This window comes from Narcine bancroftii, chromosome 7 (genome assembly GCF_036971445.1).
Source record: "Narcine bancroftii isolate sNarBan1 chromosome 7, sNarBan1.hap1, whole genome shotgun sequence".
In the NCBI taxonomy this organism is placed as follows: domain Eukaryota; kingdom Metazoa; phylum Chordata; class Chondrichthyes; order Torpediniformes; family Narcinidae; genus Narcine; species Narcine bancroftii.
This window is the reverse complement of record NC_091475.1, coordinates 88,925,858-88,997,946: the sequence shown is the minus strand read 5'-3', so window position 1 is coordinate 88,997,946 and position 72,089 is coordinate 88,925,858. Positions and strand designations below refer to the sequence as shown.

The 72,089-nt window shown below is 41.5% G+C and overlaps 1 long non-coding RNA gene across 1 annotated transcript; it reads left to right on the top strand.

The window, feature by feature from the left end:
- The first annotated feature begins 32,102 nt into the window (after nt 1–32,102).
- Nucleotides 32,103–47,629, top strand: LOC138739902 (uncharacterized). The gene is made up of 2 exons (XR_011342535.1): nt 32,103–32,204; nt 45,955–47,629. It is a non-coding gene; the product is annotated as an uncharacterized lncRNA (long non-coding RNA).
- The last annotated feature ends 24,460 nt before the right edge of the window (nt 47,630–72,089 follow it).

Sequence of the window (72,089 nt, the reverse complement as noted above, 5' to 3'; positions counted from 1 at the left end):
GGTGAGATGTAAAAGGGTTTGAGGGTATCTGTAGAAACACTTTTTAAGACAGAGATTTTTGAAGCCTAGAACAGGGTACCTGAGAAGGTGCTGGAGGCAGGTGCTCGCACATATAGGTACCCTTGAATCACAAGGCACAGAAAGCTATGGCACAAGTGTTGGTAAATGGGGTTGGTAAAGTATGGTACTTGATGGTCAGCATTCACAAGGATTGTTTCACAGTTACATGGATAAAGAAAAGACAGAGGGATAAATGCTAAATGCAGGAAAATAGGATTAGCAAAGAAGATCAAGACAAGATTGAATAATGGCCATGTTACCATGCTATGTAACTCAATGACCTGATAGCTCAACAAACATTTATTATGAGCTCAGAGGACTCCAAAACACAGTAGCAATAGAAATTCTCCAAGACAAATGATTACTTAAACAAAAGTTGCTTTTAATTATCTTTAAACATGAAAACAGGATCAAATTCTAACTTTTTTTTTTCTTTGGCTTGGCTTCGCGGACGAAGATTTATGGAGGGGGTAAAAGTCCACGTCAGCTGCAGGCTCGTTTGTGGCTGACAAGTCCGATGCGGGACAGGCAGACACGGTTGCAGCGGCTGCAGGGGAAAATTGGTTGGTTGGGGTTGGGTGTTGGGTTTTTCCTCCTTTGCCTTTTGTCAGTGAGGTGGGCTCCTTCTTCAAAGGAGGTTGCTGCCCGCCAAACTGTGAGGTGCCAAGATGCACGGTTTGAAGCGATATCAGCCCACTGGCGGTGGTCAATGTGGCAGGCACCAAGAGATTTCTTTAAGCAGTCCTTGTACCTTTTCTTTGGTGCACCTCTGTCACGGTGGCCAGTGGAGAGCTCGCCATATAACACAATCTTGGGAAGGCGATGGTCCTTCATTCTGGAGACGTGACCCATCCAGCGCAGCTGGATCTTCAGCAGCGTGGACTCGATGCTGTCGACCTCTGCCATCTCGAGTACTTCGACGTTAGGGGTGTAAGCGCTCCAATGGATGTTGAGGATGGAGCGGAGACAACGCTGGTGGAAGCGTTCTAGGAGCCGTAGGTGATGCCGGTAGAGGACCCATGATTCGGAGCCGAACAGGAGTGTGGGTATGACAACGGCTCTGTATACGCTTATCTTTGTGAGGTTTTTCAGTTGGTTGTTTTTCCAGACTCTTTTGTGTAGTCTTCCAAAGGCACTATTTGCCTTGGCGAGTCTGTTGTCTATCTCATTGTCGATCCTTGCATCTGATGAAATGGTGCAGCCGAGATAGGTAAACTGGTTGACTGTTTTGAGTTTTGTGTGCCTGATGGAGATGTGGGGGGGCTGGAAGTCATGGTGGGGAGCTGGCTGATGGAGGACCTCAGTTTTCTTCAGGCTGACTTCCAGGCCAAACATTTTGGCAGTTTCCGCAAAGCAGGACGTCAAGCGCTGAAGAGCTGGCTCTGAATGGGCAACTAAAGCGGCATCGTCTGCAAAGAGTAGTTCACGGACAAGTTTCTCTTGTGTCTTGGTGTGAGCTTGCAGGCGCCTCAGATTGAAGAGACTGCCATCCGTGCGGTACCGGATGTAAACAGCGTCTTCATTGTTGGGGTCTTTCATGGCTTGGTTCAGCATCATGCTGAAGAAGATTGAAAAGAGGGTTGGTGCGAGAACACAGCCTTGCTTCACGCCATTGTTAATGGAGAAGGGTTCAGAGAGCTCATTGCTGTATCTGACCCGACCTTGTTGGTTATCATGTTGAGGAACTTTGGGGGACATCCGATGCGCTCTAGTATTTGCCAAAGCCCTTTCCTGCTCACGGTGTCGAAGGCTTTGGTGAGGTCAACAAAGGTGATGTAGAGTCCTTTGTTTTGTTCTCTGTACTTTTCTTGGAGCTGTCTGAGGGCAAAGACCATGTCAGTAGTTCCTCTGTTTGCGCGAAAGCTGCACTGTGATTCTGGGAGAATATTCTCGGCGACACTAGGTATTATTCTATTTAGTAGAATCCTAGCGAAGATTTTGCCTGCAATGGAGAGCAACGTGATTCCCCTGTAGTTTGAGCAGTCTGTTTCTCGCCTTTGTTTTTGTACAGGGTGATGATGGTGGCATCACGAAGATCCTGAGGCAGTTTTCCTTGGTCACAACAAAGCTTGAAAAACTCATGCAGTTTGGCATGCAGAGTTTTGCCGCCAGCCTTCCAGACCTCTGGGGGGATTCCATCCATACCTGCTGCTTTGCCACTTTTCAGTTGTTCGATTGCCTTATATGTCTCATCCAGGGTGAGGACCTCATCCAGCTCTAGCCTTAGGGGCTGTTGAGGGAGCTGGAGCAGGGCGGAATCTTGGACTGAGCGGTTGGCACTGAAAAGAGATTGGAAGTGTTCTGACCATCGGTTGAGGATGGAGATGTTGTCGCTGAGGAGGACTTTGCCGTCTGAGCTGCGCAGCGGGCTTTGGACTTGGGGTGAGGGGCCGTACACAGCCTTTAGAGCCTCGTAGAAACCTCTGAAGTCGCCAATGTCCGCACTGAGCTGGGTTCGTTTGGCGAGGCTAGTCCACCACTCATGTTGGATTTCCCGGAGTTTGCGCTGAAGATGGCTGCATGCGCGACGGAAGGCTTGTTTCTTCTCTGGACAGGACGGCTTTGTAAGGTGAGTCTGATGGGCAGCTCGCTTCTTTGCCAGCAGCTCCTGGATTTCCTGGCTGTTTTCGTCAAACCAGTCCTTGTTTTTCCTGGAGGAGAAGCCCAGTACCTCTTCAGTGGATTGCAGTATGGTAGTCTTCAACTGATCCCAGCGGGTTTCAGGGGACGAGTCCGTGAGGCGGGTTGCATCGTCGAGCTTTGCTTTGAGGTTTGCCTGGAAGTTTCCTCTCGCTTCGTCTGACTGCAGGTTTCCAACATTGAACCTCTTTCTGGGGGCTTTACTGTTCCTGGGCTTTGGCTTGAAGTGAAGGTTGAGCTTGCAGCGAACCAGCCGGTGGTCAGTGTGGCATTCCACGCTAGGCATGACCCTGGTGTGAAGCACATCTCGTTTGTCACTTTCTCGCACCAGGATGTAGTCCAGGAGGTGCCAGTGTTTGGATCGGGGATGCATCCAGGTGGTCTTAAGGCTGTCCCTCTGCTGAAAAAGGGTGTTTGTAATGACAAGCCGCCGTTCTGCGCAGAGCTCCAACAGGAGGCGCCCATTGTCATTGCACTTGCCGACGCCATGCTTGCCCAGGATTCCTGGCCAGGTTTCTGAGTCTTTGCCGACACGAGTGTTGAAGTCGCCCAGGATGACAACCTTGTCGGCTGTAGGGGTGCGTTGGATGAGGTTGCGCAGGTCGGTGTAGAACTTGTCCTTTTCTGCTGGTTCCGCCTGGAGGGTTGGAGCATAGACACTGATGAGGGTGATGCGATGCTTGTTTTGAAGGGGGAGTCGCATGGACATGATTCGGTCCGAGAGGCCTGTCGGAAGGTTTTCGAGTTTGGAGGCAATGAAGCTCTTGACCATGAAGCCTACACCAGATAGGCGTCGTTCATCCGAAGGCTTGCCAGACCAGTAGAGTGTGTAGCCCGTGCCGCGTTCTTGGAGGCTGCCTACATCTGCCAGGCAGACTTCACTGAGAGCGGCTATGTCGATGTCAAGTCTGAGGAGTTCATGTGCGATGAGTGCAGACCGACGTTCAGGTCGGTGGCTGTCAGCCTTGTCTAGCATGGTTCTGATGTTCCAGCATGCTAGCTTGAGTTTGTGAGCATCTTTTGAGGGGGAGGACGTGGAGGGGGAGGACGTGGAGGGGGAGGACGTGGAGGGGAAGGACGTGGAGGGGGAGGACGTGGAGGGGGAGGACGTGGAGGGGGAGGACGTGGACCTGTCCTCGGGCCTGCGCAAAGGAGCTTTTAGGTGGAGAGCAGTGCGCGCAGTACTGGACCCACCCTTTACACCCATGGTTCGTGTGCCGTGGCCGAGCAAGCTGGGACGTGGCAGCGAGGTCCTTGGGTCGTAGGTTTTATATCGGAGTGGCCTTCTCCTATGCAGGTTTCTTACCCGGGCTGGAGGGGTCTGCCTCCCCTCCTAGGTCGGTCCATACTGCCCGGACCGGGGCCGAGGCCGCCGCAGCTCTCCCTGTGACCGGACCGGGGCCGAGGCCGCTGCAGCTCTCCCTGTGCCCGGACTGGGGCCGCCGCCTCCAACTATCTGCCCAGATTGGGGCCTCCGCCTGCCTCACTCGACCAAGGGCGGGGCCGCCGTCTCCCCCTTGCTCCTGCCCGGAACATGGCCGCCGCCGCCTACCCTTCGCCCGGACCGGGGCCGGGGCCGCTGCTGCTCTCCCTGTGCCCGGACTGGGGCCGCCGCCTCCCACTCCCTGCCCGGATCGGGGCCTCCACCTGCCTCACTCGACCGAGGCCGGGTCCGCCGTCTCCCCCTTGCTCCTTGCTCCTTACTATTAACTTAACCCCCTTCTAATTCTAAGTGCACGTATATGTAATGTTACAAGTTCAGAAAAGTTATTTGATTCACAGTCCAATCTCACTTCTCACTCCTTCAAGTTCACCGGTTGCAGGCAATTTCTATACTGTGCACAGAATTTAACATTTATGAATTTCACCAGACTTTGGTGCTTGAAAGGTAAATAGTTACCACTCAGGAAGGTTCTTGTCAGTTTTCAGACAGATTTGTTGCTCATTGGACACACACAAACTGATCCCTTCCAATCAGCCACTTCAGTGTCTTGCTTATGAAACTTGCCCCATCAGGGTTTTCCAGATAATAACCACTTTCTTTCAGGTCATCACAGAGTTCCTTTTCCGTTTCCCTTATTTCAAGTGAAACATTATGCAGTCAGCCATCTCCTCTTGTATGGACCACGAATACTTGGGCCAGGCCAAACTTAGAACTCACAATGTCTTCAAAATGGGGTTTTCCTCAAGTTTGCCAGCTTGCCCTGTTCCAGTCCCAGCTGCTGCTGCCGAACTGTAGAACTGAATTCTTTCTTTGAGAAAACATGTTTTTCTCTCTCTGCTTGCAAAATCACATGCTCCTCCTAGAATAGCAAACTGCACTCAGACAAACCACGGCACTGGACCTAACCTTCGAATCTGTTGCTTTCTCAAACAATAATCTATTACTCCAGAGCATGTCCAATTAACACCTACTTGTGAAGTCTCTATTAGCATTCTTCAAAGTTTGTGCAAAGGCACCCGGAGCCTGGACTATCTGGCTTGAGCAGAGCTCTGGCAATCTAAATGAGATCTCTTTTGAAGTGTTTGTATCTGTGTGACCTAAACTAAAACCCCCACAATCTTTCCTTTAAAATGTATATATATATTTATACAATATAAAATTTAACATAATCCATCACACAACTGTGTTCAAATTTCAAATTTATTGACAGAGTACATGCCATCAGATACAACCCTGAGATTCTTTTTTCTTGCAAGCCAGGCAGAATTTCTGCTTTTCTTTAACTGTAAACTGAACTCAAGAAGAAAGATATGTATCCAAAAAGAGAAATGTAAATACAGAAACATTAATATTCAGAAATAACAAATGTGCAAAGTAGGAATAATTGAATGAGTGTCTGATTGAGTCTGTTGTTCAGTAGATTGATAGTCGAGGAGTCACAACTGTTCCTGAATGTACTGGTATGAGTCCTGTGGCACATATTTTTCCCTTGGCAGCAGTGAGAACAGAACATGTCCTGGGTGATTTGGATGCTTGCTGATTGCTGCTGCTCTCTGAGAGCAGAGTTCCATGTACTTGTCCTCAATGGTGGGAAAGTTTTGCCTGTGATGAACTGGGCTGCATCCATTGCCTTCTGCGGGGCTTTCTGCTTACGAGGTATTGGTGTCCCCATACCAGGCTGTGGTGGAGCTGATTAGCACACTTTCTACTACACAACTGTAGAAGCTTACCAAGGTTTCCGATGACATACTAGACATCCACAAACTCCTTAGTAAGTAGAGGTGCTGACGTGCTTTCTTCACGATGACATTACTATGATGAGTCTAGGATAGATAGTTACTGCCAGGAATGCAAGGATTACATCAAACATATTGAAAGGGCCTGTTCTCTCATAGATTTAAAATAATTATGAAAAGATGAGAGGAAAGATGCAGAAAAAAATATCATCCAGAGAGTGACAGAAGTTTGGACTTTTTTGCCTAAAAGGAGTATGGGTGACATTAAAAGCTATATATCCTTTGACAGAAGGCAAGATTTTGCAGGGGTTTTCTTTCTTAATTTTGACTGCCTCAGTAATGATGACGAAGGTCAGCCCTGGTCGTATATTCTCTTTGGTTCTCAGGTAAAATTCAGCTATTGATAGAGCAGAATCTGATGCTGTATTTGAAAAGTAGCTATCTGTAATAGTCCATAAAAGTACAGATCAGGGTGTTGGGAATGCATTTAGCTGCTGTGGGTTTCTATTTTGGCCATTTGGCCCATCAAGTCTGCTCCACCACTCCAACATCAGGTAAACCATTCTCACCACTAGTTCCAATTTCCTGCTTTTTTCCCCATATCCCTGACTAATTAGATACCCATCAACTCCTCCTTAAACTCATCCAATGATTGGGCCTCCACATCTGTATGTGGCAACAAATTCCAGAAATCCACAATCCTCTGGCTAAAGAAATTTCTTCTCATCTCTGTTTTAAATGGGTTCTGATGTACCATCAATTACTCAAAAGTCAATTGTAGTGAAACCAATCACTTAAGAACACAAGCATATCCATACTGTTCCACTGTCCTGCACTGAGCTGCAGGGGGCTGTGGAACAGCCACCTTTATACAGGAGCCTGTGGGGAGGGACCACAGGTACAATTGGCCAATTGATGTGCCTGACCAGACAATTATGCATTGTTTTTAAAAGAAGACCAGTGGGGTGAAGTGGAGCATGCAATATTAAAAATTCAAAGTCACAAGTTCAGTCTTTCAGGTGGTCTGGTTGTTTGACGGGACCGTTGTAGTACCCGTTGTGGGTGGGCACCAATGTCCACTGTAATCTCCCTCAGGACAGAGGCAGGGTACTAGGGGGTCAGGTATATTGTGTGTGTTCCATGGTGAGTGGGTTGTGGGAGGAACAGCTGTGGCTTCCAGGGCTCCTGAGGGAGCCAAGACCCTGACAGAGATGGTGTCTTCATGTCCATCCGGGTATGCCATGTAGGCATATTGGGGGTTGACATGGAGGAGGTGGACCCTTTGACCAGAGGGTCAGACATATAGCTCCTCACATGCTTCCAGAATATGACGGGCCCTGGGGATGTCAGCCACATCAGTAGAGTTGTCCAGTTGCAGATTTTCTGGAAAAGGAAAGCATACATTCACAAGGGTGTGACATTTGTGGCTCTACATAGCAGGGATCTGATGAAGTGGAGTGCCTCTGGGAGGATCTCTTGCCAGCGGGAGACTGGGAGGTCCTTAGACTGCAAAGCTAGAGGAACTGCCTTCCAAACTGTAGCATTCTTCCTCTCCACTTGACTGTTACCCTGGGGATTGTAACTTGTGGTCCTGCTTGTGGAAATGCCCCTGGCCAACAAGTACTGGCACAGCTCATCATTCATAAAGGAAGGCTCCAGTCACTGTGGATATAACTGAGGAAGTCAAATAGAGTGAAGAGGCTGTGCAGGGCCTTGATGACTGTAGCAGTCGTCATGTCCAAGCAGGGAAAGGCAAATTCAAAATGGGATTATTCATCAATGATGTTCAAAAAATACACATTGTGACCTTTAAAATCGACATTGAGTTGCTCAAAAGGGCAGGTGTCTGCCTTATCTGGTCGGTAGAAGTGTGGTTTACCCTCAGCACAGACCTGATAGCTCTTTGTCTTGGACCTGATCTCATCAAAGGAATACGGGAAGTTGCATGCTTTAACAAAGTTAAAAAAAAGCATAGTGGAGGTTTTGCAGTCGGTCGATTTGTGCGCTGGCACAGATCCTGCAGGACAGGGCATCCGGCAGCTCATTAGGCTTCCCCAGCCGGTGCAGAGTATTCAATCTCCACCTCAACATTTTGTCATTTTTGATTTTACCACGCTGATGATTGTTAAAAATTAACGCAACTGCTTGTTGATCAGACAGCAGGGTGAGTCTGGCCAGGTAATGGCACCAGTGTCGCACTGCCCCGACAATGGGTTGGGCCTCTTTCTCAACCAAGGAAGCTGAATCTCAGGGCCCTGCAGGGTACATGAAAGGAAAGCTACTGGCCTGCCTGCCTGGTTTAGGGTTGCTGCTAGGACAAAGTCTGCTTTCCACCTGAAAAGGGGTGGATACATCACAGGCTGCATTGTGGCCTTAACGATATCTGCCTTAATGCAATTGAATGGAGTATGGGCTTCTGCTGCATTCTTTACTGCCGATCCAACCTGTGGTTAACCTTTAGGGTATCCTGTACGCGGGCCCACAAGTCCCTTTGCACTCCTGAATTATGAATTTTCTCCCCATCAAAATAATAATCCTCCTGTTTATTTCTTCTTCCAAAATGTAGATTTCTGAACATTGCCATTTCTTTGCCCTACTCTCCTAAAGCGTCCAATTTTCTCAGCAATCTTTCAGTTTCTTCAACACTTACAGCTCCTCCACCCATCTTGGTGACTGTCATCTGCCAATTTATCCACAAAATAATTTAATTCATAATCTAAATCATCGATATACATTGTAAAAATAAGCAGCCCTAACCCCTGCGGAACATCACTAGTAGCCAGCAACCAACTGGAACAGGATCTCTTTATTCCCACCCTTTTCTTTCTTCCTATCAGCCAATGCTCCATCCTATCTAATACCTTTCCTGTAATTTCATGGGCTCTCATCTTATTAACCAGCCTCTCATGCGGCGTCTTTTCGAAGGCCTTTTGAAAATCCAAATACACAACATCCACGGGCTCTCCCTTGTCCACCCTACTTGAGATTTCCTCAAAAAATTCTATTAGATTGGTCAGGTAGGAACTTCCCTTCATGAAACCATGCTGGCTTGGACCTATCATGTCATACACCTTGAGGAATTTCATAACCTAATCCTTGAGGATTGACTCCAATAACTTTTCAACCACTGATGTCATATTAAAAGGCATGTGGCGACACACATTTGCAGTGAACCGGCCCTGCTTGTCACGCGCAGTCAGCGAGGCAGCCAAGGCAAGGATGGCATCATGGGCCTGTCTCATCTGGTCCAAACCAGAAGGGCGCTTGCGTCATTGCAGCATAAGTGCCGAGACATTGTGGGCAGAACCCATGTCAGGCTAAAGGCTACAGTGTGGAATTCATAATAAAGCAGTTGTGACACCTGAGCTCACAGCCTGTTGTTTCAGTCTCTGTGCTCCGCTCATTCACAACCCATTACATTGGTGACCCCGTTGAGTCTCCACGTCCTGAAGACTTGACACAATGGAACCAGCAGCTGTAGGCGCTGTTGTGTTGAAGCTGTCAATGTTCTGGATAAACAGGCCTCGCACTTGGTTTGACCAAGCAGAGGCCCAGTTCCGTTTAAACAGATGACCTCAGATTCAATGAGATACTTCTGCGTCATCAGCTCACTTGACCAGGAAGCTGCCTCACGAGTTGATAACCTCAACCAGGCACTGCCAGAGGAAGATAAATACATGGCTCTGATAAACCTCCTCATTAGCACATACGGCCTCTCATGACATGAGAGAGCTGCCAGACTCCTGCACTTGGATAGCCTAGGCAATAGGACACCCTCTGGCCTCATGAACAAGATGATCACAGTGGCAAATGGGCACAAGCCCTGCCTCATGTTCGAGCAGGTGTTCCCTGACCAGATGCCCGAAGATATCTGACTCATGTTGGCTGATGCGGACTTCAGTGACCTGCACAAGGTTGCAACGCGAGCAGACGTTCTCTACCATTCCAAGTGTGGGGCTATAGACCTGGTCAGCTGCATTACACAGCCACCAATAAGGACAATGCCCATATCCAGTCTACTACGTGAGCAGGCCCCACCCCACCAGAAAGCAGAAAGGTCGGATTCCAAAAGGTGTCTCTACCACCAATGTTAGGATTCATCTGCACGCAGTTGCCACCAGCTATGTTCATTCCCAGGAAACAATGGAGCCAGCCACCATTAGTGGCCGACTGAACAGCCTTCTCCATGTCTGGGACAGCATCTCAGGCCTCCTCAGGTTCCTCATGGACACAGGAGTGGAGATAAGTGTCATACCCCCTTATGGTGCTCGAGATGTGCATGAGACCCCAAGGACAGTCCCTGCATGCTGCCAATAACACCCTATCAGAACCTTTGGAAAAAGGTGAATTCCTGTCAGTTTCGTCGACACAACATTCCAATGGTCCTTCATACTGGCTTCAGTGCACAAACCTCTGTTGAGCATAGATTTCCTGTGGGCAGATTCCTTACTATTCGACCTCCAGGGCAGACGACTGGTGAATGCTGAAACTTTCCACACTGTCCTCCTCGGCACAACCACCCAGTTCACTGCCACGAAAACACAACACGGGCAGTACAGCTGCCTCCTCGCAGAATTTTCCCTCCATCCTGCACCCTCAGTTCACAGCAGCCATGCCTAAGCACAGTATCCAACAACATTGCCACCACAGGCCCACCATTTTATTCACGGGCCCACCACCTGGCCCCGGACAAACTCAACCTCACTAAGGAAGAGTTTAGATGCATGTAGGACCTCAGCATGGTCCGTCATTCCGATAGCCCATGGGCCTCACCCTCCACGGTGCCAAAGTCCAACAGCAGCTGGAGACCCCATGGTGATTACAGACACCTCAATGATGCAACAACGCCAGACTGATATCCAATATCCAGGATTTCACAGTGAACCTCCACGGTGCAAAGCTTTTCTCTAACATCAACCTAAGTTGTGGATACCCTATGCATCTGGATGACATCCAAAAGACTGCTATCATCAGCCTGTTTGAGTTCCTTCTCATGCCATTTGGTTTAAAAAAAATGTGGCGCTGATGTTCCAGTGCCTCAAGGATGCAGTCAGCAGAAACCTCCCTTTTCTTTTCATCTACCTCGATGACATCCTGTTAGCCAACAACATGCCAGAGGGGTACCTGACACACTTGCCATCTGTTCACTCGCCTTGCACAGTTCACCCTCACCATTAACCCGGACAAGTGCCAGCTTGGCCTCATAGAAACAGATTTTCAAGGCCACAGGATAAGCGAAGATGGCTCCACCTCTCTACCTGACAAAGTGGACGCCATACGATGATACACCAGGCCGACGACACTGAAGATCCTGCAAGAGTTCATGGGCATTGTAAATGTTTACAGCAGATTCATCCCAGCAGCAGCCAAGATTATGTGCCCTCTCTTCACTCTAATGTCAGCCTCGACAAAGGAACTCGCGTGGACAAACAAATCCCACAATTATTTCGAACAGGCCAAAGAGGCTCTGGCCCATACAACGATGCTAGTCCATGCATGAATGGATGTACTGACAGCCTTCACAGTTGACGCATCCAATACAGCAGTAGGCCCGGTCCTGGAACAGTTCATTGACTATTCGTGGAACCCTTTGCCTTTTTCAGTCACCACCTGAGGCCACCCGAACTGAAGTTCAGCACATGTGACAGGGAACGACTCGTCCTCTACATGTCCATCCACCACTTCTGCCACTTCCTGGAAGGGCATCTGTTCACTGTTTACACGGATCATAAGCCGCTCACTTTTGCCTTCTCAAAGTCATCCAACCCGTGGTCTCCCTACAGCGGAGGCATTTATCGTACGTCTCCAAATTCACAATAACTATCTGGCATCTATCAGGAAAACACAGCATTGACACTGACGCATTCTCCAAGCCATCAGTCATGTTGCAGGGCATTGACAACTATGATGTGACTCGTGCACTACAAGACGACCCTGAGATACTAAGCTTCAGATCTACAATCAAAGGGCTGGATCTCCAGGATCTTCCACTCGACATGAATGGCACTATGTTCCTCTGTGATGGTCCATGGGCCACCACTACTGCTGGTCCCCGCCCAATGGAGGAGAACAATATTTGACATAATCTACTGTTTGCCATATCCCACAATCTGCACTTCGGTGCAACTTGTGTCTGCAATATTTGTTTGGCACGGCCTGTGCAAACAGGTTACGGAGTGGACAAAACCTGCACCAACTCCCAGGTGGCCAAGTTACGGCGGTACACCAAGCACCAACTCCAGCAGTTCAATGCCTTGACCCGCAGGTTTCAGCACATCTACCTCGACATAGTCGGATGCTTGCCAGTCTCCCGGGGATCATGCTACCTACTTACAGTGTTGGACAGGTTCACTAGTTGGCCAGAGGTCATACCCATTCTGGACACCTCCACAGAAACATGTGTCAGAGCTTTCCTTACCACCTGGGTCTTTCGTTTTGGTGTCCCAGCAAATGTTACACCGACCGGGGGGGCACAGTTTGTAATGATAGAGATCATGCTTGCTATGCAACTAACAATCCCTTACTATTTGATTAGACTTGGCTGCCAGCAGGGGACTGAGACAGTGTATGCTGGATCTGTAATGGAGACTTCCAGCCTCATGGCATGCCTCATGGTACTGTTCATAACAACTTTAAAGTAAAGAACCTTTTCCTTCATCCATGTGTTGTCTTAAGAACTCACACATACAAATAAAAGATGAAACATGGTGTCTGAAGTGGGATGAAGAAAATGAGAATGAAATACTTTAAAAGGTAAAATCTAAAGTCAGCAACTGATCAGTGAAGAGAAGATAACGCAGTGAAAAATGGAAGGATTACACCCACCAGTGAAACTTCAGCTGACAGGTAATGTAGCCAAAATATGGAACAGATTTAAACAGCATTTTGGATCGTATTTAGTGGCAGTCAGAGCTAATGAGAAAAGTGATAATGTGAAAGCATCAGTTTTCTTACATGTCATGGGTGATGAAGCCCTGGAGGTGTATAATAACTTCACATTTGCTGCTGAAGGAGAAAAAAATAAACTGGAAAAAAAAATAATGGAACAGTTTGAGGCATACTGCATATCTAAACATAACATGGCATTTGAGAGGCACAAATTTTTCACGTGAACAGAAAATGGAAGAAAGTGTTAATCAGCATGTGACTGAATTGAGAAACAGAAGCAAAACATGTGCATTTTGTGGACTGACTGACTCACTGATAAAAGACAGATGTGTGTGGTATTCCAATTAATAGTCTAAGTGAAAGAATGCTAAGAAACCTGGAAAAAACCATAGCACTCTGTAGGGCTACAGAAACCGTAAAAACACACGCAAAAGAGCTGTTCAGTGAAACTAGCTGAAACATGGATGCAGTGAGCAAGAACAGACATAAACCATTTAACAAAAAGTGTGCCAAAATGCAAAGAGAGGCGTGGCCAGTGAACAAAAATTAAGGGGACAATCGAAAGCCACCTCAATGATGTGGTACACCATACACCACACCTACCAACATGGAAAAGCAAACATTATGCCCATTGCTGTAGGAACCAAGTGCAACAAAGCAAGGTTCATGCTGTAGATGAAAGGGAGTTGGAGGAATTCTATGGAGATGATATGACTGAAAACAAGAAATAAAATAGAGAATGGATGCTGAAATTAAAAGTGAATGACATTTACATTTCAGTTAAATTGGATACTGGAGCACAAATTAATAAAATATCAGAGACTGATTTTAAGATGATTAGACCCAGGCCAAAGATGTATGGAACAAAAGTGAAGGTGACAGGATATTCAGGTACTGATGTACTAGTGCAAGGAGAATGCATGGTCAAAGTGAAACACAAGTTCAAAGAGCACAAGCTAGCATTCATCATGGCACCAAAGGATGTACAGGCCACAGATACAAGGTTTAACAGCCTGTGAGAAACTGAACCTGGTGAAAAAAAGAGTCCTCATGGTGGAAAGTGAAAGAAAGACAGTCTATGATGAACTCTTGAAAGAGTACAATGACCTATTTGAGGGTTTAGGGTGCCTTCCAGGAGAACACATGATCAGAGTGGATAAATGTGTGCCACCAATAATATATCCATGCAGAAAAGTTCTATTTACACTTCAAAAGCAACTAAAAGCAGAGTTGGACAGAATTGAAAGCCTGAATGTGATTCAAAAGATAGATGACCCAACGGAGTGGGTGAATTCACTCATTGTTGTGGACAAAAAGAATGGAAAGCTTAGAATTTGCTTGTATCCAAGAAATCTAAACAGAGCAATAAAGGGAGAACACTTTAAACTTTCGACATGTGAAGAAATCATGTCACAGTTTGCAAATGCAAAGTTTTTCAGCACGTTAGATGCATCATCAGGATTTTGGCAGTTAAAATAGGAAGCAAATTCAAGACTGTGCATGTTCAATAGTCTATTTGATAGATACAGATTCCTAAGGTTACCATTCAGAATTTCCTCAGCTCCTGAAGTGTAACATAAAACTATCCATATGGTCTATGAGCACCTGAATGGAGTTGATACCTCAATGGATGACATCATAGTATGGGGAACCCCAAGAATGGAGCATGATGAGAGCCAAAGGAAAATGCTAGAAGCAACAAGGAAAGCAAACCTGAAGCTGAATAGAGTGAAATGCCAGCTTGGGGTGACAGAATTAACACTTGTAGGAAATATTATTGACACTGAGGGCATCAGACCAAATCCCAGAAAAGTGTCTGCCATTGGGAATATGCTAAAACCACAATGCAAAAAGGACGTACGGAGGTTTAATGGAATAATCAACTATATGGGTAAATTTATATCCAACTGCTCAGAATAGACGGCTCCATTGAGAAGATGAACAGAAAAGAACATTGAATGGGAGTGGGATCATGAGCATGAAAAGTCATGGAGGGAACTAAAGAAACTGCTCACAGAGGAACCAGTTCTGAGGTTTTACTACCCAGCGAGACCCATCAAGATACCATCAGATGCATCAAATAGTGGGCTTGGTGCAGTTCTTCTGCAAAAATATGATGACAGGCAACCCATTGCATATGGATCACGTTCTGCGACAGACGGGGAGATGCAATATGATCAAATTGAAAAGGAGCTGCTCAGCATTACATAAGCTTGCGAAAAATTTCATAAGTTTGTTTCAGGCAAGCAATCAGTGTAGAGACTGACCATCAGTCCTGATTGCATTCTTCCAAAAGCCATTAAATCAATGCTCACTTAGAATACAAAGAATGATGATTAGGCTGCAATGTTATACACTGAATGTGGCATAAACTCCAGGTAAGCTAATGTATGCAGCAGACACGTTGTCTAGATCTGTTGACATGAGAGAGCCCGCAAACACTAAAATGGATGAAGACGTGAATGCCTTCATGGTCATGAGCATGTGTACTGCCCATATTAGATCCAAAAATGGAGCTTATCAAGTCAGAGACAAGCAAAGATGAAACATTGAGTATATTGAGAAAAAACATCTTGGATGAAAGGCCCAACATGAAGCAAGACTGCTCACCTGATGTTTCAGAGTACTGGAACTGCAGGGCAGAACTATTGGTGATTGAAGGCATCATCTACAAAGGAAGTAAAATCCTTATCCCAAAGAGTCTCAGAAAAGAGATGATAAAAAGGATCCATGGAGGACATTTCAGAATCAAAAAGTGTAAGAAAAGAGCATGAGCGGTGATGTACTGGCTAAGAATCAACAATTATATAACAAATGAAGTGTTAAATTGTACAATATGCTGGATATATCAAGCAAGCAATCCTGCAGAACCACTAAAGCCACACCCAGCACCAGACAGACATTACCAGAAGGTAGGTACTGACCTATTTGAATGTCAAGGGAAGGACTATCTTGTATTTACAGACTATTATTCCCTGTATTCAGAGATATGTAAACTGAACACCACCACTGTAGATGCTGTAATAACAGGTATGAAAGCCATATTCTCCAGATATGTCGTGGTGAGCGAGGTCTTTACATACAATGGACCCCAGTTTTGCAATATAAATTTCTAACTGTTTACCAAAGAGTGGGACTTTGTACACACCACGTCAAGTCCTCATTTTCCATCGACCAATGGTCTAGTGGAAAAATCAGTACAGACAGTGAAAAGACTGATGAACAAGGCAAAAGACAGTGGAACAGACTTCTACCAGAGCATGCTAGTATACCTCATAACGCCGCTCAAGTGTGATATGTCACCAGCACAACTCCTTATAGGATGGAGGCTAAGATCAACTGTACCCATTCAGGAGAACCTCCCAAAAAACAAAAGGGGGGGGAGAAAGTGAGGAAATTCAAAGAACAACAGAAAGAAAAACAAAAGTATTACTTTGACAGAGGAACAAAACCTACTGGAACTCCACACTGGTGGCCAAGTAAGGCTAAAAGACAAAACAAACGTATAGACTCAGAAGGGAACTCAGTGAAGCCCAGCCAAGATCATTCACCATTCAGACAGATGAAGGTGCTGTTCTGCAAATAAATTGTCGAGATCTTCAAATGGGACCAACCACAGAAGATGGAAAGACAGATACTATTAAACAACCTGAATACACATCTGAGAAGACATTGTCTGAGGCAACAACTCAGATTCAAGGACAATCAATCAGGAGATCATCAAGTAACGTGAATCCTCCTAAGAGACTCATTGAGCAAATTTAAAGACTCCTGTTATAGAATGAAGTACTGCTATCTTATTTACTCTTCAAGTTTTACTGTATGTTAATGTGAAAACACAAAACAAGTTTAAAAAATGTTAACAATGTTGATAATAATGAAAGTTTGGGGTGTTAAAGTGAAAATTGCAGAGTAAAACAAAGAAAAACATGTTAGTTAAAAGTAAGCTACTTTTGTTTTAAGAAAGGACATGTAATGATAGTGATCATGGTTGCAATGCAACCAGAAATGCCTTATTAATTGATTAGACTTGGCTGCCAGTGGGGGCTGACACACAGTATGTAGATCTGTAATGAAGACTTTCAGCCTCATGGCATACCTCATGGTGGTGTTCATAACAACTTTAAAGAAAAGAACCTTTTCCTTCATCCATGTGTTGTCTTAAGAATTCACACATCCAAATACAAGATGAAGCACAGTTTACCTTTACCCTGTGGACAGAACTCTCTAAACGCCTGGGCAATAAGCTGAATTGCACCATGGCTTACCACCCCCATGCAAATGGGCAAGCTGAGAGTTTCCATTGCCATCTCAAATTGGCACTGATTGCATGCCTTGAAAGGTCTAACTGTGTAGAGGTATTGCCCTGGTTTCTCCTAGGGATACACAAGGATGACCTTGGAGCCTCCTCTGCTGAACTAGTCTCTGGAGAGACTATTTCACTCCCTGGCCAAATCCTTTCACCAGCAACCAAACACGACAACGACACTGCCATCGTCCTTGAGTAGTTGCGCGACATTGCACCACCCCCGGTATTGCGACATGGTCAGCCACCCTGCAACTACCCCCTGGATTTGTCTTCCTATGAGTATGTATTCATGTGAAGGGCACACACAGGACCCCCCCCCCCCCTTCAGCCACCTTACAAGGGTCCATACAGAGTACTGCACAGGAATGCTTCCACATTCTCTCAATATTGGAGGCATGAAAGAGATATTCACACTGAACTGTTTGAAACCAGCTCATCTGGACTTGTTCCAGCCCACCAGTGCATAGAGGTCAGTTGACGAAACAACACAGCTCACCTTTGATACATCCCAAGACCGTCCATGCCAAATTGGGGAGTGGGGGGGGGAGGGTAGTTTCTCTGTGGCTACGCACATTTGCAGCGGCGAACTGGTCCCACATGTCTCATGCAGTCGACAGGGAAGCCACAGCAAGGATGGCATTGCAGGACAGTTTCTTCCGGTCCAGACCAAAAAGGCACGTGTGCGCTTGTGTTATCACGGAAGTGCTGAGATGTTGGGGGCAGGACCAGAGTCAGGAAAAGGCTGCAGCACAGAATTCAGAATAAAGCAGTAGTGATACCTGAGCTCACTGCTTGTTGTCTCAGTCTCCTCGCTCTCACTCACAACCCGCTACAGGCCTGTAATTTTCTTTTTTCTGCCTCCCTCCTTTCTCAAAGAGCAACACCACACTTGCAACCTTCCAGTCCTCCAACCATGCCCAAGTCTATTGGTTCCTAGAAAATCATTTCTAATCCCTTCACAATCTCTAAAGCCACCTCCTTCAGATCCTGTGAATGCACCTCATCCGATCCGGGAGACTTATCTATCTTTTAATCCATTTAGCTTACTCTACTAATCTTGACTGTATTAATTCCATTACCTGAGACTTCTATCAGGTATATTGCTAATGTCTTCAACAGTGAAGACTCATTTAGTCCTTCTGCCTTCAGTTTCCAGTGGACAATTGATATTCAATGCTTTCATAAGTAACAATGTTAACAGCCTCTTCCAGTGATGTTGTCTGAACGACTTGGACATTTTTCTCACAGCGAGGGTTTCCTCTCCTTCAATGTGCAGGTGCAGTGGTTTATCAATATTTGTTAGTGTATTTTACACACCAGTGTAGCAGTAGCAAGCAAGAATTTCTGTACATCTGTACACTGCACTGATGTGTACAGCAAAATCCCATCATCATGGTCTTTTCTCTTGCTCACTGCCATGTTTCTAAGAAAGGAAAGTAACAACTTCAACCTCAGGGAGACTGAACTGCCATTTATTTTTTGCACTGATTGGCATTGCTCAGAGGAATGGATCAAGGGCTACCCTTTACTTCTTGGTTTGACACATCCTGTGAAGTCATTGAGCACATAAACAGACTTTTCAATCCATTTCACCCAAGATGACTATCAATTACACATCTAATCCAATCCCATTTACCAGCACCTGGTTCATCACCTTCTATGCCTTGCCAATTCGTGAGCTTGTTTATATACTTCTTAACTCCTATAAGAGTACCTGATTCTATCACCTCATCGGGCAATGTGCTGCAGATCCCAACCATCCCTCAGATTAAAAGAAAATCTTCCTGTAATCCCCTCTCAATCTTTGACATCTTACATCAGACTAATGCTGCATTAGACTCCTCTGCTATGAAGAAAAACAATCTGAATGTACATTCTACCTATGGCCCCTCACAATTTTCCATTGCCATTTGTTGTGTCTCCACAGCTGCTGAGCAGTGTTTGAATGAAACCTGGTGGAGTATTAGAACTATTGCGGAAATTGATCAGGGTATTTTGAAAGTGAAGTTTGTGTACCTGCACTACTCTGGACCATTTCACAGGGAACTTTCAATGGACGCAGAAACTTCATCATGATATGCTGTCTGCTCTACAAGCTAGCCAACTGGATACTGAGCTGGTGCCAGAAAATGAGTAGCAAGGACACCCTGACCCTCAGGACTTGAGAGAAGTCCCAAAATAACATTGTTGACCTCATCTCAAAATAGAATGGAGGAGGAAGGTATTGACTCAACAGGGTTATAAAATCTCAGAGCTACAGCCCCTGATGCAATTTGCTCTGCGTCCTTAACTCCATCTTAGTTCACCATTGATTAGCTCAGAACTTAGTTAATACATATTAATCCTTTCTATCCAAATGCATGAGTCATGTCAGTGAATGGTTTTAAAGGGTCAGACTGTGAGACGCCTTGAGACTTGAGTCCTTTATTCTCTGGTGAGCGGTACTTTGCTTTAGCGACTGTGACCTCTCTATGGATCAGGTTAACTCCACAGGTGAAAGCATTGTGTAACATCATTGGTGTTCAGTCTGCCTTGCAGCCACTGGAACAAGTGCATCCAATGACACATAGTGGAGGTGACACTTCAATCCAGTGAGTGCACAATGACTCAGCAATAATAAAACAGCAGAGACTGAGAGAAAATAATTACAAAATCATATCTGGAACAGCAAAATAGTTGAGATATAATTTGAAATACTTCACAAATATATGAGTTGCTTCAGTTTTTAAGAGGGGATAAACAACATTCGATAAATATAGATGCAACTGAGATTTAGCCCAAGCACTTTTCCCATCTTTTCTGGGTAAGACATGGAGCAATCTGAAGTTGGCACGAGGCACACACCGGCAATAGATTTATCTCCGCACTATTGAACATGTTATTGGCAGTAAATAGGAATGTTCTGCAACAAAGCTGCTGCCTTTAGAATACTTTATAACTCTGGATTATTAAAACATGGCCATCACCGGAATCACAAACGCAACAGTCATCTGAACCAATGGCGGGACAGTTGCTGGATCCTTGCAAGCAGTACAGGTAATCTCCAGAGTGAAGGAGATGGAGCCTCCCATATTTCCTGTCATCAGATGAATTTGGACATGAGAACATGACAATTCAGGACATACAAATGGTTTCATCTGTATCCCAATCAGGGTCCTCATCTGATGCCTCCAAGGATTAGGGATGCTTGGATCTCTGATAAATGAGCTCCCACACCAGAATTCTTGGTGCCAGATGGCATCCTGCGGCAACTTGATACATTCTCCTGACTTGCCTCCCAATAACTTCACCCACTCAATCTTCAAAATGCCGGTGCTGTGAGATACCAGGCCAGTGACACATTGCGATCACCTTCCTCAGCAATCCACTTCTGCTGCATCTGTTCCAGCTCCTCTTCAGGGTGGAACAAGCAATGTATATTAAAACAGGATGAGGGGGAAGCAATGGCAGGCCAGTGTCAAAGAGAATAACTTGCAATGGTATGGGAAAATAGGGAAGGGCTATGGGACGGGTGTGATCAGTCCCTTGTGAGTCATCATGGACCCACCAACTGAATGGTATCCTTTAGTATTGTTATAACATTTTTGGCCCTATCCTAATCTGTGCAAAGGCAAGAGAGAAGATAGATGGACAACTGAACCTTTGCAATCAGCATGGTAAATATCAAAAACTTAAATTTCCAAGCTGCAGTTTACTTTATGTTTGCTGCCTTACACAAACCCAAATACAGGGCCAAAGCTACAAACAGACATTCTTTATTGAAGATTATTCCTCTCAACCAAACTACAGTGTCTGAGTAGAACAATGTATCAAGTTTTATTGCAAGTGATAGAATACAGTTCTGAAAGGAATAAACGTTCAGTAAACAATGAATTATTTTGGGGGGGAGGGGAGGTGTAGACATCATGTGATAAGGTAGAGTCAGGACATAAGATTCTGCCTCTCCAGAGAAACAAAGTTTTAAAAAAGTGGAGACTGAAATTAAACTGTTGGAAACCGTTCTTCAACAGAGAGCATTTTACAAATGTCACCAAAAAAGAATTAAAATGTTGTTAGCCCATTGGGAATGCAACAAGGAAAACAGCAAGTGCAAGAAGGTCTACCTTGCAGATGGATCCAGGCACTATGGTGAAGGCTCCTACCCAAGTGGCAAGAGCTCCTACAGTGGCAACACAGCAAACTGCAGGGCTATCGCAGCTGCAGCTACGGAGGGAGTGATGAGGATGAAGATGTGCCTGAATGAGAAGCCGTGCATGCGCAGATCAAGAGAATGTGAAGAGACTGTTAAGGAAAGCAGCTTGTTTGAATTGCTGCCTGTAGAAGCTGAATATTTAGCAGAACTCTAAGCCAGTGTCGAAGAGGAAGAAGAAAACACTGCTGTTAAAGGAGGAGGTAGTAAAGTTAAAATGCCAACAATAACTCAGAAACTATGGTTATAATGAAAGAGTTGAAACAAGTGAGAATGGATATCAAAAAAGTCAAAAAAATGTAAAAAAAAAGATTTGATGATTTGGAATTTGATGTAGAAATGGTTCAAGAAAGAATAGGTAAAATGGAAAATTCATCTGATGCATTTGCTGTTGTTAATAAGAAATTGTATGAAAAAGTGGATTAACCAGAGAACTTTAGTAGAAGAAATAATATCAAAATTGTGAGTCTTAAAGGTGGTGATGAAGGAGATAATTTTCTTCAATGTTGGATTCCAGGAGACTTTGGACAAGATGAGTTTCAAGGAGATATTAAAATAGAAAGGGCTCATAGGGCTTTATGACAACAGCCAACGCCAGATCAAAAGCCACGGCCTAAATTGATAAAGTTTCATCGTTAACATGTGGAGAAAAAGTGTTGGAACTTGCAGCAAAGTAAGCCGAGGAAATAAATGGTTCATTGGAATATAATGGAAATAAGATCTTCTTTTTCCCTGATATTAGTTTTGAATTCTTAAAGAAAAAGGAAAGAATTTAATCCGATGAAGAATACTTTATGGAAGAAAGGTTAAAGATTCATTTTATGCCATCTTGTGTTTTTGTCCAAGGAGGACTGAACATGTTCTTTACAGATCCTGGATGTGCACAAGAGCATGCAGATGTTTTACCAGATATTTGTCAAGAAGCTGACCAGGGAGCAGCACAGCAAGCAAGAGACTGAAATTCTTATTGAAATATTCTTGAGTTGATTAAGATTATGTTAATCTGTCTAAAGGACATGAATTAAAGTAAAAATGAACATTTAGGAGAGCTGGAGAAAAATGGACTGACATCTACTGAATCATGTGTATGTTTGTGGATTTGGCCACTCCTCGTTAGAGATAATCACCTTGATACAGGATTTATAAATAATTGAAATCCCAAGCAGTTGAGAGGAGAGAAGTGAAGGGGAGATTTTGTTTATGGATGATTTTAAAAATACATCAATGAGTAAAGTATTGAATGTTTTAAGTTTTAACATTAATAGCCTGGTAAAGAGGAAAAGGATATTAGCACATATTAAGAAAATGAAAGTAAATATAGCTGTTTTGCAAGAAACTCAACAAATTGAAAAAGAACATCAGAAGCTAAAAAGGAATTGGGTAGGATATGTTTCAGCTTCTTCATTTAATTCAAAGGCAAGCTAAGTAGCTATTCTAATAGATAAGAAACGTGCGGTTAAAATACAAAATTTAATTACTGATCTTGTATGTGGATATATTATGATGAAATGCCAATTTTTTTCAGAGCATTGGACACTTATGAATATTTATAAACTGAATGTAAATTATGATATATTTATATAAAAAACATTTTTGTGAAATTGGCAAATGTTAATGAGAATATGTTAGTAGGTAGAGACTTTAAGTTTTTTGTTTAGATCCAATTTTATGCAGGTCACCAAGAGCTGTAATGAGGACAAATGCACCCAAAGCTACATTGGCATTGGTGAAAGATTTGAATTTGATAGATACTTGGAGAAGATTTCACCCAAGAGAAATAGGCCATCGTTATTATTCCAGTGGATGTTGCTACGAGCCCAGAGGACCTGAAAACCCAGCAGCAATAGATATTCACCAAAACAAATGGTTTCTTAAATAAAAGTTGCTTTTAATTATCTTTAAACATGAAAAGAGAATCACACTTTAACTTATCACTACTGACTTAACTAACCCCCTTCTAATTCTAAGCACACATGTATGTAATGTGCAAGTTCAGAAAAGTTATTTGGTTCATAGTCCAATCTCACTTCTCACTCCTCCAAGTTCACTGGTTGTAGGCAATTCTTATACTGTGCACAGAATTTAACATTTATAATGTTCACCAGGCTTTGGTGCTTAAAAGGTAAATGATTACCACTCAGGAAAGTTCTTGTCAGTTTTCAGAGAGAAATTTGTTGATCAAGGTCACCCACAACTGATTTATTTTTAATCAGCCACTTCAGTGTCTTGCTGATTAAACTTGCCCCCTCTGGGTTCTCCAGATGATAACCTCTTTCTTTCATGTTATCACAGAGTGCCTTTTTGTTTCTCCTATTTCAAGTAAAATATTAGACAGCCTGTCCTCTGTTCTTGCATGAACCACAAGGGCTTTGACTAGGCTGAACTAAACACTCACAACCCATCTTCCAAATGGGGTTTTCCACAAGCTTTCAAGCTTGTCCTATTCCAGTTCCAGTTGCTGCTGCTGAGTGTAAAACTGGTCTGTCTGTCTCTGTTTATCTCTCTCTCTCTCTCTCTCTCTCTCACACACACACACACACACACACACACATGCACACACACACACACACACACACACACACACACACACACACACACACACACACACACACACAGATAAAACCTGTTTTACTCTCTCTGCTTGCAAAACCACATGACCCTCCTAGAACAGCAAGTTCCACTTCAGACAAAATATGGCTCCAACAAACTCTTTCATTTGTTGCATTTTTGTAAGCAACAATACTTTAGTGAAGTCTCTTGGGCACTCTCCAAAGAATTTGCGAAGACTGTTGCCCCCAACATTTATAGCATGAGCAAAGCTCCAGTATTTTAAATAAGATCTGTTTTAAAGTGTTTGTATGTGACACTAAAAACCATGCCCCAATTTATCTCCCAAACACCTATCTATATTCTGTCACAATGGGTTTCTTATACTAGAATAGATTTATTTTTTTTATATCTGCACAACTTCAAGGTAGAATACAGCAAGTAGATTATAAGGCAAGAAATTTATATGACCATTCTCCTTTGTTGTGGCAATAATGATGAACAGAGAAGTATCAGTTTATAGATGGAGATTTAACTATATGTTTTTAAAAATGAAATAGTTTTGTGAATGAGTATATTTTTTGAAACTAATTCTAATTTTGTTACAAATAAATTTATTTTATGGGATTCAATGTGGTCATTGCAGGGATGGCTTGGCAAGGGAAAAAGTAATAGTATCTTTTTGTAAATTGTATTTATTCTCAGGTGTTTGTTTTGGCACTAAGTGTGCAGATGGACAGATAGGACAAATTTAATCAGAGAATCATTTCCAGACTCTTATTTTTTCACTTTATTGATTTTTTTTCTCTCAGTATTGCACAGTTTGTTTATATTTCTTCATTTGTTTAGACGTATACAGGTCTTCTTGAGCACAGTGTTTTTCATTACTAACAAGTGGTTATCCTCTCTCGCGCTCAGGAAAAAGAATCTCAAGGTTGTATGTGATATCAATGTATATACACTGACAATAAATATGAACTTAGAAATTTGATAAGTCTGAACTTTGAAGGAGAGACTCTGAAGATTAAAAAAAAGGTTGTGGTCAAAGAGCAGCTATTATAATGAATCAAACACTTCATTTTTCCAATGTGGCAATGTTCCAATCAAATGCAACTCTATCCAATCCAACAGTTACACAGATTTATTGATAGTTTACAATTCTTGTTACAATTATTCTACTTGTTTCAGGAAGGTGAATACCATTGCAAAACAACTACATAGATGCTTCAAGAGCACCCAAAAAAGCTGTTCCATGCAGTCTGCTTGTTGAAAATAGGTAAACAAAAATACTGAAAATATAAAATTAAAATCTGCAATATTCTTCAGATCTGCAAAGAGAAATATGAATGATTGTATTCTGTAATGTTAACTCTGCATCTCTCCCCACGGTTGCCCTCTGGCACATTTAAAATTTCCAACACTTGCTTAAAATAGTTCACTTTGTTTAAGACCTGTAAGCTGATCAGAGACACAGTTGTTAAGAATGAGAAATAAGTCTATTTTATTGGAATATTAATCAACACTGATCAGAGCTCAGAAGTGAAACATGTACATACAACCCAAAGCAAAATAACTCCGTCATAAAAGTCTACTGAAAATCCAACTCCAATCAAAGTTTCTTAGCATAAAACATAAATTCTCTCTTCTAACAATTTGCCCAAACTGCTAGTGTTCCCAACATTTTATGTTTTGTTTAAATCTTGGAAGTCTGCTGGTTATGTTTGAATCTGGCGATATTGTACATGTGCAATGCATCATATGTACAACAGAAAATTAGTCCATTCAACCCAACTTGCCAATGCCAATACGCCATAGCAGACTCCGCCTTTTCCATTTCATGACACATCATGCTTATTTGTTTATCTGCATTTCTCTCAACTAGTTTATATGAAGAGATCGATATTCTATCCACATGCTCTTTAATTTCCTATTAGATTAAGAAGCTATCTTATCTTCAAGATTATTAATATTAAATTCTTCTATAAACCAAAAAAAATTCACATCTCCATAACTAACTCTTCTGAAGTTTTAAAGTGGTTTCAGTCAACTTCTCTTTCTTCGAGACTAAGCACCAGACTTTTGATCTGTCTTGATACATTTGACAAAAAAAAACTTGCAGAGAAGAACCAATATCTGACCTGTACTTCAGGGCAAGCAAACCAGCTCTGTCCTGTTTTGTTCTGAAATATTTGTTTAATTGGGAATGAGAAAAAAATGGTTAAAACATGTAAACCAATTTAGTATATGTTACAGTGTTCATTGGCAGTTCTAAACATTAATGTCATTTTTCCAACTATGATGAGATTACATCTTGGACCAACAAATTCGTTTCAATATTCAAGATTATTTTATTGTCATGTAATAAAATGGAAAATGTAATATTACTCAAAATGTCTTTTAGACTGCTGTAAAGGAGACAAAAAGCTGCCATTGGTATTACCAAGCACCCCTTACAGAAAGAGAAATAGAAGTAAAAGAGAGTCTCTTTAAAGAATCAGTGAGTGTCTGTGAATTTATCCCCAATGCTCAGACAACCTCCGAAGCTGCACAGACCCCTGTTCTATTCTTTGGCAACTTGAGTTCTAGATCCAAACCTCCAATATGATCAGGGTCCTCAGTGACCATGGCCCCTTCAGGAGCCCTTCTTGACCTCAGCATCCTCTCAAATCCTAGTTCTGATATCTGGTTCCCATGAGCCAGTCACCATCACCCCATAGCCTGTGTGGGTCCCCTGAATGGAATTGCCAACAGTCCGCAACCTGTGTTGATCCTTCAGCTGTTGATCCCCTCACTAGTCCACTGCCGTGCTCACCGTTCTGTAGGGTCGCCTCCTCTGCTTTTCCTACTTAATGTTCTCCACATTTCTGGCTCCCTGCATCAATCCACTGCTCCTCTGGAATCTGCAACCCCTCAAGGCCGTTGCCTGCAGAGGCACTGCCATCTTGGGGACAGACCCCACATTTGAAGGATTTAAAATAAAAATACCAGCAACTCCTTTAACAGGCTGTTTATAGCATTTTAAATTAACTTAATTGTTTAATTGTTTGTCTTCTTTTTCTTCAAAAATAATTGGTGGTTAAAGCCCCCACCCCCTGGCACCTTTTCCTGTGGCCACAGGACATGCCACACTTGCACCCACACATCCACCCCCACCACAGTCCAGGGCCCCAAACAGGCCTTTCAAGTGAAGCAACTCCTAATTTGTCCATTTGCAAGACTGATTTACTGCATCCACTGCTCCCTTTGTGGTTTTCTCTACATCGGAGAGACTGGCAGCAGACTGGGTATCATTTCACTGAGCACCTTCACTCTGTCCGCACTAGTGACAGGGACCATCCAGTGTCAAACCATTTCAGTTCTGTGTCCCACTCCCATACTCACATGTCTATCTATGGTTTCATATACTATCTCACCAAGACCACCCGTAAATGGTCTTTGGGTGGCACGGTTGGTGTAGTGGTTAGTGCAACACCTTTAGAGTGCCAGTGATCGGGAATGGAGTTTGAATCCCATGCTGACTCTGAGGAGATTGTATGCTTTCCCTGTGTCTGCATGGGTTTTCTTTCACCATTCAAAACCTACTAGGGGTATAGGTTAATTGGCTGTAAATTGGGCAGCATGGACTCGTGGGCCAAAATGGCCTATTACCATTCTCTATGACTAAAATTAAAATAAAATTAAATTGGAGGAACAGCACCTAATTTTCCATCTGGGCACTCTCCAGCTAGATGGCATTCACATCAACTTTTCTCGTTTCTGCTAACCTGCTCTCCTTTCCCTTCCCCTGTCAGCTCACCAACCCCTTCCCGCTTTATTCACCTAGCCATCCCTCCTCTCTTTGTTTGCTGCTGTGCTTTCCCTCCCTTCTCCACCTATTACCTTCTGCCTCTGTGACCACGCCTCCACTTATCCTTTTTCATTCAGACACCTGCTGACATTTTTCTATACCTTGATGAAGGGCTCAGGCCCGAAATGTCAGTTATGTATAATTTTCTTTGCTATATAAAGGACATGGCTTGACCTGCTGAGTTTCTCCAGCAATGTTTTTATTTTAACCATGGTGTCTGCAGATTTTTACTACTTACAATTTACCACCCAAAACACAATAATTGAGTTGTTCACTCTTTACCTCAGTTAGTTAAAAAAAAGAAGGAGCAAGACAAAGAGTTTACATTTTTAAATTTTGTGAGAATATTTTTCAAAAATAAATTGGGCATATACTTCAAGGAAGAAATCTTCAAGGCTATAGATAGCAGGATTAATTGGATGACAGTTTCAAAGAAACAACATCATAACAATGGAACACATGTTACCCTTCTATGCTTTATAATACTACAAGGTCAGAAGCATCCCTGAAGGGTGAAGCCATATAATTGGCTTTGGGAACCATGGCCACCATTCCCGCAGTAGAGTCCAGGGAAGAGATTGATTAGGAATGAAGCTGAGGATCCAATTATTCACTTTTTTATTATGCTGGGTCATTCCATATGAGTGTAAGAGTCCAGAAAAATCTAATATGTCTCATGATCATAATAATTAATCCTTCCACTGGCACTTATTTTGTCATCAGAAACAAATCAATTAATGGGTATTAGAATTATCTTTTTAAAAATACTTATATATCTATATTTCCAAGATATGTTTAATCAACATTTTTATTCTACAATTCCCAGAGGATTACTTTAACAAATGTACTGATGAATGATGGCATTAGCATATCAGAAAGAAACTTGTGGTTATTAATAACCTGCTTTGGCAGCCTTGGCTGTTCATCAATGTTCTTGCAATGCCTGACACATTTTAAATATTAAAAAATTAAAATGCCTTAATCAAATGAAAAATGTCCAGATACAGATGAGAAAGTCAGTCACAATTTCAAATGCAATATTTATCATTTACTAAAATAGTTCTGGAAGACATTTAATTTAGACATGCAGCACGGTAACAGGTCCTTCCAACCCAGGAGCGCATGCCCCCCAATACACCAATCCAGTTAAAACTACCGTATGATTTGAAGAGTTGGAGGAATCCAAAGCACCCAGAGGCTACCCACGCAGACACGAGAAAAGGTACAAACTCCTTACAAATAGCACTGGATTCAAAGCCAGGTCACTGGCACTGATATACTGTTGCACTAACTGCTAACTGCGATATTCTTAATAAAATTTATTACATTTCTGGCACGGTATTATATGGACACTAAAATTAAGTTCCATCTGTACTCATCACTAAAAATACTCAAAGAATTATTAAAATCTCCCCTTGATCCATGGATACAAGCTTTCCAATGAATTATTTTTAAGGTATTCAACAAAATATAGAGATAAACATCGAGAAAAAGCAGAAAATGCTTGAGCCATTGAACTGGTAAGGAAGAATTTGTGAAACAGAGTTAACATTTTCGCTCAATTACATCAGAAAGGTAATTGAACTGAAAAGTGAACTGTTTTCCTTTGTTTGCAGAGGCAGCCTCACGTCCTGGGTATTTCCAGCATTAACATTGAATACATTTTACTTCCTAGTATAGATGCGACGTGACCTGCTGAGTTTCTCCCGCGCTTCTGAGTATTGCACTTGACCCCAGTGTCTGTAGAGTTTCTTGTTTAACTCCAGCATTTATTCACCCATTTTTGCTTCAGATATCCAGGTTCTGCATTATTTATGGAAGAAGAAACAGCAAACTGATGGTGATGGAGCAAAAGTGGGGGGTGGGGGTGGGGGGGGGGGAGATAGATGTTGCACAGCTGTGAGAAAAATTGCAATTTTAATCATCAAAACCAGGGTTTTAGCAACCAAGGGAGAAAGTCTAAGAACTTGGGTCAGAACAGAAACTGGTGTAAGCAAAATCTGTAATGAAATATAAATGAAGTTGATACATAAAAGGAATAACATGTCCTCTTGAGTTAAGTTCTTTGCATCCAAAATAAGTTGATTTTCAATTACACTCAAATCGCTCACTCCATCCAGAACAAAATAGTTTAACTAATAGGCACTTTGTTCACCATTTCTACACTCCCTCCCTCCACTATAGACATACAATTGCAGTTTAAATCATTTCTAAATTACACTGTGGTTATTAATCCAAGTTACTCCCAGTTTCCCCTCAATTAGTGACCTCTAACACCAAGGGGGGCCAGTGGGAGCAGGCACATTGGAACACCACATCTGGCAGATTTCCCTTCATACGTTCTTTTGATCAGATTAGAAAATTTATTGCCAGCCTTTTGCCATCACTTAGTCTAAATCTTTAAATTCGCTATACCAAAAAATTCTGCTAAAATCTTCACTGTATGTATTGCAGTAATGCTCATCATCACCAACATCAATTTGGGAGGGGCCATAAATACTGGCCTTGTCAGTGGCGATCAAAACTGATAGACTAATAAAATATAACTAATATTATTCATATTAAGCTATGAGTATGAATTTCTCCAATGTACATATGTTACAATTTATATTGCACCTAAGTGTAATTGACATTTACTTTATTAAAGTGCATCAATTATTGTGATTTTGTTCAAAATCTTTATGGTTGTAAAATTCAGAAATGCTGGGATCATGACATGGGTAACAAAAAAAAAAACATGCACAGAAAAGGAAACAGAAATGTAAAATACAGCAGATGCTGCAATTTGGAGAGAAAAAAAAGACCAACTACTAAAGGGTCTCTTTCTGAAACATCCGCTGTCCATTTCCCTACATTGATACTGCCTGACCTGTTGAATTTCTCCATGAGTTTCCTTTTCATTCCAGGAAGAAGCAAAACATTGAAATTGGAAAGAAAGAAACAATTACTGAACCAGTTCAGAGGAAAGACAAGCAACGTGTTTGCCTGCCAGGAAGATGTGTGCCTTATCAAATGGAATTCGATAAAGCCTCTGTCCAGTTAAATAGATGGTCATAAAGATCCCAAAATAATGGGGAGCTCACTCCATTGAAGGTCAAGGATAGATAGTACATAATCATTGATATAGTATTATGGTATTCCAGAAACAAACAGAGCTGGGATTTCAGGTGAATGATTGTGGGAGAAGTTGGAGATGTAAGACGATGTAGGTATGTTCTAAAAGAGTGAAAGGGGCCATAGAGATTGTAGAAATATAAAAGCATGAAGAGAAGTAGGAGAAAGACAAACAGCCTCTTGACTTTGCACCATCATGGTTGATTTGGTTTTTACCTCACTTTCCTGCTTCTGACAGGTCCAAAAAGAAAGGTAAAACAATGCTTAAGGAAAGATATTTTTTTTTTAAATAATAACATCGTAGACCATTTTCCCCAGTTTACTAACTGAAGGAGCTTCTCTGAGGAAATAATATATTCCCAGGAGCCTCTTCCATGGAAGTAACTTTAAAAAAAAAACAGTAAATCTCTCCAAGATATGACTGTCCATTTTTCCTAACAGAAACAGGGTGATTTGGAAATGTTGTTGTCCTATCTCTCATTTTAGACAAATGAATTTCTGTCAAAATGTGCTTTAATATTGTTTGTTTTGTCTGCTGTTACTTTGATATCAGGAAAGTAGAGTGGCAAGATCTACAATTAAGGTACAGGAACCAGATCAACTGCGACAGGAGTTGAGAATTAAACCTGAAGATTGTGGAGTGGCTTATCCTGTAGCATTTATTACATTCAGGGACTTCTTTGATTGAGAATAATTAGTCAATGAACACTTCTTCAAATCCCCATTTAATTCGTCAAAGCATCTGCTTGTTGAGTCTCCAAAGATGGTATAAAGTTTAGACTAATCAAAATGCACTTTACTTGTGTGTCCTGAAGGGTATTGCATGGCACAGTGATATTGCAAACTGTGGTGAGGAATTTTGCTTTTCTGCTGGCACAGATAATGTGCAGTGTAACCAATTATACAAAATAAACGAATTGCCATATTATTTCATAGAATAACTAATTTTGTGATGTGATGTACTTGCACCACAAGAGCAAAACTGCATATTGATGGAACAATGATGTAGAATGCAGCAAGGTACAATTAAAATGTATTTTTCTGCACATGGCAGAAGATAGCGTGTGGCAATAATGAAAATATTGATGTAGTGGCCGGGTCAACTCCGCACATGACGGGCCAAATCGCCGTAGCGAACAGCCAGCATGACAGGGCGAGGGCACAGGGGCTCCCCCCTCAACCCCCCACCGTGCAGAAGTTCCAGACAGCAGGATCACATTGCTAGGGGAACAGCCAGGCCTCACAGCAGCATTATGACATCACTTCCATGAGCCTGTCGCCTCCCCCAAAAAGGAATGCGCATGGTTTAAATAAAAGGCAGTTACTGGTTCACTTTCTTGGTATGGACAACATTTATTTCAACATCTCTGTCTTTAGCAGTGCAACATATCCTTATTTCATCATCCAAGAAACCATCCATATATATATTGGTAAGCAAATGATGATGCTAGGCAGAAAAGAACAGTTAATCCATCATGTCTATCTCACACATCAGAATATCAAGAGACCAAAGATAAGATGCTTTATGGTGCTTGAGGTAGTTGCCATAAACTATCTTTGATTTGTGCTTGGTTTTTAGAATTTGGTGTCCCCAAATTTAGTACAAGTTGGTAGTTTTCTGAGAATTCAGGGAGAATTCAAATAATTGATCATTCTGAATTGACCTTTTTTACTCCAGCTGATGGAACATTTGTGTTGACCATGCTTTTAACTGGGGTTGGGAAGGGAGAGCCAGACTATTGAACCAGTTTGGAGGAAGCAATAGCAATATGTGTGTTAAGAAGAAAAATGTGTGACTTGGATGGGAACTTAGTAAGGGCTTTGTCCATTTGAATGTCAGAAAGACCTCAGTGGTTGATAGTCTGTTAGATATGGCCGTTTGGTTACGATATAAAGTGGTTGCTCACAGTTGGTTTGCCTGAAGGTTCCAAAAGAAGAGAGTGCACTGGTTTGGACCTTTTAAAATCCCCAAGCTCTTGAAAAGTTCAAGTGGATTGAAAACAAGAAATTATAACACCATTGTTCAAGAAAGGAGGGAGGGAAAAAATTACAGGGAACTACAAGACAATTAGTCTGGCATAATCACCAAGAAAAAGAACTTGAATCAATTATTAAAGAAGTTGAACCAAGAGACTTAGAAAATCGTAATTCAATCTGGCAGCATCAACATACTTTCAGTGCAGGAGACCACATGCTTGACAAATCATAGAAATTTTAGAGGATGCAACCTGCAAGTTTGCTGGAGTTTTGACTTCAATTTGGGAAATCTATTCTTTAGATGTAAAGAAATTAGATAATTTACACTGGACTGGATCATACCAAATACCGCCCTGCTTTCTCTCTTCACATATTGCAGCTGCACAATTCCAAATGGCTCGGCAACACTGCAGCTCATTATGTTACAGATCGCGATCCCTGCTTCCTGCCCTCCACTGCAGACTCGAGAGTGAATTAAAGAGTACGATGAAAGGTCATATGGAGCTGTGTTTGATTTCCAGCATGTTTTGTACTTCTACGTTATGGTGTAGAAAGACAGAAATCTGGAATGTGCACCGAACTAGTGGTTCTTTATTGAGCAGCCAAATAAAATTAAGGTCAGTCAGGCTCAACATATCAGAAATATTTCACCTACAGCTGTATATATATTTAGATATATATATAGATTGACACTGCAGTAGAGCTGAGAGAGTGTTACATTGTTGCAGATGCTGATTTTTGGGTAGGACGTCAAAGGTCTTATCTGCCCTCAGGTGAATGTAAAGTGATATTTTGACAGAGAGTTCAGTCCTGGCCAATTTTAAATCTTTCCACTCAACATTACAAAATAGATTTTTTTTTCTCTGCATTGCTATTTTAAAGGAGCCTGTGGTTTATAAACTGTTGCTAAGTTTTCCACATTTTCTATATAGATCTTCAGAAGTACCTTCAAAAGTAAATCATTTAAGGATTGTTCTGAAAGGGACATATGACAAGCATTACAACAATGTGACTTATTCTTTCTGAAAAAAAAAAGTAAAACCATAAGATATAGGAGCAGAAGTAGGCCATTTAGCCCATTGAGTCTGCTCTGACATTCCACCGTCAGCTGATCCATTCTCCCACTCAACTGCTCTCCCCTGCATTCTCCCCATAATTTTGATACCTGACTATTCAGATACCTATAAATCTCTACCTCAAATACACCCAACAACCTGACCTTCACACTGCCCGTGAAAGCAAATTCCAGAGGTTCTGGCTAAATAGGAATGGCAACATTGAATTTGCCTTCTTTATTACTGACTCAACCTGGAGGTTAACCTTTAGGGTATCCTGCACAAGGACTCCCAAATCCCTTTACAATTCTGAATGATCTCCCCACCCAAATAATAGTCTTGCCTTTTATTCTTTCTGCAAAAATGCATGATTTACATTTTTCAACATTGTATTTCATTTACCATTTCTTTGCTCATTCTTCTAATCTAATAAGGCATTTGACAAGGTAGCACATGGAAGACTCCTTCATGAATTCATGAAGTATGGGATCCATGGAACTTTGGTTATGCAGGTTCAGAATTGGCTTGCCAGTAGAAAGCAGAGCATAATAGTGGATGGAAAGTTATCTGCCTGGGGGTCAATGACTAGTGAAGTTCTGTAGGGATCTGTTCTGGGACCCCTGCTCTTGTGCTTTTAATAGATGTCCTAGTCCTAGACAAAGAAGTAGAGAGATGGGCCAGTAAATTTGCAGATGATATGAAGGATTGAGGTGTTGTGAATCGCATTGAAGGTTGCTCTATGTTACAACAGGATGTTGACAGGATGCAGAGTTTAGAAGAGTGGCAGATGAGCTTCAATCCAGATAAATGTAAGGTGATGGTTTGGAAGGTAAACCTTGAAGGCAGAGTACAAAGTTAATGGTAGGATACTTAAGAGTGTGTAAAAAACAGAGGGACCTTGGGGTTCAAAACCATAGATCTCTCAAGATTGCCATGCAGGTTGATAGGATAGTTAAGGCGGCTGGGCTTTATTAGTCAGGATATTTACTTCAGGAGTCGGGAGTAAAAGTTACTGTTCTATACTTGGAATATTATGTTCATTTCTGGTCACCTCATTATGGGAAGGATGTGTAAGATTTTTTTTTTAAATTTAGTCATACAGCACGGTAACTGAGCATTTCAACCCAAGTCCAAGCCATCTAATTTACACCCAATTAGCCTACACTCCTGGTACTTTTTGGATGGTGGGAGGAAACCAGAGGCCCCGGGGTAAATCCACACAGTTGTGGGGAGAATGTATCAACTCCTTTCAGATAGCATGGGATTTGAACCACAGTCCTGATCATTGGAGCTGTAAAAGTGTTGTGCCCAAGAGGAGACTTACCAGGTCAGTGCCTGAAATGGAAAATATGACATCAGGCAAGGATAGCAGAGGTAGGGCTTTTCTCTTTGGAGCAAAGGAGGATGAGAGGTCTACAGGATTATGAGAGGTAGTAGCCCCTTTCACACTTGCATCCCACTAAATTGGCTGGTCAGTGTCCTTGGATAGGAATGGGGGCTTTGGCTTTTCACACTTGACCACTCCTAACTGGGACACTTAATGCCTTCACACTTGCCCGGAAAATGTGGGTCCTTGGAATGCATTGCCAGGGGTGATGGTGGAGGGTGGAACAATAGAGGTATTTAAAAGACTCTTAGACAGACACATTGGATGAAAGAAAAATAGAGGGTTTTGAGATAGAGAGGGTTTAGTTTTTTTGGGAGAGGTAATATATAGGTCGGCACAACATCATGGACCAAAGGGTCCAATGCTGTAATATTCTATGTTCTATCTAAGTCATTCTGCAGCCTCTGTTTCTTCCTCTCTCACTGTCCCTCCACCTATCTTTGTATCATCGGTAAATGTAGCTACAAAGCCATTTATTCCACAATCCAAATCATTACCATGTAAAAAGAAATGGCCCCAACACTTACCACTGTGGTACACCACTGGTTAACCATTAGCCAAGCAGAATAGGATCCCTTTATTCCTTCTCCGTTTCCTGATGATCAGCCAATGCAATACCCATGCAAGTATATTTTCTGTTCCATGGGCTCACATTTTAGGAAGCAACTCACATGTGGCATCATGTCAAAGGCCTTTAGGAAGTCCAAATATACAACATCCACTGCATGCTTTTGTCCAGCCTGCTCGTGCTTTCCTCAAAATATTGCAGAAGGTTTGTCAGGCAAGAACTTCTCTTTATAAAACCATGCCGACTTAGGCCTATCTGGTCATGCACGTCCAGGTAACTCCATAACTTCATCCTTGAGAATTAACTTCCCAGCCACCGATGATAGGCTATCCTTTCTGCTGCCTCCCTCCCTTTTTACATACCAGAATGATGTTTGCAATTTTCCAGTCCTCTGGAACCATGACAGAATCTTTTGATACTTGGAAAATCATTACTAGTGCCCTCACAATTTCAATAGCTACTTCTTCCAGAACACAAGGATGCATTCCATCTAGTTCAGGGGACTCATCTACTCTTAGACCATTCAGCTTTCCAAGTACTTTCTCTCTAGTGATCATGACTGCAGTAACCTCTCTTCCCTGATACCCTTGAATGTCTTCCTCAGTGAAGACTGATGCAAAATTTGCATTTAGTTCCTCTGTCATCTCCTTGTTTCCCATTATAATTTTTTTCAAGTTTCATTGTCTATTAGTCCTTCTTACTCTTAATATACTTAAAAAAAAGCTTTTTAGTGGCCTTTTTATTATTATTTGCTAGCCTCTTGTCAGTTAACCCTTTCCTTCCTAACACCATCTTAGTTGCCTTCTCTATGCTTTTAGAAACATCTCACTATATTTTCCTTCCATGTATACCCTTTCTTTTGCCTTCTCTGTCAGCCACAGTTGTATCAATTTTCCATAGAATTTTTTTTTTAAATTTACCTGTCCTGCATCTTCCTTATTTCTTGTAGAAAGTCCAGCATTGCTGCTCTGCTGACGTCCCTGCTAGTGTTGCCTTTCCAATTAAATTTTGCCATTTCCTCTCTCATCCCTCTGTAGTCCCTTTATTCCACTGGTAAAATGACACCTCTGATTTGAGTTTATCTCTCTAACTGCAGGACAAATTCAATCATATTATATTCACTGCCATCCAAGGGTTCTTTTACCTTCATCTCTCTTATGAAATCTGCCTCATTACACAATACCCAATCCAGAATTACCATTTCCTTGGTCGGCTCTGCCACAAGCTGTTCTAAGAAGCCATTCTGGAGGCATTCTACCAATTCTCTCTCTTGAGATCATGTATCAACCTGCATGTTAAAATCCTCCATGTCTACCAAATCATTGCCCTTCTGACACACCTTTTCTATTTGCAGTTCTAATTTGTGGTCCACAAACTGGCTATTGCTTGGAGGTCTGTATATAACTGACAAGTGTGTCTTTTTACCCTTTCCATTTCTTAATCAATAATGATTCTATAATCTTCTGATCATATGCCACATCTTTCTAATGATTAAATATTATACCTTACAGCAGAACCACGCCAACCCTCTGATTACCTTCCTATCCTTTCAATACACTGTGTATCCTTAGACATTCAGCTCCTAATGACATCCATCGTTTAGCCATGACTCAGTGATGGCCACAATATCATACCTGCCAATCTATAGCTGTACTACAAGGTCATCGACTTTATATCTTACGCTGTGTGCATTCAAATTTAAAGCCTTAAAGCTCTGTATTTATCATTTTTTTGACTCTATGTCCTTGTTATATTGCAATTCATCCCATGGTTGCAATTTTGCCCTGTGTGCTGTTGCTCCAGACAAACACTTCATCATGTATCCATACTTGTGCACCGACCACCTTTTCCTCTGCTTCCTCACTTTGGTTCCCATCCCCTTGAAAATCTAGTTCAACACCCCCCCCCCCCCCAGCAAAAGAAAATAGCATTAGCAAACTTCCCAGCCAGGATATTGGTTCTCCTTGAGTTCAGGTGCAACCAGTCCCACTTCTACAGATCATCTCTTCCTAAGAAAAGGTTCTGATAATCCAATAACTTGAAACCCTGCCCCTTTCACCATCTCATCAGCTAGACATTTGTTTTCATTTTTGTTCCTGTTCTGACCTTCCATACTTTGTGGCACTGGGAGTAATCCAGAGATTAGCAGAGGACCTGCTCTTCAACCACTTTCCTAAATCCCTAAACTTACTTTGCAGGACCTCCATCCCACTCCTGCCTTTTTCATCGATACCAATACATACCATGACCTCTGGTGGCTTACCCTCCCCCTTAAGAATATTCTGTACATGGTCAGAGACATCCTGGACCAGAGCATTCAGGAGGCAACACATTGTCCTGGAATCTCTTTTGAAGCCATGGCTTCTTCTAGCTGTTCCCCTTACTATCGAGTCCCCTATGACTATTGTTCTGTCTGATTTCACACTTCCTATCTGTGGCTTAGGACCTACAACAGTATTCTTGATCTGCCCAGATAGGACACCGCCTTGAGCAATATCCAAAGAGATGTACTTGTTGCTGAGGGGAATAGTCACAGGGGTGCTCTGCACTGACTGCCTATTCCCCTTCCATTTCCTAATGGTCACCTAGTCTCTTATATATAATTGACTACTCAAAACTTCTGTCTATCACACCCTCTATGTCCTGAATGATCAGAAAATCAGCCAGATCCAGTTCCCTAACATGGTCTGTAAGGAGCTGTAGCTGGATGCACCTCCTGCAGGTATAATCATCAGGAACACCTGAATTGTCGCAGCATAACTCTACCCTAGCTTCCATCTTTACTTCCTACTCTGGGTTACTATGAAACTCTCTTACCTGACCTTATCTGTAGTGTGTCCTCTGCTTCTTTTCACTGAAGCCTCTTGAACCAAAGGGTTCAACTCACCACTCCTACAATAGGCCACTCACAAACTGGCCACTACACACTGGTTGCTCCACTTGTGCATCACATTCTAACTGCATCACAGACTCCCATAAATCGCCACTTGGCTCGCTTTCTAATCTCTCCTGATACAAAAAAGGAGCACCAGACACTTGCCTGTTGCTGAGTCCTGACTCTGCTGTACTTGCCTTTTAAACACTCTTTGAATTGACACGTCACCGATAGCCAATGTTGACATATTACTGGCGCCAATACATCTTTGTCTCCTATAGATGCTGAAAAGACTGGCTGAGTTCCTCCAAAACTTTGCCTGTGTTTTTACAACAATCACAGCATCTGCAGCCTTTGGTGTTTCAACAGGTAGTTTTGGAACTGGGAGATATTACCAGTGGAATTCCGTAGGGATTAGCACACAGTCCCTTGATTTCTGTAAAGTATGAGAATAAAAAATGATAATGAAATGCAAACATTGGTCCTTTAGTTGACAGTGAGGAATGAAACTTCCAACTTCAAAAGGATTCTGGTTTAGGCATTTGGGCAGGAAAAATGACAAAAGGGATTTAATCTGGTGAAGTGTGAGATTGTGCACTTGCAAACAAAGTGAGGGAACAAACAATAAATAGCAGGATATTTTGTGATACAAGGGTTTCAGAGTGTATGCCCACAGATCCTTCAATGTGTCATGTTTGGCAGATCAAGTGGTTAAAATGCCCCACAGATTTCTTTCCTTTATTAGCTGAGTCTTAGAATATAAAGACAGGCAAGTTATGCCAGATTCTAGACAAAATTATTGAGACTACAGTTTGAGTTCTGGACAGAGATCCAGTCACGATAGGACAGCTAAGGTACGATTGAACCATTGAGAGGGTAGAGGAGGCTGATGAAGATTCTGCTTGAATTAGAAATTTTTAAGAAAAAATATTGGATAAATGTGGTTGTTTTCTTTGTAGCAGAGGAGATTGAAATGAGAAAACAGAAAGGATCCATTTTCCTTTGCACAAGGGACTGCAGATGCTGGAATCCGGAGCAAAAAAATCATTCCACTGGAGAATCTCAAGCAGGTCAAGCAACATCAGTAGAAGAAAAAATACTTTTTGATGTTTCTGGTTGGAACTCTTCATCTCAACTGAGAATGGAGAAGGATGATATCCAGTGCAATGAGAGTGGAGCAGGAGGGGTTAATCAGGGGCCAAGAGGAGATTGGTGAACCCAGAAGGGATGAAGAATGACAGACAGTTGGGAAAGGTGAGGAGTGGAGATTGGTATGAGGTAAAAGATGGATTGGACTCTGATTGACACTTGGAAATTGTGATAGTACAGATCTATCACCAATGTACATAGTGTATATAGTTACTGAATCTAGACTGTGCTTACAGCGATTGGCTGAGAGCTAAGCCATGCCTATTGTCTAGGCCTTAAAGGGTTGTGTTCCTAGCCAGGTTGGATCATTCTGGACTGGTCGGCCACCTGTGAAGAGCTCCTGTCTTTTGCTAATAAAAGCCTTGGTTTGGATCAACGTCTTTGATTCTTTCGATGAGCTCTACAGAAATCAACTGCCTCTGCCTCCCAACTTCACTCTTCATTCTCCCCATCTGTCCTTCATCCTTCACCCCTCCATAGTTCACCAATTCCTGGCTGGCTCCCGACTAATCCCTGCCTATGTTTCTTCATTATAATGTACATCTCTCTTCTGCACTCTCAGTCTTGTTCAAGTGTTTTGACCCAAAACATCAACAATTTTTTTTTTTCTTCCACTGATCCCAATGAATTCCTCCAGCAGATTTTGTGTTCTACTGACAAAATGGGTTGAAGCACAAGGACATACATTAAAATAAATTGGTACATAGAGGAAAGATGAGGAAAGGAATAATCATTTGAGAGGTTTAGGATTTGGAGCTCAAATGCCTGAAAATGTAGTCAAGGCAGAACTGCTCACCACATGCTTGGGCAGGGCTTGAAGAATCGTGACCTAGGGCATGGTTAAGGATTCAGGACTGGAAGGGAAGGTTAGATCAAATAACTTTGCTTCAGCTGGCAGAGATGCAGTAGGCTGAATGTTTTTTTTCTGCGTCATAAATGTTTCATGACTCGAGAGGAAATTAGGTAATTTATTTTTCACCTGAAAGGTGATTGACGGACTGGAACTTATGAGCTGAAAGGATGATGTTAGCAGAAGCCCCCATCTCACTGCAGAACCACAGTACGGGCTGCTCTGTATTCTCCAAAAGCTGGAAAATGGGACATGGCTAGTGTCTGCAAAGAATTGACTTGATGGGGTGAACGACTTCCTTCTGTGTGTGTGAGAAAGATGAAGTATCAGCGTAAAATTGAAATCTAACCCAATGCTGTACCTGTTGTCTTTGAATGTAATAAATCTATAAACAAAGTCTTTATAAACATCCATTTGCAAAATGACACAGAACCAAAAGCTTCTTGCCTTTTTTTGAGCATCTTATCTCCTTGTTATGTTACCTGAATCTCATCTGTATGAGCATGCAAACTAGTTTATGAATATCATGAAGTTATTCATATTTTACAAGTAGCAGGCAATGAAAGAAAAGTAGGAGGAAAGTAAATTTCAAAGAATGACATACTATAAAGTTCATTGCCACCTGTACTGAGCTATAGTCAGAATGCTTGCAAATAATGTAGCTAGACACCCCATGCATATAACAAGTTAAAATGTAGCTCAAAGTACATCATTGTAGAGTTGCATTATTTTATTAGTGTGAGGTTTGATAACAGGAAAGAAACTGTCCTTGAATCTGATAGTGCATGACCTCACATTCATGAATCTTCTTCATGACAGGAGAAAAGAGAATGGTCAGGTGGGTAAAAGTTTTATCATATTGACTGTTTTTTTCTGAGGCAGTAGGAAATATTGAGAAGAGGGGCTTATGTAATGCTTTCAGCTGAAACCACAACTCTGTAATTTCTTACCTTCTTGGGTGAAGAGTTCCTGAGAAGACACCTTCAGAACTGTAGCTTTTGGTATGTTTTCAGGGATCAGAGTTGAAATTTCTCTGACTTCTGAGATGGTAGAGGTCCTGGTGCATCTTCTGTGGCATCCTGATGATGTTGGTAGACTGGGACAGGTCACTGGTGATGTTTACTCCCAACAACATTATTTCTAGCTTTAACTCAGCAACATTAATGCTGACATCACTCTTGCAGAAGTCCATAACCATTTTTTTGTGATCTGGCCTAAGACAGTGGTATCATCTGCGAATGTATAGATGGAGTTGGAAGCTTTGTTTGGTCACACAGTCATGGGTGGGCAGGGAGTAGCAGGTTGGGGACACAGCCTTGAGAGCCCCAGTGTTGAAGATGATCATGCATAAAGTGTTGTCATCAATCCTCAACAATTGTGTTCTGCGGGGCAGGAAATCATGAATCCAGTTGCAGAGTGCGGTCCTGAGCCCAAGTTCGCAGAATTTGGGAGAGTTTATGATATTATGTTGTTGCTGTAGCCAATGAACAGTGGTTCTGATGAAGATGTCCTCATTATCCAGATATTCCTGAGCTCAATGTAGGGCAGTGGAGGCAGAGTCTGCAGTTGAAGAGGGTCAAGGTTGATTAAGAAGATTGAGTTAACATAAGACATGACTATCCTCCGGAAGCACTTCATAATGGTGGATGTCAGAGCCTTCAGGTGATATTATTAACTGGATGAATGAGCACCCATTATGTTCATTGTTGAGTAACATGAAATAGCACTTGAAATTAAAATAGAAGAGGCTCGAATTTTGAAAAGGAACCATAATCTGTAGGAAACACTGTACGTCAGGCAGCAGAGAAGATGAAGCAGAACAAAGTTCAAACAAATGATCTTCATCCTGATATTTTATTTCTGTTTCTCTTACCGCAGACATCATCTGACTTGCTGAGTATCTCCAGCATTATACAGTTTTATTCAAGAACCAGATACGTGCTCAAAAAATGGGAATCAGTACCAAAACACAATTTCAGAAGGAGCACTTCCATGAACATTAAATCTCACACACCAGTACTGGCACATTAATTATTAAATTCCAGAACTGATTGTGATAAGATGATAATTGAGGAATCATTAAAAATGGCAAGGATTATGGTTGCTAAAAAAAATCTGCATTTGTACCGCATTTTTCAGTTCATGCAGAACAGCCCAAAAAGTGTGCAATGGGGCATTTTCCAAAGATGTAATGTTGGAAATATGGCAATCCTTTTGCTCATCGGAAGGTGCCACATATATTGCCATAGTAGTCACCTGACATCACTGAATTGATCCCAAGCCAACTGCTTCAGTTCTGTTTCCTTGAATTTATTCAATATTTGCTCTGCAGATGGACCTCCACTTGCCTAAAGAGCTGATGTCCCTTGCTGGATTTGACCATCTCCACTTTGCAATTATCTCCCACCCTCTCACTCACTCAGTGCTCTGAGACCCAAATGAGGTTCTTACCACCACTCACTGTCACCTGAAACCTGTCCCATTCTTTCAGGTTCTATCCCATACACTTCAGCTTTCTTTCACCTCCTAAACCCAGGCAAGTCCTAGACAACTATGATTTCCTTTACATCAGTTGAGCATGAGCAAAATGGAGCAGAAGGTCAATCAAGCCTACCCTATCTTCAATATTATCATGATGAATCTGTTCGTAGATCATCTCCTTTCCTGTTTGTTCCTCATAGCCCTCAATTCCTAATAGAGTCATGGAGCTGTACAGAATAGAAACTGGCCCTTTAGTCCAACTCAACCACGCCAGTCAGGTTGGCCATCTGAATTAGTCCTAAGCCTGTGTATTTTTCATACCCCTTTAAACCAAGGATGACCTAACCATGGCTTGTGAGCTACATGTGGCTCTTTGACATGTAATGTGCCACACACAGAAACGAGGAGGAGACACCAACACTCTCAAATCACCCCTGGGATACTCCAAATCCATGCAGCCAGACCGGGGTATCCCAGGACAGTCACAACTAGGCTGTGTGACAAGGAGAGGGAAGGGAGTGGGCACTGGAGGAATGGCCCCTGCAGAGGAGCAGAGAGAGTAGTGCACACTACTTGTGTGGGGTTCTCCTCACTCAGGCCAGACCACAGTACGGCAGAGTAATGTCAACATGGGGTGTGAGAGAAGATTCGGGCAAAGCTGAGGGTCCTCTGCAGGGAGCAGCCACAGAGGTCAGGAAGCTGGGGTTGGGCCAGAAGAGTTCCGATGAGGCATGGGCTGCCCCAAAGGTGGGGTGTTTTTCCAGGTACTCTGGTGGGGGGTGGGGTGGGGGGAAGCAAGATGACAGATGGGGAGAAGAAGTAGGGGTGGGGGAGGTTTAGAACAATGAGGTGTCAACTATGGTATCTGCAGAGACCAGTGGCAGCAGCATTCCCAAAGAGAACACATCAGAGATAGGAGCAGGAGTCGTCCATCTGAGCAGTCGAGCCTGCTCCCACATTCAGGATGATCAAAGCCAAACTGGCCATGGACCCAGATCTACCTTGCTCCCATAACCCTTAATTTGCCCACAATGCAAAAATGTACCTTAAATACATTTCATGAGACAGTCTCTACTGCTTCCTTGGGCAGAGATTTCCACAGAAAATCAGTCAGGATTTTGAAAAAAATTGGTTTGTATGTGTAAACTTTTTGATTATTGAATCTAATACAAATTAGAAGTTTAAAAAAATACATGTTAAAATTTAGGCATACAGCACGGTAACAGGCCCTTCCAACCCACGAGCCCTTGCAGCTCATTTACACCCAATTAACCTACAACCCCCATATGATTTTTTTTAATGGTGGAGGAAACCCACGCAGACACAAGGAGAATGTACAAATTCCTTACAGACAGCACCAGATTCGAATCCCAGTTGCTGGCACTGTAACAGCGTTGTGCTAACCGCAACTAATAAATATTATGTACATTTATTTCTTAACCTTTATATAACAGATTTATAACAAAATATGCAAGAGTAAAAATGTGTATGTTTCTTTAAAATGTCTTTTGGTTCTCAAACATCTGAAGTTTATCGCATGTGGCTCTTAAATTAAGAAAGTTTGGCCACCCCTGTTCTAAACCATTCCCATCCAAGTTTCAGTCTAAATGTTTTTTTTTAAGTGTCACTGCTGTACCTGTAGCTGCCAGAGGAAGCAGTTGAAATCAGGGTAATTATGAGACAAAAAGGAAATTTGGCGAGGGACACGAATAGGAAAAATTCAAAAGGACAGGACAAACATGGGCAAATGTGACAAACTTGGTGGGCAGGTTTGTTAGAAAAATGGCCTGTTTCTATACTTCACACTCCATGGCTATGGTTCATTCTATAGACCCAATAGTCTCTGCATAATGAGAAAAGAATTCCAGATTTAATAGTCCACCTTCTGCGAGAGGACCCAATGCACCATGGTTTTCAGTCGTCATCTCTTCTCTTATAATCGGCTTCCTCCATTGAGATTCTCACTCTGGCAGAAACATGCAAACATCTCTCATGTTTGGTGAGCTCTGTATTGGCCTCAGTCGCTATTAACGTCTCAAATGACAAGATGGCTGCTGAAACACCATGCCAACTTATTACAATCTCTGCAGGCATGGAAGTAATTCTAGGACTCATTCTGATTTAAGGTTTTTGAAAATTATTAGTGAACCGTGAAATGTAAGACAGTCAACTCAGTTCCTCTTGAGAAAAGAAGATGGAGAAGATTATAATGACTGATAATAATCAATAAGGTGGATGTATGCCGGTGTACTTCACAGAATCAGGGAAATCAATAGGAACTGGCTGAATCATGCTTTAAACAAAGGGGATATTAGAGCTGTTCATGAACTGGTTGAGTATTGGAACAACCTCATTTCACTTTGGGCACAGACTTGTAGGAGGGATATTATGTAGTGTCCATGAAAATGCCATCTCAATCCAATGTCAGGCTGTATTGAGCTTGCAAAAGCACAGAATACTTGATCAGAGCATCAATCAGATAGAGGAGGAAGGGGTCTATAAAGAAGCAGTGATATCCTTCACTCTGATGAGCTGTAAAACTAATTATTTTCTTTCCTGGCTAGGGAATCACATCAAGGAGACAGCCTTCCTGCAGGAATACCTCAGACATCATAAATTATGGAAAAACAAATTAAAGTGAGACGAGCAGTCACTTACCTTTTAATACATTTGTAGTTGGGGCAAAGGGCAATCCTTAATTGTTTATTCCATAATGTTTCTCATGCTATTCCTTGTTCTTAAAACAATGTTGAATAATCCCCCACTGAATTGCCAAATTGTATTATGATCTATTTTCTTTAGTTGATATTGACATTCATTCTTATCTTCGTTTTGCAGAACCTCGTAGGGTTGTACTGCATGGACACTAACCCTTGGCTCACAGAATCCACGCTGAGCATCAAGCCCCCACTTTTCGATGGCTTAAATCCTTCCAGAAACAAGAGTGGAAGTCCATCAACTCAGACTTTGTTCACTTCCTGGAGGTGATGAAGGTATCTGTGGAAAGGAAACTGGAAAACATGGGACACATCATATGCAACTATGGAGTGGAGAGATTAGGAGTGAAGGAAAAGAGAAAGAGGAAACAAAGAATCACCAGGTGTGTCCAAATGAAGGAGACAAAAGGAAATTGGGGGACTCGTAAGAGAAGGATACAAATATTATCAAAATGGTCACCATTGATGTTGTCATTAGTAGGTCAAATTAATGCAATTAAAATGATAATCTTTCTGAAGTTCTTATATACATTTCAAACTTATGCCCCTAAAGTATTTTTTTTGAAAAATTAGATTCTTAAAGTATCATCTTATATGTGGAATAAGAAAAATCCTAGATTGACTAAACCATTACTACAGAAAACAACCAAAAAAGATGGCAGTTTGGCATTACCAAATTTCAGGTTTTATTATTGGGCAATTAATATACAATATTATATTGCATGATTGCCCTTTATGGGTGGAATTGGAGAAGGATTTGGTTAGAGGATACTTTAACTTCTCTTTTGGGTTGTTCTTTCCACTTTGCATTATTTAAATTTTATAAACAAAATTTTAATCTTAAGATTTAAAATTTTAAGTGTTTATTTATTTAAATAATTTTGTTCTGTCTAGTAAAATTTATTCCAATTATTTTTTGAAGACATCATCTGATCAAGCTTATGGAAAGATAAATGAATGAATAATAACCTTTCTTGACATGTTTGAATTATTTAATATAATTTGATTAATTAGCCGAAAAGTTCCACTTACCCTAGACACACCTTCTTGGGTATTTTCAAATTAGGGGTTTTCTACACTATTTTCTGCCAAATTTTCCATTTGGCTTTTCTACTAATTTGGTTGATACTCTCTTTCAATTAAATCCTTCCTGAGAAGGATTGGTCACTAATATCTATAACAGATTACTTAATTTACTTCCAATATTCAATGATAAAATTAAAGGTGCTTGGGAACTGAACTTTGAGCAGTTACTTTCTGACGATTTATGGGGAAGAGTTTTTCAACTTGTCAATGCTTCTTCAATTTGTGCCAGTCACTCTGATTCAGTTGAAGGTAGGGCACATATCTCTAAGGGCAGATTGGTCCTATTTGTGATAGGTGCAAATCTGAAGAGGCCATTTTGAATCGTATGTTTTGGTCCTGGACAAAGTTAGATAATTTTTGGCAAGGTGTTTTTGAAACTGGCTAAAGTATTGTACCTAGACTTACAGGCAAACTTGCACACAGCTATTTTTAGGATCACAGTATTAGGATCAAGCTTTGTACCTGCTTCAACCCAAAGGATAGTAGCCTTTTCAACATTGATGGCAAGGAGAGCTAGATTATTCAAATAGAAAGATTGCAAACTGCCTACTTTACTTCAATGGTGTTCCTCTGCTATGTCATGCTTAGATTTAGAAAAAAAATAGAAGTTGGACATTTGATACTACCTTTAACGCTGAAAAAAATCTGACAACTAATTTATTCAATATTTTCGTATGACTCAAACGAATAAACAAATTGAACCACTTCCAGTTTTTTTTTTCTCTCCAAGTATGTTGTGTTTACTCAGGAAGAATCTCTTTTCTACTTACTTTGAAATTACTCTCAGCAGTGAACTGGGATTCACTGGTAGTGTGTTATGCTGATGGCTGACTCTTCCTCCCAGCACCGCCCTCATCTGATTACATACAACCCTCATTTCCCACCTAAAACCCAGAACCCTTCTGAAGATGGCTGTGAGACCGTATCTTCAGTTAGAAGCTAATAAAAGAGTTTGTTCCCCCACCAGTCAGGAGAGCTTTTATTTACGCTTCACTCTTCGAATGAATTGACCAGTTGTTTTTGTTTTCTGGGTTTGTTTTTTTTTAAATCCATCGGAGTTAGATTTTTTTGTTTTATGCATTAACTTTTTATTTACTTAGTGTAACTGTCAATGCATGTAAATATTGAATTAATTTGTAAGTACTTGATTGTCATATTCAAGGACAACGTGTGTTTTTTATGTTTTCTGTATATTATTTTTTGTGGAAAATTAATAAAAAGATTAAAAAGGAAAGAATTTGAGGAAACAGTGAAAAAGGCATCAGAGGAGGTAAAAGATGAAATCAATGTGTTACAGAAAGAAATAAGGCAGCACTTTTCCACCCTGCAAAAGGCAGAGTGTCTGAGAAGGTAGCAGAGAAAAGAAGAAGAGGGTAAGAGCAGGCTTCTACAAAGACGCTTAAAATTTCATCAAAGGTGCGCTGTCGGTCAGAAGCAAACACACAAAACCCAAAGACTGTACAACAGGCTTAATTTGACGTAGAAACTCCACTGAGCCAGCTGTGAGATTCTGCTGCTGTGACCTCTGAGAGTTACTTCGAAGGCTCGTAACCTGGAGGGTGATTGACATCTGACTGGGTGGGGCTTGGTCCATTCAGGCCAGCTGTCAGTGTTGTCTTGTCCCCTTGCTCTTCTGAAGGTACAGAGGTTGCCCCATGCAGTAGGCCAGTGGTGTTCCGCCACACCTTTTCACTGCAGAAAAGAGCAGGACACTCACAGTGCTAAGGAGGGACGTGAAGAATGCTTGAGGAAGACCCATACAGGCAGTCTGAGGAATGATCCAATTAACACTTCCCCCTCTCAATATGTCACCAATTCACCAGAATATCAACTGGATGAGACACTTCTTACATGGAAAAAAGGAGAAGAGCATGGTAGAATGTGAGAGATGGCAGAGCTCAGTGGAATTGCATACAGGGTCTATAAGAACAGCCCTGGCATCCTGAATTTCCTCTGAAACAATGAAAGTGGCCTGGGCAAAAGAAATCGTCCCTCAGGCATGGAGGAGAGCAGGAGGGTTCTTGATTTCTAAATAACTCCTCAGCCATCAGCCAATTCTGAAAGATCAGCCTTGTGAATGAGGAAGAAAAGATTTTCATCAACCACTCTCTAAGAATCTGCTGAACAACAAATTCAATGATACATCAGTACAGAAGGTAACAATACAGGGATTCGTGGGATGATTAGAACACATTAGCATCATCTGGCACCAGATACAATCAGTCTTTGGGCAGCCTTCAACTTCTTCGGTGTTCCAGAGGCCATCACACAACTCATCCATGTTTTCAGAATCTGCAGTTCTCCATTACAACACAGGAATACACCACTGTGCAGAACCTGGAAAAAGACATAATGGCAGGTTGCACCATCTCTCCCATGGCTATGGAGTTCATCATCCATACACGCCGGGCGGTAGGAGAGGAGTTTCTGAAGAGTGGGTATGTCTTCCTCCAATTAGAGCATACATGGTCGACATGACCACATTAACAACAAAAGGCCTGTACTTAGCACCTTCTCGATAAGATTCATAGCAACATCAAATGGACATGAATGGAAATCAACCCAAGCAAATCTTGCAGTTCTTCCATTGTCAAGAGTAGGCATGCAGACTAAAGGTTTTGGATTAATGAAGAACCAACACCAACTGTCCTGGACAAACAAATCAAAAGCATCAGACATTAGTATAATGCAAACCTAATGGACACTGGGCAAGTTGAACAACTCAGACAGGATAAACTCAGTAGCCTTCAGTAAATCAACAACACTGCTCTCTCAGGGAAGCGAAAGCTGTGGTGCTTCCATTTCAGCCTACTACCATAACTCATGTTGCCATTAACAATATACGTAGAGTCTTCATCAAATGTTGAGAAACTTAGCTCGCAAATGAGGAAGTGGTTTGGACTACCCAGGTGACTCTGTAGAGTGGGGCTTCATGGTGTGGAGCTTTGTCATTTCCATTATCTAGCTTTGTGGAAAAATACAAATGTTGTGAAGTGAGTCTAGAGATTATGCTCAAGGGATTATGGCACCAGAGCACAAGAGGTGCTGCCCCAACCTCATCAACAGGCAGAAAATTGACCTGGCTGCAGCAATTCAGAATGTAAAAAAATCAGCCCTTTGACACTGGGACATAGTGGGATATGTACAGTAGGTAGAAAGGGCTTTGGCTTAGAAATACAGAAACCCATCTGGCTGAAAGCAACTCCATCTGAACATTGGCAAATGGTGGGGAAGGAAGTGCACTGACAAGTAGCAGCAGCCAGGTTTGTCAAATCCATTATCTCAACAAAATTAAAAGCAATGGTCAAGATGGGAGGGAACCATGGAAATAAGAATTGAGAGGATTGCAACTTCTAAACTTTAAGAATTCTTATCAAGTGGCTCATTTGAGTTTTCTTACTTCTTCATTTGAAGGATCAGGAAAACCGTCATGACTCAAAATAGAGATTGATAATATAGGAGAGAAATCAGAAGAGGAAGTTATTTAGAAATGGAATTTGAAGTTAATAACTGGTGTGAAGGAGGCACTTTGCTTAAACATTTGATTACCATTTGAAACAAGATAATGATGAAATTGGGACAAAAGGAAGTGTTTTACCTAAAACATCCTTGATTCAAAATAATCTTACACCTCTTACTAAGGATAATCAATTTTTAAATATTTGGAAAAATATTTGGGTAGAGATGGAGGTTTTGGGAAGGAAGTGGGGGTTAGGAGAGTGTTTTAGTTAGTTTTTCTATATATAAAATTAACATATATATATATATATATATATTAATAATTTCCTTTATCTTAATATATGAAAACTAAATCCATGCACATGTTTATTATAAATAAAATATTCAATTAAAAATATTTTGTTTCACAATGGTATTAAAAATGTAGAAGAATGTCATGAACAATGTCAGTTGATATTGTTTCAACAGTTAAGAAATAAATATGGAATTATTTGAAATAAACTTTTTTTCTATCTTCAATTGAGAGGATATTTGTGGGAAAAAGTTCCAACAATGCATTTACCAGCTTGTAGTGATCTTGAGGTTCTTATCAGGAGAGATTATACTAAGAAATTTATTTCTGCAATGTATCTTTTATTACAAGCAGACACTATTAAAAAATTGAATACATAAATCTAGACAGAAATGGGAGGTTGATTTAAATATTACAATTGATGAGAAAAGATGGGCAGAATGCTGTCAAGATTGTATGACTAATATTATAAATGTTCGATACAGTTTATTTCAATATAACAATTTAATTCAATTATATTCAACACTGCAGAAATTGCACAAAATGAAATTGGATTTATCAGATAAATGTTTTGGATATGAAGAAATAAAAACCTTTTTTCATTCCACTTGTTCATAGAACTTTGTCGATGGATTTAGGAAAGTTTTTAAGATCAGATTATTGATATTGTTAATCCACAAAATCCAAATTTATTTTTGTTGGAGACTATAGATGGAAAAAGACCTGAATTAAAACTATAATTTTATCAAGTCAGATTTACTAAAATGGCTTTAGTGGTGGCAAGGAAGTGTATTGCATTGAATTGGAAATCAGATGCACAATTGGATATGGAAAGATGGTGTTTGGAAATTCAAAGACATACATCTTATGAGAAAAATAACATACAATGAGAAATAAACATTCAACTTATGTACAAATTTGGAACCTGGATATACAAAGCTTAGGGATAAATATGCAAGAATGTAAATCACCCCCTTTTACAGTTAGATGTACTATACAATAGACGGTGCCGCTTTAGTTGCCCATTCAGAGCCAGCTCTTCAGCACTTGACGTCCTGTTTTGCGGAAACTGCCAAAATGTTTGGCCTGGAAGTCAGCCTGAAGAAAACTGAGGTCCTCCATCAGACAGCTCCCCACCATGACTACCAGCCACCCCCCCCCAACATCTCCATCGGGCACACAAAACTCAAAACGTTCAAGCAGTTTACCTATCTCGGCTGCAGCATTTCATCGGATGCAAGGATCGACAACGAGATAGAAAACAGACTCGCCAAGGCAAATAGCGTCTTTGGAAGACTACACAAATGAGTCTGGAAAAATAACCACCTGAAGAAACACAGAAAGATCAGCATGTACAAAGCTGTTGTCATACCCACACTCCTGTTTGGCTCCGAATCATGGATCCTCTGCCGGCATCACCTACAGCTCCTAGAACGCTTCCACTAGCGTTGTCTCCGCTCCATCCTCAACATTCATTGGAGCGACTTCATCACCAACATCGAAGTATTCGAGATGGCAGAGGTCGACAGCATCGAATCCACGCTGCTGAAGATCCAACTGCGCTAGGTAGGTCACGTTTCCAGAATGGAGGACCATCGCCTTCTAAAGATCGTGTTATATGACGAGCTCTCCACTGGCCACCGAGACAGAGGTGCACCAAAGAAGAGGTACAAGGCTACCTAAAGAAATCTCTTGGTGCCTGCCACATTGACCACCGCCAGTGGGCTGATATCGCCTCAAACCGTGCATCTTGGCGCCTCACAGTTTGGCGGGCAGCAACCTCCTTTGAAGAAGACCGCAGAGCCCACCTCACTGTCAAAAGACAAAGGAGGAAAAACTCAACACTCAACCCCAACCAACCAATTTTCCCTTGCAACCGCTGGAACTGTGTCTGCCTGTCTCGCATCGGACTTGTCAGCCACAAACGAGTCTGCAGCTGACGTAGACATTTACCCCTCCATAAATCTTTGTCCGCGAAGCCAAGCCAAAGAAGAAGACAATACCCCTGGGTTGTCGCAGAGTGGGAATGCAGTGCTAGGTAAATATGATAGTCTGTCGGATACACTTTTAAGTCGTATGGCAGACAGTCGCAGATTTTATAAGGCTCTCAGTGGAGCCAGTGTCTACTAAGCAATAGTCAAGTGTCCGTTTTCCCTCGCTTCCATTGTCAAATTATTTAATTGGTTGTCTTGCCTGATCCAGGATGACCAAGGCCAGTGCTCCGAAAAACACATTGCTTTCCATGTTGCTTTTGACTCTCTCCTCTTGGCCTATGGGCAGACAAAATGGCTTCAACCAGAGACGTAGCAAGATGGCCACCCTCCATCTTGATCCGAGGGAGGACTAGGTGGTGTTGACCATGAGGCGCAGCAAGATGCCAATGGAGAGGCTGGGGTTGGCACTTCAGGACTCGGGCAGGGTCGAATGCCGATTTAGGGGGTCACACACACATTCATCCTCTTTGGGTTCCCTTTGTCCCTGAAAATCTTCACTTACCACATCCTGAGCTCACGGCATCCTTCAAAGGGCATCAGGGGCAGGGATGCAGGGCCTGTCCACATAAGTAGCATCCCTGGTCATGCATGGCCATTGAAGTTGGTGATAGAGCTGCAGGGGCCACTGGTGCCCCACTGACCTGGTCCTCTGAAAAGGTGCTGCTTTCACCTGAGGGGTTGTCAGCTCCTAGTTGGGCCTGTTCAAGCACTTTCACCAGCTCCAGGGTGCTAGCCAAGTCTTTCTTCCCCAACTCCAGCAGTCACTGCTTCACATACCTTGACCTCACTCATGCCACAAGAGTGTCCCAGATTTGATCTTCCTCTCTCACCTGGGCGGTGGCCAATTCATAGTGGGCATTTTCCAGTCAGGGGCCCACAGTTAAAGGATATAATTGTCCAGTGACTTACCCAGGTGTTGCCAATGTTAAGAGAGCCAGTGTCTTGCCAGCATGTCATTCTGGGCCTCATGTAGTGGGCCTTCAAGCCTTCTATGGCAGACTTGTAAGTTGCACAGTCCCCAATGATACCAAACCACTTGAGGCAGACTCGAGAGAGAAGTGCAGACTTCCAGAGACTATCAGATGTGAAGATATGTTGCGTGGCCATCAGTTAGGACTGGAAGCACTCCAGCCAGTAGGCCAGAGGGTCAACCTGGTGCACGACTGGCTTTCACAGGGCTTCCATCCTGCTTCAAAGTTAAGCTATTAAAATTGTAACATGACTGATTGAATTCAGAGACAAGTGAGGAGTACAGGCTTTTAACAGCTTACAAGCAATAGCCGGTAGACACAATAGTCCTCAGGTGAATCTGAGGTAAGGTGGGAAAACCAGGGGTAGGGGAGGGTGGAGCCAAGGGAGGAGCCAGCCATCAGAAGAACACACAGACAGTGAATTCCAGTTCACTGCATTATGTCACTTTAATTATGCTGAAGGTGAAGAGTTAGGCTGGAAAGTTAAGGTGCTCCCGGTTGAAGCAGGATTTGTTGCCCATTCCATGACCAAGCTTCTGAGGAAAATAGGAATCACAGGGAAGGCCCTCAGAAAGATAATTAAATCATATCTGACTCAGCCTAAATTAGCAGTCACTGGCTTTGGCTCAAAAGGAGGGATCCTACCTGGGCTTCAAAATGACCAGAAGAAGAGATATGCAACATCCACCCAGATCCGATCAGCCTATGGTGGGCATGGCTATCTTGTGTTTAAAATGTCAAAGCACCCAATGATGCCAAGAATACAACTGAAGATGTGTCTCACACCAGATAACATCACCTACAACCAACTTTGCTATATCTAGGAGGATCAATCTAAATAATACTGAAACATCAGGGATTGTAACACCTCGTCCTTCAAATCAACATAATCCTATACTATTCCCCGCCCCCCCCCCCCCCAACACTTATCAATTTCCTCCAGGTTCTCAACTCACCTGCACACTCCAGCAAATTTACGTTTATTAATTAACTTGCTAATCAGCACATCGTTGGGAAGTCAGGGCACAAGGTGCAAGCCCAAATTGTTCCAAGAAGCACATACAAAATCGAGAGGGACAACACTGGAGGCCAGAATGGAACCTGGATCATTGTAGTTAAGGGGCAGCACCTCCAGTGAATATGTCACGATAGTATTTTTGCACGTTAGTCAAAATACAGATGGCCAAATAAATCAACAAAATTTAGAACAAATTTGCTTTATTTGGTTTTTCTCTCGAAAATGATGCATCCCTTTCCTCAACCCAGAAGAGAAACCTAGCTTTTACTTCATTGATGGCTGGAGGAGCAATTCTGAGGAAAGTGCAAAGATAATGTTTCACCCACTCACATTCAATCGTTATATGATATCATGTCTTATTTAAGTTTGGAAAAAAGATAGATTACTAAAGATGCAAAGTCTGCATTTGATAAGATGTGGAGCCCATTCATGGATTATTATAATATGAGGATTTGAGTGGTGTGGTTGCTCCGGGGATTCCCTGTCTGGTGTCTGATGGCCATTATCTGATTCATATTTATAATATATACAGATAACCTTGTTTAGAGGGAGGGGGTAGATTAGTAAGGATGTTTTTTTCATTTTTATTATTAAAACAAACATGGTTTAACTACAGAATACGGATTATATCACAGAACAACATGATCACATTAGAGAAGTATAAAATATAAGGGAATTTTACATCTATTATTTGTATCATTTTCATATTCAATATTATTTTGGACATAGTACAAGTTATGATTTAATTGTTTAATTATTATAATTATAGAATTTGATGTCCTGAATGAAATAAGTTGTGTAATAATTGTGGTTATGTTTCTAATTTACAATTGATATATATATATGGTACGGTTTGATTTATGTTATCATTAGTTGCACCTTATGTAAAGGGTTTTTATTAAACTCAATAAAGATATTTTTAAAAGAAAAAGAATTTTTAAAATATGAGACAGTGGCACAGCAGTTATTAATGAGGGATCATATCTCCAGAGCACAGGTTTGTTCTGGACCTTTGGTGTGGAATTTATTTGCATGGCCAGGTTTGTTTCGAACCCCCCCCCCCCCACCCCCCGACAGAGTGTTTTGTCTTTTTCCAAATCCCTAGTAGACCATAGTGTGGAATTACATCGTGCAACAACATCTTAACGACAGTAGAAGCTGTATTGTTGTTTATTGGTACTGCTTCTATCCATCGACTAAAAACATCAATTATGATAAACAATATTTGTAAGCGTACACATAGTAATTCAATAAAGTTGTCAGTTAATGTCAAAATGTGTCAAAGGAGAGTTGATGGGCATATGTCAAAAAAGAATGGGTTGTGGGAGCTCAGCAAAGTGAATGAACAGTGGGAATCAGACCAACAGGATTTATCCATCTGTCCTGGTATAAACCCAATGGGCCAAATGGCTGCCTAATTTCTCATTCAGATATGCAGCAAGGAAGGTGGGGGTTTCAGGCAGGTAGGGAAGGTGGGGTAACGGAATGGAAATAAAGAGGAATGGGGCCCAAGAGGTAAGGGAAAGTGAGATGGTAAATTTGAGACTGACATTGATGCTGTCTGGTTGGAGTTTGCCACAAATAACTATAAAGTACTGTTCCTCCAGCTTATCTATTGCCTCAACCTGGCAGTACATTAGGCATTGGAGAGACATGACAGTATGGGAATGGGAAGTGGAACTGAAGTGGTTGGCCACTGGGTGATCCCTGCAGTTCCAGCAGACAGAGGAGGAGCTCAACAAAGTAGTTCTCAAGTCAGTGTCTTGTCTCCTTCAAGTATAGGAGGCAGTAAGTGACCCTGAGACATCTCGCAGGTGAAGTGTTGCATCGCTTGGAAGGACTGTTGGGGGCCCAAATGGTGTGGTCACAGAGTTAAGTACCAGAGGGGGTGGGGTGTGGCAGGAAGAGAAAAGTGGGCGAAGGAATTGTGGAGAGAAGGATTCCTCTGGAAAGTGGAAAGGGAAGAGGAAGGAAAGAGATATCTGATTGACCAATATAACAGATGTGGAGTGCTGAAGACCATTTCTTTTCTATCCCCTCAGTTCAAAGACAATCTGGCTGAATGAAGTAACATTTGGAGAGCAGGCCTAGCTCTTTAGTGAAGAATTAATGCAGGAAAGTAGTCTATTTATTTCTCAGGACCAAATGTTGAAGTTTCTCATGAATGTCTGGAAATCTAAAGTGTACTTAACATTATTTAAACCTAGAGAGAGGATGTGATTACCTTAGAGAGGAAATAGAAAATATGCAAAAAGATGCTGTCTGGATTTTAGAGATTAAATAGATATTGGGACAATTGTCTGAGCAAAATAGGATAAGGGTTGACTTTATGGAAGTTTAGGAAATCAAGAGTAGCAAAAATAATGTGGATGGTCACATTCCTTTTCCTAAGATAGCCAAATCTAAAACCATAGGGTACAGGTAAGTTTTAAGGGGATCTGAGACCATCATTTTTTCAAAGCTGCTAGAGGAAGGTTTAAATTTAGACAGGAAGGAAGATTTAGAGGGATATGGCCAAACAGAAGTAAATGGGACTAGCTCAAATAGGCCTTCTGGTCATTTTGTGAACACATTGGGTCGGAGGGCCTGTTTCCTTGCTGCGATACCTGATTCTAGAACAGATGATTAGAATGCTCATTTTAATAGAGCTGGACAGCTCTAGGATGCAATGTTCAGCGCAGCTTTCCCTTCAAAACCGATCAGGGTACATCAGGAAAAGGGATGGTGCAGATGGCCCTTTTGGATTCAACCAAGGTAATGCAGGTAAGTTGATGGTGAAGTTGACAAGGTTGGGGCTGTTCCACAGGATCTTAGAATGGCTGTGCTGCAGAAAGAGACTGTCTGGTCCATCTTATGCCTACCTGCTTCTTGCAAAAGTTATCCATCTGGGTCACTTCTTCCTTACCTCCTTTAGCCCAGCAAACCTTTACTTTCAGATCGTTATCCAGCAAACTTTTGACCACTATAATTAAATCAGCTTCCATGAGACCAAATCCAAACATATTTGAAGTTACCACCCTAAATCTGATCCAATTCATTACAGATTGTCCACACCAATGTTAGTAATGGTTTATATATTGGTGTGTTACATCCTTGTTGACATTAACAATTATGATTTAAAGGTTTACACCATCCTTCCTTCAGAGTGTTGTGATTGTTGGATATTTTAAAAGTGAACAATTGTAAAAACTTCATTTATATTTTTTCTTGTCCCTTTTGTCTTTAAGACAAACATGCTTTCCCTCACCACAAAACATTCTCTATGATATTGCACCAGATGAAATATCTTGATTTGTACTTTCTGGTTGCCGTTCCATGCTCCTCACTAAGGATGCTTTAACCTAACTGGTCATGAACCTACGTGGTTGATTCCTTGTTCACATGGGTCCCTGAATTCCTCTAAAGTTTATTGCACCAAAATAGGAATTAATGACAAATTCTACAGTAGAAACAGATTAAGAATCCATCGCTAGCTGGGCTTGAAATGAAAGCTGGCTCCACATGTTTTTGAATGGCTGCATCCTCCACTCTAAATGCTTCCACAGTTTTTAATCCCAGGTAAAAGTACATTTGAGTCATATTGATTTAAATAGTCAGCACGACAAAACATAAAATAACATGTCATGCAGCATATTTATAACTTGGCAGGAACAATGTCGAAGAACTGCAAAGAGGGAGTTAACAGTGTTTTAAACTAAATAAATAAAGAAAAATTGCAAAAGAGAAATGAAAGATGAAACATTACAGAACAATATTGCAATCTTATTTTTTATGATCTTAAAAACTCAACACAAGCATGCATCTCTTCTTGTTGACATTTTATGGAATTTTTCAGGTTTCTGGACAGTTATTAATGATTGTACAAAGGACATGCAATTACACTTTTTAAAAATTTATGAGAACAGGGTGCCAAAACTTAGTCAAATAATTGTGTGTGTGTGTGTGTGTGTGTGTGTGTGTGTGTGTGTGTGTGTGTGTGTGTGTGTGTGTGTGTGTGTGTGTGTGTGTGTGTGTGTGTGTGTGTGTGTGTGTGTGTGTACAATCCGAAAGCCTTCTGAGTGCAGAACATATGAACTTGTCAGAACTACTTTTATAAACCAAACGTTTATGTCCTCTGGCACAAAGCTACATCTGAGCAGAGTATTGATGTGGAAGAACTTGGGAATTTCCTGCAGCATTTGAAAGAGTGGCTCTCAAATAGCCATTTTTTAAAAAAAAGCAGCCTAAAGCTTTTAAAGTTTGCATTGCATACAGTAGTGCATTGAAAACACATTTGCAAATCAATCTTTAATTTAGATCCTCGTACCACTTTAAAATGCTGAGTTATTGTTTCTGAATGATGGAAACCATAACTCAGCATTCTAAAAGGTAGTAGAACCTAACTTCTTTCACCCAGAAATACAGATGATGGAAAAGATGGTGGAGATAATTTCTTCATTTTTAGCTACATCACACAGGGAAATTTACAAAAATATATATTTTACTATTTTTCCCAGGAATCTCTTGAACATCTATCTATTTATTTATTTATCTATTTTTTAAAAATGGCCTTATGTTCAAATAAGCTTAATGTGAATGATGGGTGAAGGAGGAATCCGTGCTCTTGATGGTCTGAATCTTCACACTTACAGCTCAACTTCCACTATTTTTCCCACTCCTAGTGAATTCTATCTCTGGAATTGTTTTGATGCAACTGAATGGTTTCTACCAAATACACAAGGCAATTAAGGTGCATTTTATTCTTTGGTCGTGTCTTATAAAAATCTCAACTAAGCAATGACTGCATATTTCATGTCAAAGGGAAGATTGTGAACTTGTTAGATTATTAAACTTTGGTTTAACCACCGGATGGTGGTTTGCCTCCCTGGTGCCAGGGTCCGGGATGTTGCTGCTCGTGTCCCAGATATCCTAAAGTGGGAGGGACAGGAGCCAGAGGTCGTGGTACATGTAGGTACCAATGACATAGGGGGAAATAGAGAAGAGGTCCTAAAAAGTGAGTACAGGCAGTTAGGTAGGGAGTTAAAAAGAAGGACCGCAAAGGGGGTAATCTCTGGATTACTCCCTGTGCCACGTGACAGTGTGAATAGAAATAGAATGAGGTGGAGGATTAACATGTGGCTGAAGGGGTGGAGTAAGGGGCAGGGTTTTAAGTTTCTTGATAACTGGGACCTTTTTTGGGGGAGATGTGACCTGTACAGTAAGGACAGGTTACACTTAAATCCCAGGGGGACCAGAATCCTGGCAGAGGTATTTGCTAGGGCTACTCAGGATCCTTTAAACTAGAATGGTTGGGGGGAGGGAACAAAATAGTACAGAGCAGTTAGGAGAAAGTTAGAATTCAAACAAAGAAAGTTTGTAGTAAGTATTTGAATATGGATGGGCAGGTGATAGAGAAGGGAAATGCTCTGGAAGAAGATGAAGGGCAATTGGCAGGAAAAGTAAATAATGTTGTTATTAAAGATGAGGGAAAACAGGGATTAAAAATTGAGAAATCTCTGAAATTTTAATGCCAGGAGTATTGTAAAAAAGGTGGATGAGCTGAAGGTGTGGATTGATACTTGGAAGTATGATGTGGTAGCGATTAGTTAGACATGGTTGCAGGAGGGATATGATTGGCAACTGAATATCCCTGGGTTTCGTTGTTTTAGGTGTGATAGAGTCGGAGGGGCAAGAGGAGGTGGGGTTGCATTGCTTGTCAGGGAAAATATTACAGCGGTGCCTAGGAAGGATAGATTAGAGGGCACATCCACGGAGGCTATTTGGGTGGAACTGAGGAGTAGGAAAGGAGAGGTTACACTTGTAGGGGTGTATTATAGACCACCCGGTGGGGACCGAGACCTAGAGGGGCAAATCTGTAGGGAGATAGTAGATATTTGTGATAAGCACAGGGTTGTAATTATGGGAGATTTTAATTTTCCACATATAGATTGGGAAACACATTCTGTGAAAGGACTGGATGGGTTAGAGTTTATGAAATGTGTGCAAGATAGTTTTTTACAACAATATGTAGAGGTGCCGACCAGAGAAGGAGCAGTGTTAGATCTACTGTTGGCAAATGGGATGGGTCAAGTGACGGAGGTTAGTGTTGGCGAGCACTTCGGGTCCAGTGATCATAATGCCATCAGCTTCAATGTCATTATGGAAAGAGAGAAGTCAGGGCCAAGGGTTGAGGTTTTTGATTGGGGAAAAGCTAGATTTGAGGAGATGCGAAAGGACTTGCAGGGTGTGCATTGGGACAATTTGTTTTATGGGCAGGATGTAGTAGAGAGATGGAAGTCTTTTAAAGATCAGATTTTGAGAGTGCAAAAGCTTTATGTTCCTGTTAGGTTAAAAGGAGGGGCAAAAGGTTTGAGAGAGCCGTGGTTTTCAAGGAATATTGGAAACTTGGTTCGAAGAAAAAGGGAGGCATACATTAGATATAAGAAGCATGGAGTTAAGGAGATGTTTGAAAGATACATTGAATGTAAGAGGAATCTTAAGAGAGGAATTAGGAAAGCTAAAAGAAGGTACGAGGAAACTATGGCAAGCAGGGTGAAAACTAATCCAAAAGAGTTCTACAAATATGTTAATGGTAAAAGGAAAGCTAGAGACAAAATTGGTCCCTTAGAAAATCAGAGCGGAAAACTGTGTGTGGAGCCTAGAGAAATGGGGGAGATATTGAACAGTTTCTTTTCTTCGGTATTCACTAAGGAGAAGGATATTGGGAGATGTGAGATAAAAAAAGCAAATTGGGTAAATATGGGGAATATAGAGATTACAAAAGGTGTAGTTTTAAGGCTTTTGAAGAATATAAAGGTGGATAAGTCTCCGGGACCAGACAGGATCTTCCCCAGGACATTGAGAGAAGTGAAGGAGGAAATAGCAGAGGCTCTGGCGGTAATTTTCCAAATGTCATTAGATATGGGGATAGTGCCGGAGGATTGGCGCATTGCGCATGTGGTTCCATTATTTAAAAAGGGTTCAAGGAGGAAGCCTGGCAACTATCGGCCTGTAAGTTTGACGTCTGTGGTAGGTAAATTAATGGAGAAAATTCTTAGAGATAGTACTTATAAACATCTGGATAGACACGGTCTGATCAGGAGCACTCAACATGGATTTGTGGGAGGAAGGTCATGTTTGACCAATCTGATTGAATTTTTTGAAGAGGTGACTAGGAATGTGGATGAGGGTAGCGCAGTGGATGTTGTCTATATGGACTTCAGTAAGGCCTTCGATAAGGTACCACATGGAAGGTTAGTTAGGAAGGTGCAGTCTTTAGGTATAAATTTTAAGATAGTCAAATGAATTGAACATTGGCTGAAAGGGAGAGGCCAGAGAGTGGTAGTGGATAATTGTCTGTCAGGTTGGAGGCCGGTGACCAGTGGTGTGCCTCAAGGATCTGTATTGGGCCCATTGTTGTTCGTTATATACATTAATGATCTAGATGATGGGGTGGTGAATTGGATTAGTAAATATGCAGACGATACTAAGATAGGTGGAATAGTGGATAATGAAGAAGGTTTTCAAGGATTGCAGAGGGATTTGGGCTGCTTAGAAAAGTGGGCTGAAAAATGGCAGATGGAATTTAATGCTGATAAGTGTGAGGTGCTTCATTTTGGTAAGAAGAATCAGAATAGGACATACGTGGTAAATGGGAGAGCATTGAGGAATACAGAAGAGCAGAAAGATTTAGGAGTAACGGTACATCGTTCCCTGAAGGTAGAAACTCACGTGAATAGGGTGGTGAAGAAGGCTTTTAGTATGCTGGCCTTTATCAATCATTGCATGGAATATAGGAGTTGGGAGGTGATGTTGAGATTGTATAAGACGTTGGTGCGGCCTAATTTGGAGTTCTGTGTGCAGTTCTGGTCGCCTAATTATAGGAAGGATATAAACAGAGTGGAGAGAGTGCAGAGAAGGTTTACCAGAATGTTACCTGGGTTTAAGCATCTAGAGTATAGGGAGAGATTGGACAGATTAGGTCTTTATTCTTTGGAGCGTAGAAGGTTGAGAGGGGATTTGATAGAAGTATTTAAGATTATGAAAGGGATAGACAGAGTGGATGTGGATAGACTATTTCCGTTAAGAGGAGGAAAGATTAAAACAAGAGGACATGAGTTAAGAATTAAGGGGCAGAGGTTTAGAGGTAACATGAGGGGGAACTTCTTTACTCAGAGAGTGGTAGCCGTGTGGAATGAGCTTCTGGGAGAAATAGTGGCGGCGGAGTCAATTGTATTATTTAAGAAAAGGTTGGACAGGTATATGGATGAGAAGAAGATGGAGGGTTATGGGCATTGTGCAGGGAAGTGGGACTAGAAAGGGGTGTTTGGTTCGGCCTAATGGCCTGTTTCCGTGCTGTAATTGTTATGTTATGTTATATGTTATGGTTATTCACTTACTACCATCAGCATTTTTATTTTAAAGAAAAAAACGTATCTAAATTTTCAAAAAAAAATTTTGGTGGAACTGCAATGTATGATGCCAAAAATATGAATTCAAGGCAATGGATAACTAGCCCAGCAATGATGCTTCTGTGCATGCGGAGCCAGGACAACAACCATGTCAGAAAGACGAAAGAGCTGGTCATAGGTTTCTGGAAGAAGGGTGGAGCTCACTCCATTTTTCACATCAGCAGTGCTGACGTGGAGATAGTAGAGTCCTTTAAATTCATGTTTAAACATCTCGAGTGACCTGTCCTGGTTCACCCACGTCAATGTGAATGTCAAGAAAGCACACTGGTCCCTCTACTTCCTCAGAAACTGTAGGAAAGTTGTCATGACCCCTAACAATGTCCAGAGGCACCACTGATAGAATCCTGTCAAGATACATCACTGTGAGTAATGGGAGCTCCTCTGACCAAGAGACTGGAGTGAGTTTTGAAGCCAGTTCAGACTATCATATAAACCACCCTTTCCTTCATTAACTCTATGCCATTGAAAAAACTCATCCTACCTCAGTACCGGATCTTCTTTCTCTTCCTGTTGGGAAGCAGATATGCGAGTGTGAGATCACACCAGAGGCAAAGAGAGTTTCTTTCCCACTGCTATTGGACTCCTGAATGACCTAGTGTTTGTCAAGTTATGTTGCCTTTGCTCTTTCCAATTGTTTGCAATCTGTAACTCTGCGCTCTGTACTGTGTTTTACATGCTGTACTATGTATAGGGTGCCTAGGTGGACTCTTACAAAACAAACTTTCTTACTTCAACATAGGACATGTGACAATGGACTTAAACTTCTCGTACTGGGGTTTTAGTGACCGGAGACCTCAAATAATGCATGATAAAGCCAAGGAGAAAAAAATATCTTGTCATAAACAGGATAAGTTTACCAGAAAAATAACAGTTCATTGGACAATGCCATATGCTATTGCCTAATTGAAGAATTTTTTTTCTGATCATGAGTTTATAAAACAGGAGAGCTTGATGAGAGAAATTATACTGGGGTGGCAATTTGGAAAAAAAAAAGTCTCACCATCACCAATTTAAAACATGTCTCTGGATTGTGCCTGTTCGCAAGCTTGAAAGTTTTTGAAATTCTCCATTTGTGAACCATCAAAGACTTTCAGGAAAGATTAAATATTAAACATACTATTAATCAAAAAAATGAAAATCACCACACACTAGCAAGCAATTTAAATAATTTTGGATTAACAAAATTAAATAAAAACAAGTGTAAACTACCTGGAACTTGATTCACTCTGTCATGGCTGTTTCTCTCATTTCAAATGAACAAAGTCATTTAACCCACGGGTTTGACTTCATTCAGCAAGTAACTTCTCCAAAGTAAAGTGTTAGAACAAGGTGTACATTTGAAGAAACAGAAATTGTGAAATCCTTTCCCATTGGGTTTACATGGTGTCTTCTATGGCTTGGCTTCGCGGACGAAGATTTATGGAGGGGGTAAAAAGTCCACGTCAGCTGCAGGCTCGTTTGTGGCTGACAAGTCCGATGCGGGACAGGCAGACACGATTGCAGCGGTTGCAGGGGAAAATGGGTTGGTTGGGGTTGGGTGTTGGGTTTTTCCTCCTTTGCCTTTTGTCAGTGAGGTGGGCTCTGCGGTCTTCTTCAAAGGAGGTTGCTGCCCGCCAAACTGTGAGGCGCCAAGATGCACGGTTTGAGGCGTTATCAGCCCACTGGCGGTGGTCAATGTGGCAGGCACCAAGAGATTTCTTTAGGCAGTCCTTGTACCTTTTCTTTGGTGCACCTCTGTCACGGTGGCCAGTGGAGAGCTCGCCATATAACACGATCTTGGGAAGGCGATGGTCCTCCATTCTGGAGACGTGACCCATCCAGCGCAGCTGGATCTTCAGCAGCGTGGACTCGATGCTGTCGACCTCTGCCATCTCGAGTACTTCGACGTTAGGGATGTAAGCGCTCCAATGGATGTTGAGGATGGAGCGGAGACAACGCTGGTGGAAGCGTTCTAGGAACCGTAGGTGGTGCCGGTAGAGGACCCATGATTCGGAGCCGAACAAGAGTGTGGGTATGACAACGGCTCTGTATACGCTTATCTTTGTGAGGTTTTTCAGTTGGTTGTTTTTCCAGACTCTTTTGTGTAGTCTTCCAAAGGCGCTATTTGCCTTGGCGAGTCTGTTGTCTATCTCATTGTCGGTCCTTGCATCTGATGAAATGGTGCAGCCGAGATAGGTAAACTGGTTGACCGTTTTGAGTTTTGTGTGCCCGATGGAGATGTGGGGGGGGCTGGTAGTCATGGTGGGGAGCTGGCTGATGGAGGACCTCAGTTTTCTTCAGGCTGACTTCCAGGCCAAACATTTTGGCAGTTTCCGCAAAGCAGGACGTCAAGCGCTAAAGAGCTGGCTCTGAATGGGCAACTAAAGCGGCATCGTCTGCAAAGAGTAGTTCACGGACAAGTTTCTCTTGTGTCTTGGTGTGAGCTTGCAGGCGCCTCAGATTGAAGAGACTGCCATCCGTGCGGTACCGGATGTAAACAGCGTAATGGAGGATTAAAACCATGTACCCAGATGCTTTTTGCTTATGTGGAACTGACGACACTGGGTCCACACGCAGGTCACCTTACTTTCAGATCTAGCAGATGTAATTAAACTCAGCCATGGGGATTTATCTGAAGATACACTTTGAAATGGAATTCCACTGTGAGGCCCAGGGAAAGCAGTTGTCAAATGCAACACTCTGAAATTGACGAATTGGTCACAACCTGTCTTGCTCGAGAAGTTTTAATAAGTCTTTGTATCTACGAGATAAACCAGGAAATCATAACATCCTGGTTCCATAATAATTAATCTTCTAAATTGTAGAATATAATGTTCAGTTTTGATTTTGACTGACAAATGTTAGAAGGAGTAGGGGCATGATTAATTGTTTTTGGGGTATATAAGCCTGTGGTCCTGCTGCTGAAGGTTAGACTCTCCGAGGGGTGGGAACACCACTTGTCAAGAAGGAAGAACAGCCAGAGTCCGAGCAACGTCCCGGTCGGAGAAGGTGGAGAAGCTGCTACCAGCGCCCTGACAACCTACTACAAGTGTGCAGTCGTTGCCTCGCTTTGGCAGTTGGGACCAGTCCAAGCGTTGATAAGTATAGTTGGGAAGGGCTTGCATATTGTAGTGTGAAATCAGCTTTTGAATTAGTAATAAACATTTATATAAACTGAACTGCTCTGGGTGTGTGTGTCTATTTTCTTTCGGTAGCTCAAACACTGTGACCAATCTAAAATGAACAAAATGAGAGGTATAAGTTTGCCCAAGACACATGGTTAATGTGAGCTTATGCACAAGTTGAAAGGTAAAGCTCCCAGTCCCACAGAGCATATAAATCTTTTTAGTGGAGTTTTTCAACCATAATGATTGGTAGTTCTAGTTAATGGATTATTAATCTGGGAGAATGATCTAAAAACAGGTTTAAATCCCATTAAGGCAGCTGGATCCTTTAATTTTAACTAATCAATTTAATTAATCAAAATTAATCAAATTATGTGGAACCAAAAAAATAACTGAGATAATAAAACAGTTATCTCCTTGTCTCTGGTCTCAATGTGATTTTAGCCCCATGTTGCAGTGGTTCAGCAGGCCACTCCATTCAACATCTTAGAGGTGGTCAGTAGGTTATTTTTCTCTTTAGGCAATTCCTTAAAACATTGGATCACTTGCTTCCACTCCAGTTCCATGAGTTCTGATTCAGCTGATTAAATCAATGAGGGAACCACAGACACCTGCACAAACAGACCAGGTGGGCAGGTGTTTACTTTGTAATGGGATAAAAGGCTTTGATGAAGCCAAAGATGGCCAGATTTTGTAATGCAGCTTCTTATTTAAATTGCAGTTCTGCAAGAAAGAGGAGATCGTAGGAAGGGTGAGAAAAAAAAAACACACTGTTGGGGGAGCTCAGCAGGATCCATGGAAGGACATGGACAACTGATGTTCCTTTTTGTCCAAAATAAGACCATGACTGATCAAGTCTGTGCAGGCTTTGCGCATTCACTCTATGACAGTTCTAACTTCCTTTTGGTGCTCTGATATCCTTCCACAGATTGGTAGGGTAATTATTCAGTATAAACTACCCCTCTTGTTCAAGTTTGTTTGCTTATTATCATTTGATGGTACACATATAACCCGATGAAACAGCATTTCTTCGACCATGGCACACGCAATACACACTACATAGTGATCACAAGAAAAAATATTTATAAATATTTGGGATGGTTTTCATTGTTACAGGATACTGTACATCCATCTTGCAGTCTGTGGGAAGCTTAACAGCCTTGATTTTGAGGCTCCTGTTGAGTGGTAGAATCTGGGAGATGGCAGAAATGAGTGGAGAATGAAATGGGATTAATGTAAATGATTGCTTGATGGGCTGCCTGAATTTGATGGACCGCATGGTTGTTTCCATAATGTATGACAGTTTTAATATTGGTAAGAGATTTTCAGTCCACATTAATTAAATAAATTAACATCCTTGATGAGAATCAAATCATTAGGCCCAGTCTCCAGGTTATTTATCCAGCATTCCAGCTGTTACTCAGCCATCGGATAATGGTTGTTACTGGATCAACAGCAGATTCAACACCAGACGAAATCCCACAATGGGAGTTGCAGAATTTATATTCAACTAATTTAATAAATATAGAATCTGAAACAGAAGCTAGTCCCTGTTGTAGCAACCATGAAATTGTGAGATGATTATAATAATAATAATAATAATAATAATAAAACTGTCTGGTTCACTGATAACCTTCAGGGAAGGAAGCCTTCCATCTTACCCTTTGGGTCTATTTGTGACTTTAGATATAGTTGACTCTTCATTGTTTTCTGAGCTAGGGGCCAATAAGGATCACAAATGAATACCAATATTCCCAATGATATTTATAGCCTTTGGAAAAAAAATAATTTTAGAATGTATAATTTCATTTATAATTTATAATTTCAGATTGATGGTTTAAATGATAATTGAAATCAATTAAGAATTTTTCTTTCGTATCATTGCTTGGAGCTACACTTCCTTTTTCTTTAACCAAGGTTAATAAGACGATAGAGAGCCCAGCGGTTAAACATATTTTTCTTCTTTGGCTTGGCTTCGCAGACGAAGATTTATGGAGGGGTATGTCCACGTCTGCTGCAGGCTCGTTGGTGACTGACAAGTCCGATGCGGGACAGGCAGGCACGGTTGCAGTGGTTGCAAGGGGAAATTGGTTGGTTGGGGTTGGGTGTTGGGTTTTTCCTCCTTTGTCTTTTGTCAGTGAGGTGGGCTCTGTGGTCTTCTTCAAAGGAGGTTGCTGCCCGCCGAACTGTGAGGCACCAAGATGCACAATTGGAGGCGATATCAGCCCACTGGAGGTGGTCAATGTGGCAGGCACCAAGCGATTTATTTAAGTAGTCCTTGTACTTACATACTTTACGTATATGGTATCATTTTCTCAGATTTTTTTTTGACTGAAGAGTTTCTCTTTATCCAGTTTTATGCCATTTAATTATTCTTTTCCTCCTTCCTGGATTGATCAGGCCTTTTCTAACTGGAAACAGGTTCCTGTTGAGATCGATTTGTTGATGGTTGCATCATATCTTTTGAGCAACTATCTACCAAATTTAATATTCAAAATTCAAAGTTTTTTTAGATATTTGCAGTGTGACAGATTTTATAGAATATGTTTTTGGGAGATAAATTGGGAAAGATTTATTAGGGTAGTATTATGATCCAAAAGGACCCCAAACCCAGCATCAACAGATATTCACCATGACAAGTAGTTACTTAAATAAAACTTGTTTTAATTATCTTTAAACATGAAAACAGAATCAAACTTTAACTTATCACTATTAACTTAACTAACCCAAATTAAGCCCCTTCTAATTCTGAGCACACTTGTATGTAATGTGTGTGTGTAAATTTAAGACAAGTTCTTTGGTTAACAGTTCAATCTCACTTCTCATTCTTCCAAGTTCACTAGTTGCAGGCAATTCTTATACTGTGCACAGAATTTAAAGTAAAAAGTTCACCGGGCTTTGGTGCTCGAAAGGTAAATGTTTACTGCTCAGGAAGGTTCTTGTAGTTTTGCAGAGAGAGATATGTGTTTCCAGGATTTCCACAACTGAGGTACCACCATTAGTCACCTCATTATCTTACTGATGAAACTTGCCCCATCAGGGATATCCATGTGATAACCTCTTTGCTTCAGGCTACCAGAGAATTCCTTGCTGTTCCACCTATTCCAAGAGAAACATCAGACAGATAGCACTTCAAGTCATCCGCCACTCTGCAACTTTCTGTTTCAGTTCCAACAAGCTTCCCCTGGCTTGTTACAGCTTTCTGTGTCACACTCAGTCAAAGACTCCCTTCTGTCTCTCTCTCTCTATCTATCTGATATTCAAACTGCCACCAGCATATGCTTCTCTCTCTCACTTGCAAAACCCCCAACCTTCTCCAGCAAAACAATAGGAGTTAATCATCTGCTCCATTTGTTGTTTTAGGTAACCTCTCAATGACCTTTGAGTGAATATTTTGCAGAGAGATCAAAAGCCTTGCAAAAAGGTCAAAAACAGACAACTTGGCTTTGGTTGTTCTTCCACGGCAATAGTACATTCATTTCTTGACATCACTTCAATTAGCACCTACTTGTGAAATATGCATAGCAATCCTCATAGTTCCTCTTCAAACTACTGTGGACATGAATTCTCCAATATTTCAAATAATATCTGTTTTAAAGTGTGTGTATATAACCTACTCTAATTTCACCAATTTATCTCCCAAAAACATTCCAAATATTCCATCACTCTAGGTCACATACAAAGGCTTTAAAACAGATCTTATTTAAAATACTGGATCTCTGCTAATGCTAAACATAATGACTGCAGCATTTTCAAGAGGTTTGAAGATTGCTCAAGTGACTTCACTAATGGATTGCTGTTTACAAAAGGCAACAGATGAAAGAGCTTGTTGGAGCTGCAGATTGTCTGGAGTTGTTCTAAGAAGGTCATGTGGTTTTCAAGCAGAGAGAGTCAAAAAGGCTTCCTCTCTAAGAGAGAGAGAGAGAGAGAGAGAGATAACGTCGAAAGAGTTACAGCCAGTAACAACAGGACAAGCTGGCAAGCTTGTGGAAAGCCCCATTTGGAAGATAGGTTTATAAGTGCTTTGTTCAGCCTGGTCAAAGCCCTTGGGGTTCATGCAAGAGGGGAGGACTGGCTGTCTAATGTTTCTCTTGAAATAAGAGAAACACAAAGGAACTCTGTGGTGACCTGAAAGAAAAAGGTTATCATCTCGAGAACCCTGAAGGGGCAAGTTTTGTCAGCAAAGCACTGGAGTAGCTGATTAAGAAGGAATCAGTTGTGGATGTCCTGGAACAACATATCTCTCTCTGAAAACTGACAAGAACCTTCCTGAGCGGTAGCCATTTACCTTTCAAGCACCAAAGTCTGGTGAACTTTATAAATGTTAAATTCTGTGCACAGTATAAGAATTGCCTGCAACCAGTGAACTTGGAAGAATGAGAAGTGAGATTGGACTATGAACCAAAGAAGTTTTCTGAACTTACACACATATTACATACACGTGCACTTAGAATTAGAAGGGGATTAAGTAACTCAATAGTGATTACTTAAAGTTTGATTCTATTTACATGTTTAAAGATAATTAAATGCAACTTATGTTTAACTAACCATTTGTCTTGCTGCATATCTATTGCTGCTGGGTTTTGGGGTCCTCTGGGCTTGTAAAAGCAGATTAGGATTTTTTTGATTACCCAATTAATAACTTTTCCCCGTGCCCAGGAAGTAGTCATTGTAGATTTAATTTTTCTTTTGCATCCCTCCCAGAAGGCCTTAATTGCTCACATTTATGCTATTATATCAAAATTACATCAGGTCCAAATGATAAGATTAAAAGAGCACAGGAACAGGATTTACCATTTCTGATAATTTGTGGGAAAGGATTTTTAAACTTGTTAATACATCCTGAATCTGCACCTGTCAGTCACTTATCCAATTTAAGGCTGTACACAGGGCATACATGTCTAAAGATAAATTGGCATGTATAATTCCAGATGTCAGCCTTCATTGTGACAGGTGCAGTAAAAGGGTGGCATCATTAGTTCATATATTTTGGTTTTTCCCAGTGTTGGAATCTTATTGGAAAGAAATTTTCAATATTTTATCTATAATTTTAGCTGTTAACTTACAGTAAAATCCAAATATAGATCTATTAGAGTGTTGATTGAAGATATACTGTATATTTCAACATATAAGTTGACCAGCAGATAAGTCAACCCACTATTATAGCCTCATTTTAATGGTTGTATGGTATATCTATTTGGGGAATAAATCGACCCCATTTTCTGGCTGTGCAGGCCTTCCAGCAACAACCTATGTTTTTTTTTAAATACTCCAATTTCCAAGTAACAAAGCTGTAAATTACAGTAAGCAAGTTAAAAAAAAAACATAAACAAAAACATTTGCCTATGAGACAGACCAACATGGCAGGAGTGATGACCTCGTTCTCCTGCCACGAGCCGTGACCTCAGTCCACACGGCAGAACCTATGACCACGTCTTACTGGGCAGGAGCAGGAACTTCAGCATACTGGGCAGGAGCGGCAACCTCAGGCTCCCGGATAGGAGTGGGGACCTTTGGCTCTATAATTGTCAAATGTCTTGGTGGGTTATGGTGGTGCCAACAGTGGGGAGGTGTTTCAAGGATCAACTAATATGCCAAATTAGCGCTTTCAGGATTGTATTTTATACCAAACTGGCATCAAACTGTTTTTGACCTGAATTTAAGGCATCAAAAGTATATCTGACATATAAATGAATCCCCATTTTTTGAGTGATTTTTGAAGATTTTACAACTCAACTTGTATGCCGAAATATACCGTACACCTTTTGCTTATGGCTAGAAAATCTATTTTTCTTAGGTTGAAAGATTCATTTATGTCTACCTATGTCCAGTGGAAGTACCAAACTTTTTTTAAATTTCAAGTCAAGTCATCTTTATTTGTC